General features: G+C 34.6%; 1 protein-coding gene across 1 annotated transcript; it reads left to right on the forward strand.

The window, feature by feature from the left end:
• The first annotated feature begins 18,276 nt into the window (after positions 1-18,276).
• On the forward strand, positions 18,277-60,660 carry LOC143227052 (uncharacterized). Its single transcript, XM_076458598.1, has 3 exons — positions 18,277-18,528; positions 56,792-57,133; positions 60,389-60,660. The coding sequence occupies exons 1-2, from the start codon at positions 18,474-18,476 to the stop codon at positions 57,106-57,108; spliced, it is 372 nt and encodes a 123-aa protein (XP_076314713.1). The 5' UTR covers positions 18,277-18,473; the 3' UTR covers positions 57,109-57,133; positions 60,389-60,660.
• Positions 60,661-60,948: the final 288 nt, after the last annotated feature.

The following is a 60,948-nucleotide window of genomic DNA, read 5'->3' on the forward strand; positions in this document are numbered from 1 at the left end:
AGGTAATTACTCTGCAATAGTTTTGAATCAATTAATATACTTTAAAATGAGTTTTATACACTTTTATGAAAAGGTTCTAATATTTTTGTCATATGTGTTTGTTTGTTTTGAATTTCGCGCAAAGCTACACGAGAGCTATCTGTGCTAACTGTCCCTAATTTAGCAATGTAAAACTAGAGGGAAGGGAGCTAGTCATTACCACCCACCGCCAACTCTGGACCACTCTTTTACCAAATAATATTGAGACTGGCCAAACATTATAACATCCCTATGACTGAAAGGGCGAGCATGTTTAGTGTAACGAGGATTCGAACCCGTGACTCTCAGAGTGAGAGTCGAGCTCCCTAACCACCAGGCGCTTTTTTCATGAATAAATATTTGAAATCATCTAAGTTGTTTTCTGTTTCCATAAATGTTTTCGTCAGACTATCACAAGTTATATATTTTGGTCTTTGATACATTGATTGCTGGCTAATGTTCATTATTATTATTATTTTGTAGTTTTATATGTTTTTTTTAATTAGCTGATACGGAGTATACAGTGCCAGTACTTTTGTCTGCTAGTGTATATATGTGTCTATCTATATATACATATATATGTGTGTGAGTGTGTATTAGTCTGCACAAGGGAATAAGAGGAGAAAACTATGTATGTATGTTATTGTACTTACAAGGTATCAGAAAAGCTAATTGTTTGTTTGGTTCGAATATTCGCCCAAATCTACGCAGTAACTATCTGTGCCAGCCATTCCTATTTCTGATGTCATAGGCTACAGGGAAGTCAGCTAACCTCCAAGTCCAGGCGAATCATGAACGTTTGGAATCACAATCCGGCGCATTAACAACTAAGCCACGCCCTGTATCATTGAAGGTTATATCGATGTAATATACGTTTAATACGAACATCTCAAATAAATAAAATAAATGAGGAAAAACATAAACAACTTCCAAAATGATTTTTGTTTTGTAATATGATAAAACACTTAAAGAAAAGTTACAATGTAATGTTTGAAGTTGGTTACGGTAAAACAAGTCGAAATCGCATCCAAAAGCTAAGTATCCCCCCTGTTTTGCAATAATTTAAACTTATCTTTTATTTTTACACTTACGACTGCGACGTAATTGGATTAAACTTATCAAACTGTCACTCCAATCTAATGACGTAGGTTGTATCACCACAGGGTGTTTATGGTTTATTTATTCATACGCAAGTAGGAGGCTAAGACGATTTCCGTCTTTAACAGCCTAATTCTATCATGATAGTGATACAAAAAGATTAACGAACTTCTGCTAGTCATCCTTAACAAACAATCGACAGAAGCAAACACTATCCAGTTTCTGCTCGTGTAATATGATTTAATTTACAAACTTTAAATGTTGAAAAAAAACAAACACAAATACTTCTTGACAGCTTGAATTTTGCTCAAAGATGCTCGAGGGCTGTTAGCACTAACTATCCCTAATTTAGCAGTGATAGACTAGAGGGAAAACAACTAGTAAATATCACCCATCCCCCACTCTTGGCCTCTTTTTTTTTTTTAACCAACGAATAAAGAGATTGATCAATATATATGTAAAAACGTCTCATATGGGTTGAGAAAATTTGTTACGTAGAGGAGCGAACAATGTTTCGACCTTTGTGAACCTGACAATGACCGAAGAAGGTCGAAACGTTGTTCGCGCCTCTACGTAAAGGCCCAGCATAGCCAAGCGCGTTAAGGCGTGCGACTCGTAATCTGAGGGTCGCGGGTTCGCATCCCCATCGCGCCAAACATGCTCGCCCTTTCAGCCGTGGGGGCGTTATAATGTACGGTCAATCCCACTATTCATTGGTAAAAGAGTAGCCCAAGAGTTGGCGGTGGATGGTGATGACTAGCTGCCTTCCCTCTAGGCTTACACTGCTAAATTATGGACGGCTAGCACAGATAGCCCTCGAGTAGCTTTGTGCGAAATTCAAAAACAAAACAAACCTCTACGTAAAACTTTTTCTCAACCTAAACGAGCCGATTTTACATATATATTTTTCTCTACAAGTGGTTTTTTTCGACATCACTGATCAAAGAGATTGATCGTCACGTTATAATGTTCCCATGGCTAAGAGGACGAGCATGCTTGGTGACAGAGATTTGAACACGCCCTCAGCTTGCTAGTCGACACCTTATTTACCAGGTTATGCCTCTTGATAGTTAAAGTTAGGATGTAATACTTTGGACACTTGAACGTCAGCTTTGATATTATATGGTTGTTGTTGTTGAATTAAGCGCAAAGCTACAAATGGACTATCAGTGCTTTGCCCACCACGGGTATCGAAACCCAGATTTTAGGGGGCAATAATATATGGACAAAAATAACCAGTAACGTCTGTATGAAATATGGCTCTTAGTAACTGAGGTCATTTTTTCGCTTTGGACCAGTCAGGCATGAATAAAAACTGTCTTTTTTTTACTTCTGTTTCAGAATTTTCAGGCAAAACTACTAATACTACAATTGGCGCTACCTGTTTCTAGTTTTCAGGTGAAAGATTAAAAGTAAGGTAAACAATCATTGGCACAAACTACAAGTGTTTAATAACTTTATTCTAATAGTGAGATTTGACAGTCATTCTTATAACGCACTCACTGCTCAAAACGTAGAGCGCGATTTTGTGGGAACAGTATACGAACCGTGGACGTACGGATTTACAGTCCGGCAAGCTAACCACACGGTCTCGTCTAACCCTGTTTTTGTGCTGATTGTTAAAACATTTTAACCTGGAGGTAGGTTAGAATTCTAGTGAAACTGTCAGCTGTTTTTACGATGTAGACATTGTTATCAGTGCGTAACGACTTTGATATACTTACAGCAGTGTTTTTGTTGAAATATATCTGCATCAGTACAGTATTAATGACATATAAAGATTTATGAAGATCTTAGGACAGTATCGTTTTGTTTTCTTCCCTTACCTCAGTCCTCTTACAAAAATAAATTCTACAAATGACTAAAAATATCGTTCCATTAAATAACATTGACCAATTAAGCACAACCCAACAAAGATTTCTAACAACAGTTAAATACTTTAATAAAACCATGAAACACGACGCATTCATTTATTTTTGACTACGTTAAAAAATCCTCTTCTGAACCTTTTTGATCTGTAAATAAGTCAACAACTGCGCTGAAATCCATTTTTTGTGCTTTTTTTCCTGGATTTAAAGCGCCAAAATCCAAGGTTTGATTCTCAGTAATAGATAGAGCGCATGAAGCCCACTGTGTAAATTTGTGATACAAAATCCTAACAGTAAACGGTACACATGAAATTGACCCCGCTGGGACAGCGTTGAGTCTACGAATTTACAACGTTAAAATCACAGGTCCGATAACCCTCGTGGACAGAGCAGAAAGTCCGATGTGGCTTTACTATAAGAAAAACACAACGCACACACAGATGACAGTATCATTATCCCTTTGTCCTGGTCTGGAAACACTGGCCATCTTTAGTGACTCACTCGCGAGGGCCCTCTTCAGAGATGAGTCTTTCACGAGTTACAAGAATGTATCAGGAAGGCCCATAGGTCTCATATACGTGTTTCTTATAAGTAGGTATGTACGAGCTGGGTCTAAGTTCCATCATGCAGAGAACAGTGAGCATAAAAAGCCTAAATTTCACATATCTTTCAAGTAAACCCTTTTTGAGCTGAGTCAGACAGATACTTGAAGTATTTATTTGGATTACTTTACCTACATGTACGCCACTATTAAATGTTTATAAATGTTTAAATAAGACTAAAATCCACCTCACAAGAAAGTTGAGTATCGGTCGGTGAAGAAGGGTGTAACTTTTACGAAATGCTTAAGTACTATGTATTATGGGTAAGTTAATTAACAGAAGGTTTGTTTGTTTGTTTGTTTGTTTTGGAATTTCGCACAAAGCTACTCGAGGGCTATCTGTGCTAGCCGTCCCTAATTTAGCAGTGTAAGACTAGAGGGAAGGCAGCTAGTCATCACCACCCACCGCCAACTCTTGGGCTACTCTTTTACCAACGAATAGTGGGATTGACCGTCACATTATACACCCCCACGGCTGGGAGGGCGAGCATGTTTAGCGCGACGCGGGCGCGAACCCGCGACCCTCGGATTACGAGTCGCACGCCTTACGCGCGAGGCCATGCCGGGCCCTATTAACAGAAGGAAAACGTATACTATGGTTGTGTTTTCAAAAGAGTCTATGCACGTATGTGTGGTCAATTCATTGTAGTCTTTCACAAGGGCATATCTAAAGTATTTGGCACCCCCCGATAAATAATTTTAAAATTTAAACACACAGAAAATATATTATGTTTGCAAGTAGATTTTTAAAAATACAGTGCTGTCATAAGTAAGTTGGGAATAAGAAAATGAAGAACATTAACATTCAGTGAACAGGTAATACTGTATTTTATTTTATACAAAAAAACAGGAAATTCAGTCTCAGGTAAATAGAGAGGATCCACAGTCTCTGCTTTCTTAATTCCTGTAAACTGATCAATGACCTTATCAAAATTCACCTTTTTTGCATACTCACGTTCAACTGAAAGTAAAGCCAGATTTGTCAATTTTGTCTGAATCATGGTCGAGTGAAAAAAATTGTGTCAACTTTGATTTGGTAAAACTTCTTTCACATGAAGCAATAGACACACAGACAGTCAAAAAGAATCTCGAACATAATGACAAGCTTGGCAAAGATCCACGGAAACCCATATCACGATAAACTCCACAAACATCAATGCTTTCCATTTCTTTGCCTTTTCCAACACTGATTTTGACAGCTTCCAAATGCCTCCGAAATCGTCCAATTTCTATACTGATATCTTCATCAGTGAATTCATCAAAATCTGAATCAAATGGAAATACACTTTTCAAGTTCTTCTTCTATTTCAACAACCAAAGTGTTTGATTGAATAACATCAAAATTGACAGAATTTAATCCATTGTCTTAAACCGAATGTCCAATTCTTGATAAAAGCGATCAAGGCATTGAAACATAGCCCTTTCTACTTCCTCTGACACTATGAGACCAGCACCTTTGCCATCTCTTTTGACATCATTTTCCAAAATTTATCCCACCTTCTCTCCAGAGAAAATATAATTTTCTCACACTATGTAGCTGCATAATGAATGGCCCTCTTCACAATTTCATTGCGCTGATCTTCAAGAAACAGTTTTAGAGCTTGGTGTTTCACACTGAACTTTTCAAGGTTGATTCCAACTGTTTGAAAATACTTTTGTGTGAGATTAATTTTTTCCAGGACTTCACATCAGAAAGAATGGTAAATCAAAAAGAGAAATCACATACAGCAGACAGCAAAATATTAGCTAATCCTTTTGTGTTCACATTTTCTTTGGGATCGCACAGTATTTCAAAGATTTAGATTAAATTTTTTTCAACATTTGCCTTCACAGGGTTCGCAGCATCATATTGAGCTCTCCATCTTGTCTGGAAAAATGTTTTGACTGTTATGTCTACATTGTTCATTAGCATTTCCCATCGGTGAAGTGAGACTAAAAAGAAGGAACAGAGGTTCTCCAAGGTTCCAGAAAAGTCACATATAAATAACTGCTTACAAATGAGTGCACTCCATATAGGTTCATGACACAAACAAAACCTTAGGATTAATCTCTCTGATCTTTGACTGAACACCACTATGAATCCCAGCCATAATTGCAGCATTGTCATATCTTTGACCACGGCACAGACATATGTCCAGTCCATATCTCTTCAGATGTCTCAGGATATCTTGTGTGAGCTCAGCAGCAGTCTCTTCTGCAATAAGGAAGAAACCCACGAATGATTCCTTTACTTCAAATTTGTCACATTTAATACGGACTTATTTGATCACTTCACACATCTGATCAATGTGGGACACATTAGGAATGCTGTCAAAAAGAATCCCAAAATACTTTGATTTTTTGATATCAGTCACTATTTTCTCTTTGATGTAATTCTCCAAAAGACAAACGAACTCATTCTGAATCTTTGGAGATAAATTCAAAGCCCCGTCAAACCAAACATGCTCTCCCTTTTAGCCGTAGAAGCGTTATAATGTGACGGTCAATCCCATTATTCGTTGGTAAAAGTATAGTCTAAGAGTTAGTGGTGGGTGGTAATGACTAGTCGTACATTGCTAAGTTATGGAAGGCTAGCGCAAATAACCCTCGTGTAGCTTTGTGCGAAATTCAAAAACCAAACCGCAAATACAAAGCCACTATTCTCCCAGATCGAATAGAATGCTCAATCCTTACAAATGTTCTTTCAAAACTGGATCATGATTTGACAGCAACTGTACGAATACCATGAAGTTTCCTTTGCTTGCTGATGATGTGTCCTTTTCGTGGCCACAAAAAGAATGATTATATTGAGCCAGAAACAAGGTTACGTCCGAAAGGCGATGTAAAATACCCCTCCATTTCTTTTTCTCTTCTTCCATAACTGCTTAAAGAACTAGCTCAATGTTTTTTAAAGCTTCAACCCTGCACTCAAAGTCTTTCATTTCTCTAGACATGAGAAATGCTAATCATGGTCAGACACCTATGGATTTAGACTCTACCATGTTTGAGACCTAGTAACAAATCTGATGTTCCAATTTCTTTGTCATCAAGTGCAAAATTCTGCAGCAAAAACAAAACCAGCTTTCTTTTGATGGGTGTGTTTTTTTTTAGCAAAGCCTAATCGGGCTATCCGCTGAACCCACCAAGGGGAATTGAACCCCTGATTTTAGCGTTGTAAATCCGAAGACATACCGCTGTACTAGCGGGGTACTTCTTTTGAAGGAGAGTGAGCCATCCATGTTCTCAAAACGTTTTCGCCATTTAACAGAGCCTCTTGTGAAAATGTTTCTCGTATTTGCCCTTCAGATTCATCAGGCTGAATTTTTTTATGAAGTGTAATACATTAGCTGAACAAATTGTTTGTGGTTTTTTTTGTGGGTGGGGGGGGGGTTAAGTGCAAGTACCACTCCTAAAAAAAGCAGAAAAATTATTAACATTACTCACAAATAACTGGACCACTGACAGTATACCCAGTAAATAAAAAAGTACAATAATTTATTACGACAGAAAAGCTTCAAACAAGTAGTTCTCAAACTTTTACCAGATACCCATTAAGTTATCAGATTAGTAATCCAGACAAGCAGAGACAATGCCATTACATTAATACTAATTCAGTATAGTGTGGTATAATGCTAGCTATTATAATAATGATACCGTTATTTATTAAGCAGTAAGCATTAACAACATATTAAATATACATTTGTACTTCACTGGACATTGTAAAATTTCTGAAAGTAAGGTGACTTGACTAAACCAATAAGCATTAGTACTAATTCAATATAGAATAGTACTGTAGTTGTTGATTTAAATGTGAAACAACATTTAGTATATAAAGCGTGTAAGCATTAACACATCTCCATGTAGCTCATTATCACCCTCTCTGTCTTAATTTCACCATGTAGTTGTATTAAGAAAAATCATGCAGTCATATCACCACCACCATCGTAAGATTACCACATAGTCAATCATAAAAAAATCATTCAGTCATAGACACCGTCGTTACTTCAGTAGTCTTGGTTGTAAAAAAAACACGTCAAGTCTAAATTTAGTGTAAAATGTGACTTTCTGCTGATCACCAGTAGTCACAGGGACCACCATTTATGAACATAAGTTCCTATAACATCACGACGATGCATTTACTGGTGACTAAAACGTCAACAAACGTTCGCTCGTCGATGTAATTTTTATCAAATATTTAATTTTTCATTTGTAAATTTTGTATTGCCAATAAAAATTAAAATGTATTTTATAGTGGAAATTAACATTAAACTGTTGTAATAATTTGAACATTTTTAATGTTTTTTGTTTTTTTTACTTTGGTAATTTTTTCATTTGGTTTGAAAAATTGTACAGGTAATTCAACTATCCCGATGGCACCTTCTCCTGCCAGTCATCCGGGGAGGATCGCCCCCCTCGCAGCCCCTTAGAAAAAAACAACTGACCAACCAATCAGACGTCTTGGAAAATTTTTACGATAAAACGAAAATTACATGTCAACTAAAATTAATCTTCAATTTACCTATTCAATGATGTTTGAGGGAATTGGTCTAGGCGAGTAGATTTTAAAATGACAGGTTGAAAGTGTAAGGAATTGCTAATAGCAGTTCAGTTTAGGGGCATGTTCCCAGAAAATTAATGCAATGATATGATTTACAGTTGCTATACGAGTCAAGCATGTAAAATTGAAAATACTACAGCTGCTACATCTCTGCTACTAGTTTTCATATCAGTCATTTTGGTTAGGCTGTGCATGTTACATCGTATTGAAAAGTGTTATGTTACAACATTATTAAACTAGTAGTTATGTAAATATGAACCGTTGCATTTTAATTATTCTCATGTTAAATATAAAGAGGAACTTGAAGTAATTCGTGAATACGTTATTTGGGACCAATAGAGTCGCCTAATGGTTAGGTGACTCGATCTGTGAAATTAAGGATTTATGGTTCGTATCACGTTGGTGCAAAAATTCGCACTTCACTTTGGGGCAGCAGACACATTGTAGGAACATCAGTGAAATACTTATATTCTGTCAGATATTAGTAGCCGATGGGTGTTTTCACTAGCTGCTTTCTGTTTGATTTATCATTTGAAAATTAGGGACTGCTATACGTAGACAGCTCTTATGTAACTTTGCACGAAATTATAAAAGAAATCAACATAGTCATAGAACCAGAAAATATTCTAGAGCTAAGTACAGCGCAAACGCAAAAGAACTCACAGTTCCAATTTATTTACCATATTTGGTGTAATCGTTGTAATGCTACCTACTTCTACGAATGTACAAAACTTATTGGAAGCGATAAGATACTACAACTAAGTGTACCTCTGCAGGGTCCCTGAAAGTATTCTGTTTCAAGAGTAAACAAAATCGAAATTAATAATGACAAATACTTTTATTTCTTGTTTTTGAAATTAGTACGTCATACTATGTTGTAGCCTACAGAGTACGTAATTCTTCTCGTGATTCAAAGCATGCCGCGCGTTAAGGCGTGCGACTCGTAATCCGAGGGTCGCGGGTTCGCGCCCGCGTCGCGCTAAACATGCTCGCCCTCCCAGCCGTGGGGGTGTATAATGTGACGGTCAATCCCACTATTCGTTGGTAAAAGAGTAGCCCAAGAGTTGGCGGTGGGTGGTGATGACTAGCTGCCTTCCCTCTAGTCTTACACTGCTAAATTAGGGACGGCTAGCACAGATAGCCCTCGAGTAGCTTTGTGCGAAATTCAAAAACAAACAAACAAACAAACAAATCAAAGCATGCCCACGGTTTACGACGTCAGTTGCGGTATAAACTGCAACGTTGAGTTTCGCTTGTGTGATGTCATCTGTCTGTTGACTGACTTACAGACAACACACTATTGCATATGGTGCAAGTGGATAAAAAAGGTGACCCCTGCCCCCCAGGGCTCAGCGGTATGTCTGCGGACTTACAACGCTAAAAACCGGGTTTCGATACCCGTAATGGGCAGAGCACAGATAGCCCATTGTGTAACTTTGTGCTTAATTCAAAACAACATGTGACCCCCTCCTGGCGGCTTCTTTTTGGAGGAATTAAAAACTTCTATATGGAGTTGTATCAGTGGCATTAAACGTTTAGCGCAGAAAACAGTTTCTTAAAGATGGTCTTATAGAAAACGTAATCAAATATTACAAATTATATAAAGTGTGAACGTTAAAGTTTAAATTCCCTGAGCTTTACGAAACATCATTATCACGTTAATTTTTTTTAAAGCATGAACATTACTGTAATTCATAGCGTCAAAAATTTCTAAGCTTCATCCAAACTCACACCACTGAGTTCTTAGACCTTTTGGACGATTACATTTTTGGTGTGAAAAGTAATTTAAAACAACAACAACTGATTGTTTACTGTTAGCGGATGGTTCCTCCAAGTGAAGTGCTGTAATTCAAATTTATTGAGCCTGTGGATGTAAAAATTTTACGTTAATAAATTTTGATTGTCAGATCTTTGAGTAAGATTTCGTGAAAAATGAACATCACAACAGTTAATAATCTTAATACTTTGTGTAGTATAAAGTGAATAACAAAACTTGTGAGACGAGCAATAAGGAGCCAGACATCAATCTAGATAATATCATGAAAACCAAAACAGATTTGTAATACTTTGGGCATCTGAAAACACTCTAATTGATAAAGGTTTAATTACTCACATTTAATGTGTTCTTGTACTTACTACAACAGACGTAAGACCTAGTCTCAAGAGAAACTAATCTTTGTAGGGCGATACCTCTATATTAGCTCAGTAAATAGGCCATACTTCCTAGTAAAACTAATATTTATAGAGATATGTTGTTGTTTGATTTAGAGATAAGCTACATAGGGTTATTTGCTGTGTACCACAGGGAATCGAACACCAGATTTTAACGTTGTATACCCATAAAAGTATCGCTGTAGCACAGGGGAACTCATCGGATGATATCTGTATATTAGTTCAGTAAATCCGCTCTAATTCCTAGTATCAAGACAAACTATTATTTACTGAATTATATATTTATAGTGGTTCGCTACACCTGACATAATTCCTATTCTAAAAACAAGCTAATCTTCATTGAGTGTCAACTCTATATTACCTCACCTCACTATATTCCGAGACTAAATTCAAGCTAATCTTTATTTTGAGCCATATCTGTATTTTAACTTATAACATACGGCCTAATTCCTAGTACATGTATAAACAAAAACAAATCTCACCTGGAATAATTTCTCTCTTTAATGTCTCATATAGGCTGAAGAAGAGAAGTTCTCATCTGAACATGATACCAATTCTATAATCTACCAATTCAGTTTGACGCAGAAGTCCTTATATGTAATACTAATAAATGTTTCACACCGTTTCTTAAGAAATTGGAAAAAAATCAACAGCTTTAAACATCTTTGTATGTATGTGTGTGTGTAAGGACATTAATTAAATACTAAAAATTGACTTCGAGTGCCAGTATAACTTTAAAAATAAATGAGGTAAATTTTTTTTTATATTTTCCGTGGATTATGGAAAACTTATGCTAACTGATGTGTATTCCAAGGGACGTGAAATTTAAAAAAAAAACAAATATTTTCCTAGGGACGAAATGCTAAAAAAAATTAACTTGTCTTTTTAAAAAAAAATTCTACTTACTTTCCTCTCCGTCGTACAAAATACACAAACAAGTAGAATATATATTTTTTTAACATTTTGATTTTGTATAACACTGAATATAATATTGGCATTTAAACTTTTCATAAATGTGCACTTGTTGATAGAGTTTATAGTTTAAAAAAAAAAACTGAGCCATTAGTATTTTACGGTATAGCATGTTAAATACTTCACACACGAACTAAGAAAAGAAATCATGGTTTAAGTTAGGCCTAATTCTGCTACGAACTAAAATGCGTTTGGTATCTATATAACACATTAAAACTTTTTGTAATTTTTATTAGTTTCCATAATATTTCTAGTGTGACACTCAAACTTTATTGAGTTTCTGATGTAAACAAACGCAATGCAATAATATTGATGCATTTCAAACTTTAACATATTTCTGTTGTAGAAAGAAACAATGTAGAAATACCGTTGTGTTAATTTAAATATATTTGTTTGTGTGCAAGTGGCTGAGGGTTTGTGAATTAAAGAGATATGTATACCTCATTTGGTTTGAGGTTAAGCCTTTTCAAATGTTCCTGCGCAGGGTTTATATTTTTGCGATACAAGACCTCCAGAAGCTCGTGTGGCTCCCCAGAAATCTATCCAAAGTGTCTTTTTTCAGCAGTTGAACGAACGCTGGAGAAAAAAAAAATACTCGTCTGATTCTATAGATAATAGAAACCACTGATGATGTCGTGATAAGATGAAGATAACCTTCTGACACAAAGCTAAACATGTCTCTTGGAATTCTCAGGTAAATGATTTTCCTAAACAATCAAACTTCTTATCTATAGCAAGATTTATAAAGAAAACAACAACAAATACTTTTGCACTTCCTATTTTTTCTCTGACCATCTGAGTACTTTTGTCTTCTTCCCGAGAGATTACATGGGATGCTGAAATCTTGGTGATCACTTACTTATATCGCAAATCTCACTCTCAACACACAAGAGAAAATCTCATGCATGATACGGAACCAGATATAGGACCCCATGAGAATCGACATCTTTTGTTTCATTGATCCGGCAACGCACCAGTAGAAATAGCCCGAGAAAATATATTAAGACTACAATACCATTTGTTCTTTTGTAAACAGTATAAATTTATTTACGCACCGTTATTTGTCTGAAGATTAGTCACGCATTTTCCTTTCAGGTGTGGCACAGATATATAGCCTGATAGAGAAGCCGAAATAGATCAATATATGTGATCAGATTCATACACACAAACTAATACCTCTTTTATAGTAGTAAATCGTAAAACATGCAGAAATGCAATCATTTAACTGGACTTATTAACCTGATCTATGTCGAGTTTCGCGAACTATTGAAATTCTTGAACTATTGAAAGTGTTTGCCGGGAATATATGTTAATTTTGTTTTTGTTTATGTTTGTATTTCGCGCAAAGCTACACGAGGGTTATGTGCGCTAGCCGTCCCTAATTTAGCAATGTAAGACTAGAGGTCTTACTTGGGCTACACTTTTACCAACGAATTGTGGGATTGACCGAATATTATAACGCCCCCACGGCTGAAAGGGCGAGCACGTTTGGTGCGACGGGAATTCGAACCTGCGACCCTCTGATTACGAGTCGATCGCTCCTAACTACCTAACCATGCCGGGCCAATATATGTTAACTCGTAAACATTTTGCACGTAACTTCCTCTCATTTCTTATATTGTTCCAAGTGAAACTGGTATCACATTTACGTGACTCGTCGAGTTTCAGATTAAAGTTCATGTCTTAGATGACACTGTGTTATAGCTTACATCATGAACACTAACACTAAGTGGCCTTTTTCATTAGTTTATATGACAGGATATCCTAGAGATCCACAATAGTAAGAAACAATAGACAATGTATCAAGTATGCAAGATTAAGTTTGAATTATGAAACGTTATGATTAATACGTACGAGTGTATGTGTAGTGAACGATCGTGTTAAGTAAATAGATACATGTATGTGTGTGTGTATCTGTGTATGTTTTGAAGATCAAGTGTTATATGAGCATATATACACATCATCGTGTATACACGTTTCAAAATCAAGTTTTAATTAAGTGTATAACTAACTGTGTTTCTTTCTATGTTTTAAGATCAAGTGTTTATTAATTACGTATGTATATATATATAAAACTGTGTTTCAATGTACTTTTTACGTGTGTGTGTTTTCTTATAGCAAAGCCATATTAGGCTATCTGATGAGTCCAGCGAGTACTTTTTAAGATCAAGCATTTATTAAGTATATATAACTCTGTTTCTGTGTATGTTATAAGATCAAGCATTTATTAAGTATGTATAACTCTGTTTCTGTGTGTGTTATAAGATCAAGTATTTATTAAGTATATATAACTGTTTCTGTGTATGTTTTAAGATCAAGTTTTTACTAAGTATATATAACTCTGTTTCTGTGTATGTTTTAAGACCAATTATTTATTAAGTATACATAATTCTGTTTCTGTGTGTGTTTTAAGATCAAGTATTAATTAAGTATATATAACTCTGTTTCTGTGTATGTTTTAAGACCAATTATTTATTAAGTATACATAATTCTGTTTCTGTGTGTGTTTTAAGATCAAGTATTAATTAAGTATATATAACTCTGTTTCTGTGTATGTTTTAAGACCAATTATTTATTAAGTATACATAATTCTGTTTCTGTGTGTGTTTTAAGATCAAGTATTAATTAAGTATATATAACTCTGTTTCTGTGTATGTTTTAAGACCAATTATTTATTAAGTATACATAATTCGGTTTCTGTGTGTGTTTTAAGATCAAGTATTAATTAAGTATATATAACTCTGTTTTTGTGTCTGTTTTAAGATCAAGTGTTTATGAAGTATATATAACACTGTTTCTGTGTATGTTTTAAGACCAATTATTTATTAAGTATACATAATTCTGTTTCTGTGCCTGTTTTAAGATCCAGTATTTATTAAGTATATATAATTCTGTTTCTGTGTGTGTTTTAAGATCAAGTATTAATTAAGTATATATAACTCTGTTTCTGTGTCTGTTTTAAGATCAAGTGTTTATGAAGTATATATAACACTGTTTCTGTGTATGTTTTAAGACCAATTATTTATTAAGTATACATAATTCTGTTTCTGTGTGTGTTTTAAGATCAAGTATTAATTAAGTATATATAACTCTGTTTCTGTGTCTGTTTTAAGATCAAGTGTTTATGAAGTATATATAATTCTGTTTCTGTGTATGTTCTAAGATCCAGTATGTATTAAGTATATATAACTCTGTTTCTGTGATTTTGTGTTTCGGATGCTATTAGCGCAGCCAAACGCAATCGGATCAAATAGAAATACTCAACGATGCATGGTGAATGTGAAGCTTAGGTTCTTACTCTTTAATTTAAAAGTATCTGTATCTCACTCCTACACGATTATCGTACAAAGTTTTGGTTCGGTTTTCATTTTATTTTCAAGCAATCGCTACCTAAATAGTAAAAGAAAAAGGAAAAGAAGTTATTATATTCTCTCCATACACTTGTCTTTCCAAAACTGTTTTCATCCTTTTGTTGCAATAGAATAAACTATTAGAAAAATAACCAAAACAGGTTTAGGTAAACAACTTTATAAGTTTTCTTTTCTTTGAAGGTACATTCTCGTCAGTTTCTGTAAGTTATGTTAGTTTTTTAGGCACAAACAACTCGTTCTGTTATTTTCGTTTCAAACAAGCTAATGATAAATATGTATTGTTTTTACTATATGCAAAAAGATTTACGAAAGATTGTGTATGTTATATAGTCTACTTTGTTTTATTGTAAGCCTTAAATATCTTTATTAATATGTATTTTACTATGTTCAAACGTGTTTAGGTTTATGCACTTAATCGGCGGTTTGCAATAATTCATGAATACATTCTATTACACACACACGCACACATATATAAATATAGCTCGCTATTGTTTGTTAGTGACCCTAGGTCATATGCTTAAAGTAAATCATTTGTGATATATCCAATGCAATAATCTGAATAAAATATTTGCTAATATATCCCAAGGCAATCTGAATTCCGAACGATATACTGAATAAATAAAGTTTTAAGTAGCTCTGTTTGTGTTACTTTACCTTAAAATATCAGATGTTAGCATTTGGAGATAGACAAGACTCATAATGACCGGATACGATATTACATAGAGATAGACAAGACTCATAATGACCGGATACGATATTACATAGAGATAGACAAGACTCATAATGACCGGATACGATATTACATAGAGATAGTCAAGACTCATAATGACCGGATACGATATTACATAGAGATAGACAAGACTCATAATGACCGGATACGATATTACATAGAGATAGTCAAGATTCCCAGTGGCTAGATACGATATTAAACAGATAGATAAGATTCTCAGTGATTAGATAACGCCATTAAATAGAAATAATTCATGACTATCAGTGACTGGATATAATATTAATTGGAGATAGACAAGATTTCTAGTAACTAGATACGATATTAAGTAGAAATAATTCAAGACTATCAGTGACTGGATACGATATTAAATGGAGATAGACTAGATTTCCAGTGACTAAATACGATATTATATAGTGATCGACAAAATTTCAAGTGGCAAGGTACAATACCAAATACAGTGATATTGCAAGACTCACTGTCAATAGATGCGATATTCCAAGACTATCAGTGAGTAAATGCGATACTAATTAGAGATAACATAAGACTTCCATTGACTAGATTAGTATGTTCAAACTAAACTTGTGCAGTAACATGCAGTGAGACCAGTGGCGTAAATATGTCCCCGCATTCCCCACAATTGGGAATTGGGGAGCGAAGGCCTTATTACTTCTTAAGTGTGTGTGTGTGGGTGGGTGGGTGAGGGCATGCTTTTTAGTTACACCACTAAGTGAAGCACTTTGACTTAAATTTTACTATAACAGAATAACCCTTTTAAGTAATTAGACACAAAGTTTGGTAACTATTGGAAAGCACTACAGGAAGACAAATACCACTAAACTTGCTTATCTCTATTACCAAAAAAAACAAGTAATGACGGACATTATTATGTGTTTCAAATTTCGGTTAGTGTACATTGGAAAGGACAAAAAAATCGACATTTCCCCGGAAAGTTGGAAAGTTTAAGCTTTCTTAACTTGTTGCTTTCAATTGAAGGCTAAGAGACAAGACATAATCCTTGTCCCGGTTCCTTTTTGTCTTTGCTGAATCCCACGCTAAACAACTTGATGGATGTCTACGCTAATCGTGACAACTAGACAGAAGACAACGACTTAACAATATCCACAGCCAATTCATGCGCTACCATTATTAAATAGTAGGATTTGACAATCACTCTTATAACGCTTCCACTTCACCAAAGTATGAAGCGCGATTATTTTTAGAGGGAGATAATGGAACATGAATAAGAGAAGCTTGGATTTATAACCCGGCACAATAAATAAAGAGGAGTTTGGCGGTCTGTTTTATTAGGGAAGATTTACAAAATGAACGCGTAAAGAGGAGTTTGTCGGTCTGTTTTATTAGGGAAGATTTACAAAATGAACGCGTAAAGAGGAGTTTGGCGGTCTGTTTTATTAGGGAAAATTTACAAAATGAACGCGTAAAGAGGAGTTTGTCGGTCTGTTTTATTAGGGAAGATTTACAAAATGAACGCGTAAAGAGGAGTTTGTCGGTCTGTTTTATTAGGGAAGATTTACAAAATGAACGCGTAAAGAGGAGTTTGTCGGTCTGTTTTATTAGGGAAGATTTACAAAATGAACGCGTAAAGAGGAGTTTGGCGGTCTGTTTTATTAGGGAAGATTTACAAAATGAACGCGTAAAGAGGAGTTTGTCGGTCTGTTTTATTAGGGAAGATTTACAAAATGAACGCGTAAAGAGGAGTTTGTCGGTCTGTTTTATTAGGGAAGATTTACAAAATGAACGCGTAAAGAGGAGTTTGGCGGTCTGTTTTATTAGGGAAGATTTACAAAATGAACGCGTAAAGAGGAGTTTGTCGGTCTGTTTTATTAGGGAAGATTTACAAAATGAACGCGTAAAGAGGAGTTTGTCGGTCTGTTTTATTAGGGAAGATTTACAAAATGAACGCGTAAAGAGGAGTTTGTCGGTCTGTTTTATTAGGGAAGATTTACAAAATGAACGCGTAAAGAGGAGTTTGTCGGTCTGTTTTATTAGGGAAGATTTACAAAATGAACGCGTAAAGAGGAGTTTGTCGGTCTGTTTTATTAGGGAAGATTTACAAAATGAACGCGTAAAGAGGAGTTTGTCGGTCTGTTTTATTAGGGAAGATTTACAAAATGAACGCGTAAAGAGGAGTTTGTCGGTCTGTTTTATTAGGGAAGATTTACAAAATGAACGCGTAAAGAGGAGTTTGGCGGTCTGTTTTATTAGGGAAGATTTACAAAATGAACGCGTAAAGAGGAGTTTGTCGGTCTGTTTTATTAGGGAAGATTTACAAAATGAACGCGTAAAGAGGAGTTTGTCGGTCTGTTTTATTAGGGAAGATTTACAAAATGAACGCGTAAAGAGGAGTTTGTCGGTCTGTTTTATTAGGGAAGATTTACAAAATGAACGCGTAAAGAGGAGTTTGTCGGTCTGTTTTATTAGGGAAGATTTACAAAATGAACGCGTAAAGAGGAGTTTGGCGGTCTGTTTTATTAGGGAAGATTTACAAAATGAACGCGTAAAGAGGAGTTTGGCGGTCTGTTTTATTAGGGAAGATTTACAAAATGAACGCGTAAAGAGGAGTTTGGCGGTCTGTTTTATTAGGGAAGATTTACAAAATGAACGCGTAAAGAGGAGTTTGGCGGTCTGTTTTATTAGGGAAGATTTACAAAATGAAAGCGTGTTGGTTTACAAACTTCAAAGACCTCACTCATTTTTCTCACCCACACATCACTGTCGTTGTATTATAGAAGTATTTACTAACATCGTGAACTTCAGTTATCTGCATCTGAAACACACAGAAAAATAAGAATAAAAAAGTGCGTGGATTTAAGCCAGGTGACGTTGGTTTTCGCTGAGCCACTAGCTAGGCGGAGCGTGATATATAATAGGAGGAGGCGTCTAACACGGAAGGTCATACATACATAGACAGACTGACGCGCCGTTGACCAAACTACAATCACACAGCAACCAGAAAAGACTCAGCACTTAGTGTCAGTAGATCAAATTTAGGTAAGAAGACAAGAAACGTTTTACTTCTCATCTAGAGAACAAAGGAAAACTGCTATAGACGTTGAAACACTGCTTTACCAGGATTGCGTTCAACATGAGACCATCCACCCTACGTATAACACCGTTGTTTCTCTACTTTGTTCTGGCAGGTAAGTCGGTAATCCGTTATTTTTATTCAAAACATTATGCACCTTGCAACTGTTTCAGGTTCACGAAGTAAGATGTGTACAATTATAGCGATATTTTAAAAATGAAACCCTAAGAACAATCTCTACTTGCCACTTAAAGAATTTTGCATTGTAAGGAACCACAAGCCAATCTCATAAGGTGATATCTGACCTTCTTAATTTCTAGGCCATTGTTTGCGTTAGGTCGGCATCGTTTTAGCCTGGCGAATCTTAATTATGATAAATACTGAAACGGTCTGAAATGAACACGCTGCTACAATTAGGGTTCATTGTGAACGAAAAATTAGTTCGTAATTTTGAATATTCTAAGTCGAAGAAAGCTTCAACGATTCATGTCCAAATTTTTGAACTGACAAGAAAGTGAATTCGATTAATTTATATTTAATTTCTGGTAATGTGTGTGTGTTTTCTTACAGCAAAGTCACATCGGGCTATCTGGTGAGTCCACCGAGGGGTAATTTTTGGTAACTTGATTACGCCACAATTTTCGTTTAGTGTAAACTTCTTTAATAATTTATAATCATAAAAGGGACTGCAAAAGTAATGTACAAGTGAGAGAGATTAATTAAACTTTGTACAATGAATATTAGATGGATATAAGTTTATCGGTGATTGAGTGGTTTGCTTGAAGATATTAACACTAGGATTTGGGACTCGAGCCCAGCATTTCTCATAGCACAGCAAGTTGTTAATACGAACATAAATGGATGTTTTGAAAACATGCAAGCCGATGTACACTTATTATAATGTAAGAGAAAATGTCTCAATTTAAGTTTGTATTTTTAATACTTCCAAGAGATGTTAAATGATCTCTCTAGAAAACCGAAAGATCGGTTAAAGTCAATTATAAAAGTAATACTTAGCTATGTAACAGTAATAAACACCTTCACCAACAAGCTTAGTGTTCATAACCGCATAACTTTACCAAAGTTCAACCTTGTCACTTTAACTACAACTCTCACATATATAGTTTTTACATTCAAAACGACTGAACATTTCTCTCCTGTTTTGCAATAAAGAAAGATGTCATATCTCCTCCGAATTTATAACTTATCTCAGTTGTTATTTTATTTACAGCACTCAGTCAGTATAAAGATGTATATGGTTAGTTGTCTGCACTACAGACGAATTAAAGTGACTTGATTTATATTATTATAAACTGAAGTGATGTGATATATAGTGTTATAAATCGCATCACTTCAATTCATCTGTAGTACAAACGACTACAAGAAAGCAACTTCAGAATAGTTCTGTTGCCTGTTACATTAAATCAACTTCAGAATAATTATATTGTTGGCCACAATAAAGCGACTTCAGAATAATTCTGTTGTTGGTCACAATAAAGCAACTTCAGAATAATTCTATTGTTGGTGACAACAAAGCGACTTCAGAATAATTCTGTTGCCTGTTACATTAAATCAACTTCAGAATAATTCTATTGTCGGCCACAATAAAGCAGCTTCAGAATAATTCTGTTGCTGGCCACAATAAATCGACTTCAGCACAATTCTATCATGAATTTTTTTCTCGAGTGTCTTCAGTGAACTCTTGAGTTTTAGCAGTGAAGACAACTGAGTGTTTAACGTAGTTTGCTGTATGCGATGTACAAAATATTAGGTTTTTTTTTCAATAAGTAACACTATAAGCTTTTCAATATTAGCTATGTGAATAAAATTCATCTATGCAGAATATGAAGAGATTGTTACATTTTATACGAACGATTTGCAAATGCAGACGCTACGGTGTCTTGACATAACGTGACAAACATCAACCAAAAACAGTGTCGTGTATCATCACTAAGACAGTAAATAAGAACTTGACAGTGACAATGGTTCATGAATTTTTAGTCGTCTTTCCTAAAAACTTGATACAACGGAAGCTCTGGTGTCAATCATGGCCATCAAAATGAAAACGATCAACAATGATTCTAAGGATAGCAGGCGAATGGGGTCTGCTGAAACATGGTGAAATAAAGTACAGTGAATTCTTTTGTATTTTAAAGTTGACGTTTCTGTCACCTACATGTGTTATCTTTTCAGCTTAAACGTTTAAGTTATCTCTTTGTTTGAAGTTAAACACAAAGCAACACAATGGACTGTCTGTGCTCTGACCATCACGGTATGGAAACACAAATTCTAGTATTGTATATCTGCATACATACTGCTGCGCCACTGGGGGGAATTTAAATTGTTAAATCACTTCCAATGTTTATGCAAGTACAGAGTTCAGGTTTTTAATTTTTGATTTCCAGCTATATATGAACCACTAAAAAACTCGAAAAGATTGGACTGCTCTAATCCACCTCTTGCTTGAAACATCTCTTGCAATATTCACATATGTAATTCTATTTAAAAAATAATAAATAAAACTAAAAAAAATATTCTTTAGCTTTCAACGTGATCATGGGCGATTGGCTGAATTATTTAAATTTCTATAAGGATCATAAGTTTTGAGAATGTTTGAAATGAAATTAAGATACATCTCCTAGAAGGTAAGTTCAAGGGTTTACAACGCTAGAATCCGGGATTCGATTCTTCTCGGTGAACGCAGCAGATAACCCACTGTGGCGTTGCTCAATTAAAATGTTTGAACAAATGTTTCATTTTATTTTTTATTTTAGTTACACTTCTTTATTAAGCAAAGGAAGTAAACAATAAAAAATGTACAAGTGTCTAGAATTTCGCTTTGTATGTAAATCATTCTTCTTTCACCAAATAGCGCTTCAGAAAAAAAGAAATGAAAAAGGTACGCATGTATCAGCAGGTTGATTCATTCGATATATATATACATTAGTTGGAGATAGTGAAGTTTATTTTAGTACAAAGTTACATAATGTGTTTTCTGCCTTTAGTCCACTGTGGGAAAACGAACCCCAAATTCTGACGATGTATGTCTGTAAAGTCACCATTAACCCACCATTGGTGGATAACTTAAGATTCTCCGAGCAATAAACTCATTCAAATAATTTTTGAAGGTATAACAAATTAAATCATACAATGTTTAAAGAGTGGCAAAAAAATATTTTATTTGTTTGTTTGAACTTGTACAAATAGACAAACGTAACCATGGAAATCGTTTTTAAAATGAAAAAGATGTTAATATTTCGTTCTATTGTACAGAATTTCTTCATAACCGTGTAACGAATTTACTAATGTATATTTAATTTAACATCTATGTTTGTTTTAGTTAAATGCATATTTAAAAATTTACGTAACTTTTATTGATAAATGTTATTGCGAAAATCCTGCACACTCTCTAAACATGTAGATTATCGAGTCTAAGAATTAACAATATACGTTTTACATTGTAACCAATTGAGCTTTCAAGAAAGTCGTCTTAAACCTTATAAATCCCCTAAACTAATGCCATCTATTATATTTAAATTTAGTATTTGCCCTAATTATACTTCTCCTGGAAACTGGACTACTTAAAACTATAAGATGAAGTAAGAGTTGTTTTCACGTAAGCGTACTGAACTTTTTATTAAATCAGTTAGTGGCATAGCGGCATGTCTACGCACTCAGACCGCTAGAAACCGGGTTTCGATACCCGTGGTAGGCAAAGCCCAGATGGCCCATTGTGTAGCTTTGTGCATAATTCCAAACACACAAAATAAATTAGTAGTTTCAGAAAATATTCTTTAATGTGAGTTTTGTAGGAAAAATAAACAACATGATAAAAATTAGACACGTGACTGTATTAATATCTTTATTTTCCATTTCTTAACAACCTTCACCACCGAAGTTGGACGGAGATCATGTTTTCACTCCTCTCTATGTGTTTTTGTGTATTTATTAGCAAGATTTATTAAAAATGGCTAAATGGACTTGAACGAAAGTTGGTAAACATTTGTACTGTGAACAAACTTAGAAGTTTTTAGTTTTTGGAGGGAATTTCACCGAAAGGTTATCACGAAAAAAATATCCACATCTGTTAACATAAGGACCAAATTTTTCATACTATGTCTACCTGGAAACTCAGTCAAAATTACTAGTATTCTGGCGAAACTTGGTGGACATATCTAAAACATTATTACTCATTGATCTGCCAAAAATAGTCCATGTCTGTCGATAATGACCGGAAGATGAGCATATTTCCGTATTTTCTAGGGCCGAGTAAGATAATGACCGGAAGATGAGCATATTTCCGTATTTTCTAGGGCCGAGTAAGATAATGACCGGAAGATGAGCATATTTCCGTATTTTCTAGGGCCGAGTAAGATAAATGCTGAAAGTGCCCCTCTAGTTTAATAAAGTGTTTCTTATAGTTTTAGTATGCGCAAAAAACTATTAGTCTAACACAAAATTATATGTCATAAGTGACTTTACTCAAAATAAATGCAGTTTTATTTTTGTGTAGGTAGTAGTGGTTCGAAGGATTGTGAAATAACAGTATTACATGAAACTTTAGTTGGAAGATATGTTATGAGATGATTTTAAGCAAGCTTCTTCAATCTAATGCTCTGCGTTTTAAAGTCAAACGATAAAACGTTTTGTACAAAGTCCTGGGATTTTAGGTCCCAGTGGTATCAAGTTAACATTCGTAAAACGACTTTTCGCAAATTTTTAAAACGTTTCGATTTATCCCATTTCGAATGTCAAAAATTCAGTTCGTTTTCAGTATGTTTTTTTTTTTTGAATTGAGCACAAAGCTACACAATGGGCTATCTGTGCTCTGCATATCATGGGTATCGACACCCAATTTCTAGTGGTGTGAGTCCGTAAATAATACGCTGTGCCACTGGGGGACGGTTTTTTTAGTGAATTTGGCCTTTTATATATTTATGTGATAAAGCTAATTTTTTTCTTTTTTTATTTGTTTTGAATTTCGCGCAAAGCTACTCGAGGGCTATCTGCGCTAGCCGTCCTTAATTTAGCAGTGTAAGGCTAGAGGGAAGGCAGCTAGTCATCATCACCCACCGCCAACTCTTGGGGTACTCTTTTACCAACGAATAGTGGGATTGACCATAACATTATAACGCCCTCACAGTTGAAAGGGCGAGGATGTTTGGCGCGACGGGGATGCGAACCCGCGACCCTCAGATTACGAGTCGTTCGCCTTAACACGTTTGGCCATGCCGGGCCTTCTTTTTTTTGGGGGGGGGAAACCGAGAATGGCCATTTTCGATCTTAAAAGTTACGGAAATCAAAGCTATATAATAAAGAAATCGTAGAATAAATGAAGACGCAAAAGAGAGAAAAGCGAAACAGAAAAGACATTCCGGTAGCAGAAAACATTATTCTTTGAAGACCAACTCAAAAACCGCTTTATCACAGTAGCGACAGTGTAAACAGAAGGAAAAACAAAAGATTTCTTTGTAGAAATTACTTGTAGATTTCATCCATCTTATGAACTTACATTGTTATTAGTTACTAGAATGCTGACGCCCATAACATGCCAAAAAGCGAAGATAAATGACATCTACGGCATGTCTCTAGGGGATACCGTTCTGAGGAAACATAAGAAATCATTTCTTGAAACTCTTGTACACGTTTGTACTTTTACGTTAATACGTGATTTAGATTTATATATCTTCTGTATGATTTTATGAACTATCACTTCGGCGATTAAACGAAATAATAACCATATTAGCGCTTAGGTTGTTGAGTAGAGCCACAACATTGTTGAAGCGAGGAGGTCGTTGCTCAACTGAAAACAAAAACAAAAAACATCAAAAGTGTTAAAACTAGTATAAAAAACACATCAACATATGTTTCAGTTGTATAAAAAATACATGTGATGCCAAAAGAAACAATGAAGAAAAAAAAGTAAATGTCACTGAAAGTTCACGTGCCTTCATTTCTTTGGTCCACTTCCACCTCCGATTCGTAACTTCGTTTGATTTAAACAGAATATTTCGCCACATGAAAAGACACATTCTTTTTTTTTTTTTACTTACACGTTGTGGTCACTGCAAAAGTTAGGTAATTTGATTCAGTTTTTCTTTTGTGTAATTTATTTCCATGATAATTTGTTACACAGCGCGCTTTGCTTCCTTTGTTTGTTTTGCATATTAAAAATATATTTCTCCAAAATTTTGTGTGACATATTTAATTATGAACTGCCCAATACGGAGCTATCTTTATTAGCAATGACTTGAAAAACGGTATTGTTGAATTCGTGTTTCTATTCGTGGACAAATTACTAAGTCTGTCTACCATCGCCTGTAATTTTAAATCAGATGAAAAACAGTCATCCGCAGAACCACATCACTCACCATCCACATTAAAGAACTGAATGCCACCTTTATAACGCACCCTCAGATTAAGTGAGAGGAATATTTTAAGATATCGTAAGATTCAAAGCTACTTCTTAAGATCCTTAAATTCATAGCTCTACCACAGGATCAGACACTATTGTAACATTAAATTATTTGAATCCAAATATGTCACGTCTCTGTTGTTGAGTAACTGGAAGATACAATCAACACTGGTGATAGGAACCAAACAAACAAGAACCGTAAATAAACTGTTATTTTAGGTGGTTGAAGCTTACACCATAAAGTAGTAACACGCATTAACTTATTCTAAATTTTGTATAAAGCTATGCAATAACTATCTCACATATCTGTCTCTAGTTTTGAATTGGTAGACAAAATGAAAAGCAGTCAGAAAACAGTAATCATAATCATTTCTTGTACTACTCTTATTTCATTGAATAATGGCATTGCACTCTCACTTTTACAGCGCTCTAACGATCTTAAAATGCACAATGCATTTTTGAGACAATGGGATGCAAATCAAAAGCCTTCGGGCTTACAGTCTGGGCACACTAATATTTAAACATACTCAGCCTAAAAGGTGAACGTCATGTTCCAGAATGAAAATCGTACAAACTGTTAACACTACCACGTCATTGTTTGTTTGTTTGTTTTTGAAATTCGCACAAAGCTACTCGAGAGATATCTGTGCTAGCCGTTCCTAATTTAGCAGTGTAAGACTAGAAGGAAAGCAGCTGGTCATCACCACCCACTGCCAACTCTTGGGCTACTCTTTTCCCAACGAATAGTGGGATTGACCGTCACTTTCTAACGCCCCCACGGCTGAAAGGGCGAGCATGTTTGGCGTGACGGGGATGCGAACCTGCGACCCTCAGATTACGAGTCGCACACCTTTTCACGCTTGGCCCTGCGGAGCCCACCACGTCATTGACTACAGTCTTTGTTAATATTATAAACCCTGACTATTTTTATCTCCCAGGTGTTAAGCACAGAATAGAATCTTTGTGTTGCTAAGATTTAAAAAAAATTATTATGTTCACATAATATTATGTACAGCTGTCCGCAACCAACAATTAAATTTGAAGCTAAGGGCCTTCAGAGTTTCAATACGCAACATGCAATCCTTCAAAGTAACACGTAGAGACATGCAATATTTCAGGTACATTTTGCTTAAATTGTTAGCGAAGAAGCAGGAGAAGAGAAAGCTTTGTCTCGATACTTGAGTGCTTTGAAAGCAAGCAATAGATATGCAGCATTGATGTTTCCATTAAAAGCGGGTTTCAGTTTACGTATGGCAGCTTTCGATGTATCCTCGGGTCATCACGATAAGCCTTAAACAGGAAAGCTCGTAATTTCGCACGACACTATGGCACCGTAAAAAAATTACTTCTAAATCTATAGTGCTAATATAGTTACTTACTTTCGGTGCCCATAATTCCACATATGTCGTAAAGAATTATTATTAAATACGTCATTTTGTCAGTAAGATATATTGAGGTTACCCTTTGAGTTGAAAACTATAGTACTGTCTATAAGTGTTTTTACTTTATAACTGATATTTAATTAGGGCCAAAACTAGTTGCTTGAAAATCATATCACATTTCATCTTCATTATTTTGATATTAAAGTTTCATGAAATGTAGAGCTAAAAGCTCTAACGTTGTTTTGTCTGTTAAAATGCTGCAAAAAAACAAACACAGAACTGCCAGGAATGTATTATTATAGAACATTCGTTTTAATACAGCAGAACATATATAAAGTTAAAGTTGTACGTATAATTGTTTAATGCAACGTAGCCGAGGCCAACGATGGCAACATTAATGCTGCTTGTGAACCTTATATTAAAACGTTACAAATTTACCTTGCTTGTTCCAGGACATTGTGCACAGCTGTTTACTCAGTCTCCTCTCCGAAACACACACACTAATTTTTATCTGATAGATTACAAGATATGCATGGACTCAACAGCGTCCACCGTCAATTGTAGGACTAGTCTTGTCTGATCGAAAAGTGGGAATGTAACGCCACTCTTATAGCGCAACTACACACCCAAAGAGCGTTTCGATTTAATGTATCACGATCCACGAGTTCTTGCACTCACAATCTGGACATGCTAGTCCAGAGGTCACCAAACTTTTTCACAGGTGGCCAGATTACATGGGGAATGAGAAGCGCGGGCCACATGATCATTATGTTCAATACTCATAAGTTAGAACGAAAGTTCTCTGTAAAAAACTTAACACTAAGTTTAGGATGCCACATTAGCCATGTGGGAGTAGCATGCAATACACACATATAATAAAAAACAAATAGAAATACAACCAACATTTTTATTTACCAAAAGGTTATCAAAGAAGGTGACATTAGCAAAAACAATTGTCACATCGCACATAGTGAGTACATATCTGAATTTCACTAAGCTGCAAAAAAGTTAGTGAGATTTATGAAATTGGCGTTTGGCTTTCAAAATATCGTCAATGTTCGGTTTCAAATTGCTGCATCCAATCATTAGAATTGCTTTCAACTGTTCATCAGTCAACCTTGATCGATGTACCGACTTCACATACTTCATTTTTGAAAATGCTTTTTCATAGACATAAGTTATTCCGAACACTGATGCCATACCACATGCGAACTGCTTCAGCTTCAGAAAATCATCTTCAGGTATGCAGCTGTAAAATTCAATAAGTTGCCCCTCTCTGTGTTTTGCTTTCAACAAGTCATTTCCTTGCAAATCGACGACTTCCAGCTGAAGTTCCACTGGCACATCATCAATGACACAATCAAAAGGATTCTGAAAAAGGAGAATGTCACTTTCGATTCTGTCAAGATCCGAAAATCTTTCTAAAAATGCTTATTTAAATCACATATAATCTTTTTCTGAAACTCCAGGTTGACATCTTCTGTGATTCCAGCATGAAACTCATTGAAACACTGAAAATGAGAGAGGTTTCCTCCTTCCAAATGTGCTTCAAACAATGACAGCTTTCTCCGACATCCTTTACTGATTCAATAGAGATCACAGACAAGGTTATTCTTCCCCTGAAGTTTCAAGTTCAATTCATTCATGTGGGATGTGATGTCGACCAAAAATGGCAACTTTGACAACCAGGTTGGATCTGACAGAAGTGGATCGGCTCTATATTTCTCGATAAGAAATATATCTATTTCTCTTCTCATCGTATAAAAACGAGACAAGACTTTACCGCAGCTGAGCCGTGTGATAAGGCAAGTCACAGTAATCCGAATCAATTTCTTCAAGAAACGCCTTGAACTGGCGATGATTATATGCATGACCCCAAATGAAGTTCACTGCAGAAATGACTGGTTTCAGTACGCAAGAAATATCTAAGTCTTTTCCACAGAGTGCTTGCTGGTGTATGATGCAGTGTATGAACAGAGCGATTGGGAGTTGAAGATCTTCCAACTGTTTCCTGATCAGCCCCACCAGACCCTTCTTTACTCCAGCCATGTTTTTTCCTCCATCAACTGTTACACCTCTAAGCTGATTCTACTGAAGGTTATAGTCTTGCAAAGTTTTATGCACTTCCATGAAAATGTCTTCTCCAGTTGTTCTTCCGTGCATACTGTAGTGCGATGTTCTCTTCAAGTTCTCCTGCTCTCCGTACAACTGAAGTTGCTGAAAGGCTGATACTTTCAAAGAAATTGGCTTTTTCAAGACACAGCTCATTTGCTGTTTCCATCATACACTCTTTGATGAAGTTGCCGTCATTAAAAGGTTTTCCTCGCTCTCCCATCCTATGAACTATTTTGTAACTTGTACGAGTGACAGATTCATTTTCAGCAAACTTTCTCGAGAAGAGATTCTTTTGATATTCAAAAACACGTTTCATGGATTCAAATTTCTCAGAACGGAACCTTCCTGAAAATTTCAAATATGTTGATAGATGTTTTGTTTCATAATGACGCCGAAGATTGTACTCTTTCAAAACGACAACACTTTCGATGCATATCACACAAGTAGCTTTCTGTTTTCTTGTTTCCACAAATAAGTACTTTTCTCCCCATTCTTCATTGAAAGCACGATACTCAGAGTCCACTTTTCATCTTTTAAAAGCAGCCATAACGATGGGTGAAAAAAAACAAAACAGGATCTGAAAATGAAAAACACAGAATGCTATGAGAAAACTATTGTACTGGTCCAAGAACGCACAAACAAAATATATTGAAACGTACGTTTGCCACGACACTTACCTAAGAACGAATTACGAAAAGCGCATAACCCACTACTTAGAGAAATGAGCTTGCTGAAGCGGTAACCTTAAGTCGCTGAATTTACAAGATGAGTCAATAGGACGAGGGTTAAGTCTGTACTTGTTTTCGAAATCCTAATGCTTTCATAGATACGGGTAGCAAGGACAAAAGAAGAATTTTCCTATTGGTTAAAAATGCGCGTGATAGCCTTGTTTCTTTTTATCATAACGTCTTGTGTTTGCCAGCTTAAAGCGACCATCGGTGTGATTTATTTTGTTATGACAGTCAGACATTTGATGAAATGTCACTTTTTATTTCCAAGCGTCTAGCTGCTGGCGAGCCGGACAAAATGACCTCGAGGGAGGGCCGTAGTTTGGTGACCCCTGTGCTAGTCAGTAGGTCATGCCAGGTCATTTTGTTTAGTTTCACGAAGAGATCTGCAATACTTTTAACTGCATTGCTAGTCAAACTGTCATGCAAACCTTTTTCCTTGAATCTGCTTATATCATCACTAAATTATTATCCAAAATTGAAAGGCTGCTAGAAGTAATTCAACGAATAGTAAATATTTTTATCTTAAGGAAGAGACTTTTATCACATTACTGGAAAAAAACAACAACAACAAACGTAGATTTCATAAATTAATTAGTACGCACAATAGGAAACTTTTTAACGAGTTAAATAATGCATTAAATTCTTATTATGTCAAAACCTGCGTACGTTTATCGCAAGCGTAAAAATTACACCATGTTAAACTGATGTTTTCCGTTGAACTCGTTGGTATCCTCGAAAAACAAGTCCGTGTAAGTTGTCTGTTACGAGTTTCTAATAATTCTACTTTCATTGACAGTTTTGCATATTTTAAATATCATATATGTATAGCTAACATATTATTTTAAGCGATTCGCTTTAAAAAAGTTCTGGTGAATAATTATAATATTTCTACGGAGCTCTATAAGGAACATTATTTTACAAAACTTATTTAAAGATTTGTTTTGCGCGAATCAAAACTACCCTAAGAAAAATATATATTTAAGCCTGCATTTACAGAAATTCTTCAGAACTTCGAAACAATAAATTATTTGATTAAAAAATAGTTATTTTTGCTAATGTAATCGCGTAAACTCTGAAACCATTTCTAGTGTAAACATGTAAACTCTGAAACCATTTCTAGTTTAAATATGTAAACTCTGAACTCATTTCTAGTGTAAATATGTAAACTCTGAAACCATTTCTAGTGTAAATATGTAAACTCTGAACTCATTTCTAGTGTAAACATGCAAACTCTGAAACCATTTCTAGTGTAAACATGTAAACTCTGAAACCATTTCTAGTGTAGATATGTAAACTCTGAACTCATTTCTAGTGTAAACATGTAAACTCTGAACTCATTTCTAGTGTAAACATGTAAACTCTGAAACCATTTCTAGTGTAAACATGTAAACATTGGAAACAAATATGAAATATTTTGTTTCGGTTGTGTCTCTCGGTGGCGCAGAGGAAAGATAGTAAGAAGGCTTATCACACTAAACATTGGATTTCGATACTGTGGTGGGCATAGCGTAGATAGTTCATTGAGCAGTTTTACGTTTCACTCCTAAATTAACTCTATGTGATTTATTGGCTTAATAACCCGCAATAAAAGCCCGACGCTCGGTTAGTAAACGTTCAACATTCCTTGTCCTAACAACAATAATATAGTTTTTCCCCATTTCTTCCTCTACTGCCGTACACTGCTTGATTTATTGGTCCCTTCCTCTACTGGACTGGCCTGATCGTAGGTGTGTCAAACTTTAAATTTGAGGGTCCATGGTTTGTGTGTCGTTGCCACAAAATATTTTTCCCGAACTTTTTGGGCTGTGGGTGCATTATAAAAGTGACAGTCAAATTACATTATTTAACGAAAGTATTTCACAAGCTGCGAGTAGATGGTGTTAAAAACAAAACAAGAAAGTTGTCCAGCATTTGTGACAGAGAAAGTAACATATAACGTGTTAAGACGTGCAGGTGATTATTTGTGTTAGGAAGCATATTCTGCTAATATAATTGAAAATTGGCAAAAAACAGTTTATAGGCATAAAGAAGAGTAGGTTATTTTGGAGAAACATACTACATGTATGTAGGAGAACAGCTTTGAAGGATCAAATCATGGAGTGTTGTTTGCTTGTCGGCATGGCCACGTGGTTAGGGCGCTTGACTCCCACTCGGACGGTTGCGGGTTCGAATTCATTATCAGCAGTGGGGTGTTATAATGTAATTTTCACTCACACTATTCGTTAGTAAAAGGGTACTCCCAGAGTGGTGGTGGGTGGTGCTGCCTTCCCTCTAGTTTCACATTGATAAATTGAGGACGGCTAGCGGGGATAACTCTCGTGTCGTTTTGCGCGAAATTCAATACAAATAAATTGTTGTCTGTATATTATAATAAATAATTAAATTTGAAAGTAAGTTGAAATATTCGAACCAGTGACGAGTCAAAATGAAACCTAGTACTTTGTTCACTGCTGGGACAGTGGGTAAGTATACGGATTTACAACGGATTTAAAATCAGGGATTTGATTCCTCTCGGTGGACACAGCAGATAGCCCAATGCGGCTTTGCTACACGAAAACACACACACACCTAGTACTTTATTAAGAAATGAAGCCATAATATATAAACGAGATAAAAGTAAATCATTTTCGAATTCGTAATAAGTGAAATAAAAAAACAACACAGTTTTGTACAGATAATTGTTTTTTTCCTTCAGACGATGTCACGAGGAGCATCTTAAGAAACAATAAGAAGAGTGACATCATGATTTACATATTCGCATGATATTCACGCAATGTTTTAGCACCTTAATGAAATAATATATTAAAAAATAACTTTTAGCATGCCGATTTACGCATCTACAGATGTTGTAAACTTCAATGAGGTCACCTGTACAAGTTGCTCTCCGCTGAGCCCTTTTCATTAAGTCAATATCCTGTCTTAGGTAAAAAGATAAAAATTTTACAAAGGATCCAGATGAGGTCTGTTTGATGATTTGTATTGAGAAATTTCTTCTTTTGACTTGTAATTAGGAAGTCTATAAAAACATCCTAAAATTATATAAGCTTTGTTACTAGCTAAATATCATTGCTTTCATGGCTTGAATGACTTATACTTCACTATACCAGGGCACTGAATGGGATCATATATGCAAATGTTAACAGTATGACCTAGATTTCGATAACTCAAATGCAATAACTTGTACGTAACTATAATTTGGCCATTTACCGATTATGTGTCTAATATTGTAATGCTTCAATATCGCCATTACATCTTGAAATTCCCAAAAAGTCCAATGCCATTAGCTACTCTTTTAAGTGAAACCTTATTAAATCCTTTCCATCGTCCAGATACCAAGTAACATCTTATGAAACAACAGCACATTATTAAGGTAAGGGTGAATGAATATTGAATGTGTTGGCTTTATGGCAGATTTACTCGTACATATCTGCTTTAAAATCGATGTTTGCTTAAGTTAAATTCATATTTATAAATGTACATAACTTATACTGTTAAGCCTGTTAACTAAAGTTGTAGGTTCTCCAGGGTAAGAATCAACAATATATGTGCGTACGTAAGCATTAGTGTATCGTCAGTATTGTTGTGCAGGCTGAAATTTCTAGAAACGATCCTCATGCCAATAAATGTAACCAACGCGACGCGCCAAAGAGTTAATATATATTATTGATATGCTGTAGTTGATATACTATGAACTTATGGAGCTGTAACTGTGATTAAAGCTTATTAACCGGGAACTTCGAATATTTGACCAGAAACGTTCATAGATTTACGGAACAGTTTTCATTTACTATATCATATTTCGTAAATTAATTTTCAAAAAGCTTCTTTTTTCAGACTCCATAAGAATATTCCTAATATGGACGTAAGAACAACTGGCTTATAAATTCCAAAATAAATCTGATAACGCCCCTTTAAAAGTAGGAGTAGCATTAGCAATTATCGAATCGTCGGGCACGTACCCACGTTTTATTCATGTACCAAAAAAAGATAAAAGTAGGTGTTGCACATCTGATCTGTGAATTTTGTAAACTCCTGTAAAAAAACAAGCAAACTTTATACGTTATTGGTTCTTTTATCTGTTTTAATCTCTCAGTCTTTCTACTTACTACCAGGATATTAATATCTACATGATGAAATTAGTACCAATATTTCACATAGAATATTCAAGATCATTATCTTATCTTGTATTACGTATTATAATTTATTCCAGCTGAGTTTCCAGATATTATATTACGTATTACAATTTGGAATAGCCTAAAACTGAGTTAAACTGTAATTTGGATTTGATAATTAATTAAGTGTCGATATGTATAAAATTTATGTTATTTGCCAACAAGATTGACAAACACAGTTTTCTTTCTTAATACAAATACATTTTAATATTCAAAGAACAATATAATTTATAATATCGGTTATTGCAATAATGATTTATATACAAAAGTTTTATAAGCTCATAAACAATCTTGAGTCTTCTATCTGATTTGGAACTGAATATTTTATCTACGGTTCACGATGAACGAATGAATTTCGAGTTGGTATCAGTAAAGTTCACTTAACGACTAGCTGGCTACCTCTCAATTCTTGGTTGGTCTCACGTGAATTTTTCACAGCTGAAGTTATACAATGTCTTCGTAGAAATACCAAAATTCGAAGCTGATTCATTGAAGTTAAACTGTTTATAATGTTGCAAATCTATACACGTTCCTAGTCAAATATTTGTAGTTTCCCAATTGATAAGCATTTATCATAGTTATAGCTTCAGAGGCTTATAGCAAACCAACGATATTAAACTGTCTCTTTGCGCATCGATTTATAAGCTTTAAGGCGACGTTCTCGAAAGTTCAGTTAGTGAAAATGTAAAACATATATTGTTGATTCTTGCACTCAATAATCTTCTACATATTTAATGAATAGTCGAGAATTTCGCAATGCACATTTAACAGTATAAGTTACATGCATTTCTAAACACACATTTAACTGAAACAAACATAGATATTAAAATAAATATATAATAGTAAAGTAGGGCACATTTTATTTTTCAATAATAACCTTACCATCAGCATCCTTTGAGCACCCAGTCTACACTTGAACATGGCCCGGCATGGCCAGGTGGGTTTAGGCGTTAGACTCGTAATCTGAGGGTCACGGGTTCGAATCCCCATCCATCCCACCAAACATACTCGTCCTTTCAGCCGTGGGGGCGTTATAATGTGACGGTCAATCCCACTATTCGTTAGTAAAAGAGTAGCCCAAGAGTTGGCTGTGGGTGGTGATGACTAGCTGCCTTCCCTCCAGTCTTACACTCCTAAATTATGGACGGCTAGCACAGATAGCCCTCGAGTAGCTTTGTGCAAAATTTAAAAAAACAACAAAAAACAAGATAAGCCAGTGTTATAAAATCCAGATATTCGATAGGTAGATAAGTTATAACTGCAATATGTGTACGTGTTCCATTTAAGAAAGTTAGGCTGAAACTTTACCGTACTAAATACTGTCAATAAAAATATTTGTAATGTCATACTACGACCTAACATTGGACTTTTAAAAAAAAAAACAACAACTTTGATAAGGTTTCAATATGTTGTCGTACAAAATGTCTGTCAAAGTATATTTACATCCGTCTTTGTTTACATTCGTTGAAAGAAAGTGTACGCGTATGCTCAATTAGATACTGGAGTGCGTCCGCATTTTCAGGACAGGCAAAAACAGAGTATTATTATAACAGAGAATTTGCGAGAGTTGGGCTAATACATTAAATATATTAGAGACATTCCTAATACATCAGTTTCGATTTTTTGGTTATTACTTGATATCATTTTGTGTGTTTTTGTTTTCTTGTAGCAAAGCCACATGGGACTATCTGCTAACTCCACTGAGAGGAATCGAACCCTTGATTATAGTGTTGTAATTCCGTAGGCTTAGCGCTGTACCAGCATGAAACAAGTAAAACTGTAGATCGATTTGTTACTTTACACGCAGCTAAAAACAAAGAAGAATAGCGATTAAACTTGCATTATTTGTTATCCTTCTTCTAGGGGCCCGGCATGGCCTAGCGCGTTAAGGCGTGCGCTTCGTAATCTGAGGGTCGCGGGTTCGCGCCGGAGTCGCGCCAAACATGCTCGCCCTCCCAGCCGTGGGGGCGTTGTAATGTTACGGCCAATCCCACTATTCGCTGGTAAAAGAGTAGCCCAAGAGTTGGCGGTGGGTGGTGATGACTAGCTGCCTTCCCTCTAGTCTTACACTGCTAAATTAGGGACGGCTAGCACAGATAGCCCTCGAGTAGCTTTGTGCGAAATTCTAAAAAACAAACAAACAACCTTCTTCTAGTGTAACTCCTAACCTTATAAATATTATAATATTGGTAAATTATACATTGACTGGAATAAGAACTGAATACAATTGTATGTAAATACTTTGCTGTAGTAGAGCCCTCCAGTGATTAACATAAGAACTAAATACGGATTTATGTAATTGCCTCTCTACAGTAGAGCCTTCTAATGGCTTAGTAGTAAGAAAGTCTGTGGACTTATAATGTTAAAAACCGGGTTTCGATGCCCATGGTAGGCCCAACACAGTTAGCTCATTGTGAATCTTTGTGTTTAAAGATAAAACAATCAAACAGAAATTATAGAAACTAGTGGTTAGAATAAACATTTATCAATGAATTTTATTTGCTAAATGTAACTGTTTCGAATTGAATTTTCAATTAGAAAGCCAATGTTGGTTGATTAACATTTCACGTAAAACTACCTGAGGGCTATTTGCGCTAGCCGTCTTTAATTTTAAAGTGATAGTCTAGAGTACAGGCAGCTAAGCCAGTCTTGCCAACTCTTTGGCTACTCTTTCCCAACAAAGAGTGGGATTGATCGTTACATTATAACGCTTCCATGGCTGAATAAATGAATTTCTGTAGTAGAATCCGAGCCTTCAGGTCGACAGTCGAGTGTTCTCGCCACCAGGTCATTTAAGACCCAGAAAGAACCAACATATCACGAACCACTCAGACTAAAGTGTGAGACTTAACACAGTATTAAAGAAAGAAAACAGTTTAAAACTCTCGTAGAACGTTAAGTAAGTGTTTGTACAATTAATTTATTTCAATCAGTAATTTCAGAATTTGACACCCAAAAATCATAACATCAAACATTTTTCGATTAATAAGTGTCTATTTTTTTATAATTTTTGTGTGCGGAAGATAACTATGAGCTTCGGTGCTCAACGCTTACCTTTGCTTACGAGTGTTGACTATTTATACCTTTTTTTTCTGTCCAAATGTTCCTCAAAGCAATTAGTTTAGATGTCAAGTGTAGACAAAAAAGTAACGCAGCGAAATAACAACAGTGCTTGCAATTCTCTTCTGTACAGATAGATTTTCGCCTTCTCACATCAATACGTCCTCTTGTAATCTTATTGAATTTATCAGAGATAAAAGGTTCTAGTTCAAACTTCCACTTTAGGACTGTACAAGACGGAATGTGCTATAGATGAAGAATAACAGCTCTTACAAAATAAAGTAATATCAAGATGAATAAGGTAAGTCCATGGTCCAGCTGTCATTTTAATTCATCTCGACCCTTATCGTACATAGCTAGATCTCTCCGAAAGTCACTAACATTTGCTTCTTGTTGTTGTTTTGAATTAAGCACAAAGCTACACAATGGGCTATCTGTGCTCTGCCCACCACGAGTATTGAAACCCGGTTTTTAGCGTTTTAAGTCTGCAGACATACCGCTGAGCCACTGGGGGGAAACATTAGCTTACAACAAAAAAAAAAGCTATTACATAAAATGTAAAGAATTAAAATGAGTTAGAACAAAGAGTGAGCAAGAAGAAGTTAAACCTAAAGTCGGCAATGATTTTTCACTGGTGTTTGTTTGTTTGTTTTGAATTTGGGCCTGGCATGGCCAAGCGTGTTAAGACGTTTGACTCGTAATCCGAGAGTCGCGGGTTTGAACCCCTTTCGCACCAAACATGCAAAGTGGTCTTGGTGCCTGGTATTAAAATTACTTTATATTATTCTAGCATTTCTGTATTTAAAGAGCTAATGTTGCAATATAAATACTAATTTAAGATGGGTTAAGGCGTTCGACTTGTAATCTGAGGGTCGCAAGTTCGAATCCCTGTCGCACCAAACATGATCGCCCTTTCAGCCGTGGGGGCGTTATAATGTTGTTTCAGCCAATCCCACTATTCATTGGTATAAGAGTAGCCCAAGAGTTGGCGGTGGGTGGTGATGACTAGCTGCTTTCCCTCTAGTCTTACACTGCTAAATTAGGGACAGCTAGCACAGATAGCCCTCGAGTAGCTTTGCGTGAAATTCAAGAAACAAAATAAAATTACGTGTTGTACACTTAGAGTACTAATGTATACATCACTAAATCGTATTCAAACGTTTCGGATTAAACTCTACGAATCTCGTATGCTTCTGTTATCAAGGAATCATTCAGGAAAATTAGTACACATTGCATCTGATGGCTGGCGAGCGCTTTTGTTTTTTATAAATAATTATTTTAATACAAAATTCATCGTAGATTTACATTGTTTTAAAATTTAGTTGTGTAACATAATGATGATTTTTTTCGAATTAGTTTATTCATATAAGTATCATCTTGTTTTTATGTTTAAAATAAACTTCAGTAAAAAAGAAGAAAAAAAGATGAATACGACAGAAATATGCAGTAAAACTGACTAAACAGTATTTGTTGAAAACAAGCTTTAAAATCATGAAACAATCTATGAAAACATACATCTTATTTGAATTTTTCCTGAATGGTAACGTGAGAAACTTCAATTTTTAAGCAAAACTATATTTTTTCGTGCCCCTTGAGTAATTCATATTTGACGTGTTTGGGCGAGGTGTTTTCTCTTTAAACGTCCACACTGTTTGTAGTGGAAACAAAGTTTCCATACAAAATCTGAAGTGAAACATGACAGAAATACAAACCAAACTTGAATAGAATTTGTGCAAATGGAAATGAAACTTTGATTTGACATTTTACAAACTATGTATTTATAACGTATCGGTGACGAAGTTGGCGTGTTTTAAAATTATTCGTAACTCTTTCTTATCTCGCTTGAAATGTTACAGTAAATATATTAGTTTTAATTTTTCAAATAATATTAATATTTCCGGTTCAACTTGTTTTCAGTTTCTAATAAGCGTTGCTCTTTTGGCATCTATATATATACTATACTATATACTATATATATGTACATCTATATATATACTATACTATATACTATATATATGTACATCTATATATATACTATACTATATACTATATATATGTATATAGTATATATACTTGTTGTGTTCATTTTGTCTCTAATATTTCCCATCTTCCTACTATGTATAATTAGACATCTCACGTTGTAGCTAAACTTCCCTATATCCCCCTTTTACATAAATCTATACAGATCTTCCATTTGTTACTGATATTTCCCGTCTCGCTCTTGTATTCATATATATTCAATTGTTTAACACCAATGGTACATTATGTCTTCTTCCTGTATATACAGATATGTTATTTTGTGGCTAACATTATCCCTATAGCTAGTATATTCACTTATATAAATCATTTTGTGGCTAACATTGTCCATCTAGCTACTATATTTACTCAGATAAATCATTTTGTGGTTAACATTGTCCATCTAGCTACTATAATTACTCAGATAAATCATTTTGTGGCTAATATTGCCCATCTAGCTACTATATTTACTCAGATAAATCATTTTGTGGTTAACATTGTCCATCTAGCGACTATAATTACTCAGATAAATCATTTTGTGGCTAATATTGCCCATCTAGCTACTATATTTACTCAGATAAATCATTTTGTGGTTAACATTGTCCATCTAGCTACTATAATTACTCAGATAAATCATTTTGTGGCTAATATTGCCCATCTAGCTACTATATTTACTCAGATAAATCATTTTGTGGTTAACATTGTCCATCTAGCTACTATAATTACTCAGATAAATCATTTTGTGGCTAACATTGCTCATCTAGCTACTATAATTACTCAGATAAATCATTTTGTGGCTAATATTGCCCATCTAGCTACTATATTTACTCAGATAAATCATTTTGTGGTTAACATTGTCCATCTAGCGACTATATTTACTCGGATAAATCATTTTGTGGCTAACATTAGCTACTATAATTACTCAGATAAATCATTTTGTGGCTAACATTGTCCATCTGGCTACTATATTTATTCAGATATTTCACTTTGTGGCCAACGTTGTTCATCTAGCTGCCATATTTACTCAGATGTTTCACTTTGTGGCCAACGTTGTCCATCTAGCTGCCATATTTACTCAGATATATCGTTCTGTGGTTAACATTGCAACCTGGAAGTATATGTTGCCATCATCGTAGTTAGGAAGAAAGGTAGAAGCTTTTTGGCGAAACGTTAGCATATTGGTCAAACTAAAAAAAAATGGCTACAGCATCAGTGTGTGAAACTACGACGTGTGAAAGATGAGGTGTTAACATCATCACGAAGTGAGCCCACAGTCACGGAAAACTTCAGAAAGTTTCAAATTTATGAAATTTCTATTGGTCAAATTAGTGTTTCACTGTCAATTTCAAGATATTTTAAAAATTTTAGCAAATGAATGTATAGCATTAGTAAACACAGATATCTCTGTGATAATGTTAGCAAACACACACGTGTTTATGATAATGTTTGTAAACACAGATGTGTTTATGATAATATTGGTAAACAAATATTTCTATGATAATATTAGGAAACATAGATATGTCTATGATAGTATTAGTAAACACAGATATGTCGACGATAATGTTAGTAAATACAGATATGTTTATGATAACGTTAGTAAACACGGATTTGTATATGATAATATTAGTAAACACAGATATGCCTACAATAAGGTTACTAATAAATTCAGTAATTTATATATCGAAATTGTTAAATAAATATTTAAATTGGAATTTTTCAATAAAACATACATTTCATTTTGAAGGAATAACCCTTCAGTTTCCATGTAAAAATATCCCAAATATGGTACAGTGTTTAGTCTTCACACCTTGCTAGATGCAACAGGTTTAGTGGACAATTATACTTTATTCGTCATGAACAGGATTCTTCTATTATGTTTTAAAAACCGGATTCATTCAGTTTTGCTAAAAATCCAACAACCTCTTCTTTACCAGTAACGGCTTTTAAACGTCTTGTAGAGTATAACACCTTTTCAAGACTTTAAATCTACACGTCCATTTTTAAAAACACTTGTTTATTGCAATAACGAAGCATTATAGTACAGCGACCAATATTAGCTTAAGCTCTTATTAGAAGTTGTTGTCGTTGTTTTGAATTAAGCACAAAGCTACATAATGAGCTATCTGTGCTCTGCCCACTACAGGTATCAAAATACGGTTTTAGAGTTGTAAGTCCGTAGACATACCGCTGAGCCACTGGGGGTCCACTAAAAGTTAATGCAAGTTATTTAGCGGTTCATTAAATGACATAACACAACGCTATTAGTTAAGTTACGTTTTTCCTATTATTATTGTGAGCTTTACTGAATCTTATATCGTATACTTTTCAGCTTTAAGGTTAGTTAAAGTTTAATTTTACACGCCTGCTCATGTGTAGTTTAAAGTGAAAGGGCATATTTTAAGTCAGATTAGACCTGCGAGACACAACTAATAGCAAGTTTAGTATATTATTTTTATTATATTTAATTTGTCCCATAGTGGCACAGCGGTATGTTTGCGGATTCGTACTGCTAAAAACTGGGTTTTGATACCCGAGGTGGACAGAGCACAGATAGCTCATGACGTAACTTTGTGCTTAATTCCTAACAAAAACCATTTAACTTGGATATATCTGAATTATACCCAGCGCCTCCAAGCGCAGTTTTGGCCGGCATGGCCAAGCGTGTTAAGATGTGCGACTCGTAATCTGAGGGTCACGTGTTCGCATCCCCGTCGCGCCAAATATGCTCGCCCTTTCAGCCGTGGGGGTGTTATAATGTGACAGTCAATCCCACTATTCGTGGGTAAAAGAGTAGCCCAAGAGTTGGCGGTGGGTGGTGATGACTAGCTGCCTTCCCTCTAGTCTTACACTGCGAAATTAGGGACGGCTAGCATAGATAGCCCTCTATAGCTAAAGTGTAGTGTGTTTGTTTGTTTGTTTTTTAATTTCGCACAAAGCTACTCGAGGGCTGTCTGAAGTAGGCTAATTGCTATATTGCCTGCAGACGATCAAACCCCACATTTCAGCATTGTAAGCTCTTGGACTTACCACTGACCCATCGGAGGACTGTTTAATATTACCTTCATTATCATGATTAGTTAGAAGGTTTAGAATAGCTACTGTGATAATTATACAACTCACTTTGCATTGATAACTTAGTATACGGATTTATGTCTAACAGGGTCTCCTAAGCTGAGCTCACTTTAGGATTACGTCCGAAAGTACTGCTAACAGCACTAATACCCAACCGAAGAAATAATAAATTCTAATCTTTATAAGAACATTAGAACAGTATATTTAACTAGTTATATTCGTTACAGCGTTATATCTGCGGACTTATACTTGATACAGGGGTTTTGATACCTGTGGTAGGCAGAACACACATAGTCCTTTGTGAACTTTTGCATTTTTATAACAAACAAGTACTAGGTTGCATTTTAGTTCTGATATACACTGGTAACTTGTTTTGACCATAAGTTAACATTAATTAGCATATCTAAGAACATCGTTTTGTGTAATCGTATCGAATAGACCATGTGACAAAATGAGAAACATTAATCCTATTGTTTTAATAATACACAGTCTCTGTTGTGACGGTCTGATGTAACAAAACATGTGACATTAACATGTATTTCAGTATTTATCGCACAGTATGTAAGGTTGCGATATTGGTGATTCTTAACAACGTGGTAATACTAATTAAGGCTCAACAGTACTGCACTTATAAGCTCACTTAAGCCTAGCGATCTTTACACTAATATAAAGAACATAATTAAAGCGCCGCACTACATCAAACACATACACAAATCTAATGCTTCCTACCCTTATATACAGGATTACTTAATATCATTATAATCATTACCAAAAAACTTAAGAAGAAAATTATCGATCGTATCCTGGTTAAACATCACAAACTAGCTGATACAACCAGACCAGGAATTGAATGAAAAACACTGTATACTCTCTAAATCAACCACGACTTCTATTCCTTTTAGTTTAGGATGAAACTTAACATTAAGCACAATTCCTGTTCTTTTAACACGTTCTGTGTCTTGAGATTAATGTTGACATTACCACGTGATGACTGGATTCTTCACTCAGTAAAAAACAAAGCGAATCAGCTTGATCAGCGTTCGATGTCTCTAATGAACGACAAATTAATGTGTCAGTTCAATTTAAGACACCGACAGTAAAGACCATTTTGTTTACAGTGAGGCAGAACATTTTTATTTGTTCACTCTGTAATTACTGTTGTAACTTTTGTGCATTTGTTTATTTGAGGGACGAACTAGGCAGTTTCTCCACTTTTTTACTAGTTTCTTGAAGGTGCTAGTTACAAGAGATAAATAACGCAATAATAAAGCATAACCCCCACTTGCACAACGGGCAAGCCTGCGGACTTAAAATGTTAGAAAGCAGGTTTTGATACCTGTGGCGGACACAACGCAGATAGCCCATTGAATGAGTTTGTGTTCAACTACAAACAAATAATAAAGCAACAGATCAGTTATATATTCAACTTCAAACAACCAAGTGGTGTCTACAGCCACTTCAACTACAAATAAACATAATACTTTGTTTCTTTTGTTACCTAATTTATATAAAGTAATGCAAAACTCAGTTTTAAATATTTTTACTAAACGACTAATTTCATGAATCTAAAATTCATCTCTTCCTGTGAAAGTTTATACTTGATGGTGGTCAAAATACGATTTCTCTTCCTGAGGACGTTGATGCTCCTACGTTGTTTTTGGTTAGATATTTGGCTCATTTGTTAAAAATAAAATTGTGCTAATTTTATAGTTTTACGAATATATATGTTAGACAAAAACAGAATGTATGACTTTATGCATTTGTAGTAATATTAAAGTTTTAACACTCGTTTGTTTTCCGCTCAACAGGGGTGTGAGGTATGTTTACGAACTTACACTAAAACTCCAGAGGTTTCATCCTAGATAGCTCATTATGTAGCTCTGCAGTTAACTCTGAAGCTGTCGTTTTTTGATATGACTTTTAATGTTTTATAGTTCACACTATTTTTTTTTAAATTCAGATGTTCAACACTTACGAGTTAACACAGCAAAAATATTTTAGGCCTAGCAATTATTAAAACGTTTCATATATTTCTTTGTCAAGAAATTTCTATTCTTAATCATTTCTACCCAATACACCGTAATATGTGAGAGTGTAACAACTGTGGTATTAAAGTAAAGTTCTTGATTTTCTACCCAATATATTTGAAAAATAAAAACAGTAACAATGAAGCACCTGTTCTTGGATTAACATGCTCGAAATACTAATAACCTTCGGATTCCTTTCATATATAATAATATATTAAGGGACAAAGAGTCTGAAATTTAAAAATAACAACGATAATTCAGATTTTCCACAAATGTAATTTAAAAATAACAACGATAATCCAGATTTTCCACAAATGTAATTTAAAAATAACAACGATAATCCAGATTTTCCACAAATGTAATTTCGCGCAAAACTATTCAAGGGTGATCTGCAAAATCATAGACCAGAGGGAATGCGACTTGTCAACACCACTCATCGTTAGCTTCTTACCAACGAATAGTGGGATTGACTGTAACATAGTAACGTCCCCATGGCTGAAAGAGTTCAGTGAAGGAACTCGATCCCGCTACCTGCAAATTACCCTTACCACCAAGCTATGCCAGGCCAAATAGGAATTGTTCGTAGTGGTATGTTGATGTAGTAAGTTATTATCATTGGCTTCTGATCAGATATAAATTTTGTTAGAAGACGGAAAAACAAGGACACTTGTTAATTAAAATCTATTATCAAATATCAGTTCTAAAAAACAGTTTTGTAAAAAAAGTGCGAAAAATAATTCGTTTCACACAACTAAACACCATCAGCTTTTTATACGTCTACACATAGAACTAAATCAAATGTTGAGGATGTTTTAAAAAGCAATAATTGAAAAGGGTGATTGAACACCACTCGTGAGATTTTTATGTGACTTAGTAGAAGCTTTGTTTAAAGATGATTATTTTCATTACCTTTTGTAAACATTCATGGTAGTTTGTGTAGCGTGTGTGACTTGTGTCTGATTTCAAACAGATAGAGATAAATGGTTTTAATAAAAAGGTTAGTTGACCAACAGCTGTTGTTAAAATCCCCGGAAGCTCCAATGAAATAAGGCTCAAAATAAAAAAAAAAACAAATATCATTTATGTGTTTGTTTGTTAGGTGTTACGCACCAAGCTACCAATCAGGCTATCTGTTTTGTATTTATCTCGAGCATCGAAACCTGGTTTGTAGGGGTGTTAGCCCCTCAGACTCATTCTTGAGCCACTAAGGGCTCCATTTGTGTGTGTGCTTGTAACTTATCATATGATAGAAATATTGAAATGCAGCTCTCATGTTTAAAAATATATCACTGTTTTATGTGTACTTTGTATCACAGCTAACATCCAACATTATTTCTACACGTATTTACATTGTAACGTGACCTTAAACAAAAGAATAAAAATAATGAAACCGAAGCCTAACAAGAAGTTGTTAATACAGTCATACAATTTCGTTTGGGGGTTATCAATTAGTTTTCAAACCTTCAAACTGGTTATATGTTAAAGATTCTAGAATAATCGAAAGTCAAACAAAGAACTCACTTTGTGTACAGTTCTATGTGGAAAAATGTAGAGTAAAAACATGTTTTTACTCTCAGAACTTGCGTAGTACTTTGGACAATCACTTAAATCAATTAGAATCAAAAGAAGGATTATAAAGTACGTATCTGTTTATTGTACGCCGAACTCGAGACACTCAATATGAAATAAATCTTTTCAATAACTAAGCATTATGCACGTTTCAGTAAATTTCAATGGACTTCATCGTTTTTTATATGCAATATTGAAAGATCTAACGTTCTAATAATAATTTTTTGTGGCACAAATTAAGAAAGGAGATAGACATGCGTGTAGGCTGTCTTGTTAATACAAACTAACGAATATTTGTTTTAACAGCTCAATGATTTCAATAAGTGCAGTTGAAGATTAGGTTCTTAGATTGGTAAAAACAAGATAATATTTAGATCTCTCTTGCTAATCGTTTAACAAAGAAAAAACTAATAAAATTACAACAAAGTTTTGATAGAAAAATCAAAATATTACAAATTGACAATGTACAATATGTTTCAACATTACTGTTAAAATAGTTTATAAAGACTGAAAGACGGTAGTTCATGCTTAAATATATCGATTAATTTTATTTTTCTAATCTAATCTGTTTAAAATGAAATACTGGCTACTAGAAAAAAAAACACGACTTTTTATTTTCTTTCTGTGTACTTCATTTACAAGTTGTGCTCGTGAAAATATTTATTTTAATTATGAAGGATATCAGGTTTAAGGGTATGTTTTTTCATTGTTCAAACAAAATGTTTCGAAATCAGTATCCAAAAAAACACCCATTAATTTTAAATCCAGTGATGCCTAAATTATAAACCGTAAATTCCATCAAGAATTAAAAAAATGTAGAAATTAATATAGATTTTTCCAAGGATTTCCATTAATACACGAAGTAACTGTAATATAACTACAAAATATTTGAGCTTCAGTAATGATGTAAACATGAGAAAGTTACATGATTAAATGATACGATATTCTGTTAAAAACAAATGTAGTTGGCTGGTAACCGAATGCCTTTAATGTAATGATACAAACTAAGAATTCTAGCCTGTAATATAAAGAAGTTACAAAAATATATATTTATCTTGTTCAAACCGTAGGGATTTAGGTAATATGCAAACATATGAAATATAGTTCCTGTTTTATGGCGGTAACATGAAATAACACATTTAATTTTTAATGTTGAGTTATTCGTGTTTTTGTTCTTTTTAATACTTTTACAGAACTCTGTGGTAAACAACATTTGTGTTTTAATTTTCGATGCATTACCAAAATAAACTAAGTAAAATGTTTAAAAGTACAAAAATATTAATAAATGTGTTATGATGAAAAAAGAGTGATTGGAAACAATCTTGTATTTAATTTGTAAACAAATGAAAAATGTTTATATGAACTAAACTGTCAATATAATTGCTCGGTTTTATTTTGAGACAATCATTTAGTTAATAAACTTACTGGCAAAATATGTATATTAATATAAGCCTGTCAAAAAATTATGAGAAACCACAGCCCATCAAACTTGAATATTCCAAAATACATTTGCAAATTTACCACCCGTAAATAGACCAAATAAAAATAAAGGTTCTTCTAACTTCAGGAAAGCAAGGTATATCCTGAACAATATCTCCTTCACCTAAAGAATCTCTTACCAGTATCGATCCTGGTTTCAGAATTCATTGATTGTAGATATTTTCTAATAACATGAATTACATTATCACAATAGTATTCTTAAAATGACATGAATTACATTATCACAATAGTATTCTTAAAATAACATGAATTACATTATCACAATAGTATTCTTAAAATGACATGAATTACATTATCACAATAGTATTCTTAAAATAACATGAATTACATTATCACAATAGTATTCTTAAAATGACATGAATTACATTATCACAATAGTATTCTTAAAATAACATGAATTACATTATCACAATAGTATTCTTAAAATGACATGAATTACATTATCACAATAGTATTCTTAAAATGACATGAATTACATTATCACAATAGTATTCTTAAAATAACATGAATTACATTATCACAATAGTATTCTTAAAATGACATGAATTACATTATCACAATAGTATTCTTAAAATGACATGAATTACATTATCACAATAGTATTCTTAAAATAACATGAATTACATTATCACAATAGTATTCTTAAAATGACATTTCTTGTAAACACTGGATCATTGTTTAAAACTTCTCTTCTTAATAAGCGTCAAAATAATTTCACTATTTGTTAAATAAATTCTCAATATACAGGGTGGCCCGTAAGTCCCTACCCACCCATCCATATATTTTATGTATCCAGTGTATCTGTGTGCTGTCCCTCATTCTCGCTGCATAATATTATACGACGCCATGTTCTGTGAGACATTTTCCCCAACATAGCAGGGGTTATTGTTCCAAATGCCGCGGTAACAGCTGCCTTCAACTCATCATTAGTATTATAACGTTGTTTGGACACAACATACTCTTCAAAAAAACAAACGCAAAAGGCAAAATATGAGACAAATTGTTAACAAGTTTATTCCGGGTAGTTCTGTATGACATGTGTGAAACTTTGCACATTCACTGCTGAATATCAAAAGTCTGCAAAGGCGAAGTCCACGCTCACTAGGTGAAGTTCAATGTCACTCAACGTCAATAACGAGTATGCCCCCCGTGAGCATCAATAACTGCTTGGCATCTCCTGCCCATGGAAGCGATGAGATGACGAATCATATCCTGTAGAATGGCTGTCCACTCAGCCTGCAAAGCTGCTGCAAGCTGAGGTAGAGTCTGCGGTTCAGGTTGTCGCCGTCGCAGTCGTCGGTCCAACTCGTCCCAAAGATGTTCGATGGGGTTTAAATTTGGTGATCTGGAGGGCCAGGGAAGAACGTTGATGTTGTGGTGTCTCAAGAAGACAGTGGTGAGTCGGGCTGTGTGAGGACGGGCATTGCCATGTTGAAAAACGTCGTTGACGTTCACCATGATGGGTTACACATGGGACCTAAGAATCTCGTAGACGGTTGCGTACGGTCTGATCGGAAATCCTACGCAGCCCTGGTATGGTTGAGGCAGTAGACGTCGCAGAGGTGGTCCTATCCCGAAGGTGACGTAACCGGATGTTGCGATCTTGTGCAGGCGTGGTCACACGAGGTCTGTCAGATCGTGGACGGTCACGAGTTGATCCATGTTGTTGGTGACGATTCTATAGCCTTGTGATGGTGCTTGGGTGGACATTCACAGCTCTGGCAACATCTGATCGAGATTCGCCTGCTTTCAATCGACCAATGGCGTTGTTGCGTTGTGCTTCAGTCAGTCTTGGCGTAACTGTATTGCGTGTCGGTGGCTTAACGCTGAGCTATGGAAATCGAAAACCCGTCACTTTTATAGGGATTTTGCACATGTTGCACTTGCAGAACATACAGATCTCTCAAACAAATTTATTGGACACGCATGCGTTTTGGCGAAAAATCCGATGTTTTCCTCCGTTTTCAAAGTGCACGACTTTTATTGTCATTTTGGTCTGATAATCAGTGCCTTAACACGTGTAACATCACATGCTCTGAGCTTTTAACGTTATTACATATATTTTTCTTTAAAACAACAAAAATATCCCTTTTGCGTTTCTTTTTTTGAAGAGTATATATGGATGGGTAGGGACTTACGGGCCACCCTGTACACAAAATCTCTTCTTGACAGGATTTTATATGCCTGAAAAGTGCCGAAATTTAGGAGTTATTTACGACTACTTTTGGCAATTGAATTCAATTTAAATGGAAACAGACAATGAAAAGAGGAAGTATTATGAGAGAAAAAAAGTGGAATTGCACTCATGCAACTTACAAAATTCAGAGAAAGTCACCTTGACCAACATTTAGCTTTTAAGGTTATGTTATATAATAAGTTATTATAAAATAACCGAACGTCAAACAACTCACTTTGTAAATCTGTGTGGAGAACAAGACACCCCAGTGAATTAGCGGTACACCTGTGACTTTATAACGCTAAAAATTGGGTTTTGATCCATTGCAAAACTTTGTGCTTTAAAACAACATAAGATAATAGGTAGGTAAACAAATTTTATTAACGGTGAAACATACTACATCTTTGGACCGAACATTGAACCGTCTTCTTTAGTTATGGTGAAGAAGACAGAACACACCAAAAATGGTCAACAATATTAAAATATACATAGCTATAAAAAATTAACCTAACAGAAAACTGTTCATTTCAGTCCATAATGCAGGCACGTCTTTCAAATATATATAAACCACGACCTTAAGCCTAAATATAACACAGAAACTTGCTATTTGATGTTGATTATTCTGGTATCTATGCCACTTATAATTTATTCTACGTTTTTTCAACTCATGATTATATCTTCGTATCTCATTACTTCCTTATTTACTAATAAATTGCATCTCACATTAAAAATGTTTAGGTTTATGTGCGGTTAAGTTTTGTCTTAAGGAGAAGACCCACTTGACATTTTTGCATTGTATCTTATCTTGTTGTGCCCATATGAACTGTAATCCTTTTATGAATTTACAAGATAGGTTCTTTCATTCGTATCATGACATTGTTAACTAACTGTATACTGTTTGTTTGAAATTAAGCACAAAGCTACACAATGGGCTATCTATATTCAGTCCACCATGGGTATCGAAACCAGGTTTCTACCATTGTAAGTTCACAGACACATTGTTGTGCCAGTGGGGGGACAACTAACTATATAATTGTATTTACTTTTTCAGTCGAATCGTGGGTAATCTGTACATTGTCCAAATTTTCTAGAACTATCCAAAACACTTTGAACAAGAAGGGATCTCGTAATCTAAGGAACACAGGATCGAAACTTAGTACCAAACGTACTCGTTCTTTCAGTTGTGAGGGCATTATAAGATAACAATAAACTTCTCTGATCATTAGTAACGAATTGTCCAAGAGTTGGCAGTGGGTGCTGTCGGCCAGTTGCTTTATAGGTGGTCTGTAGTTAAATATCAAGTACGGTGACAGATACCCTTTGTAACTTTGCCATAACCAATCACACAAATAAGAAAGCAATTTAAGTGAAAATAAAATGATACTTTTAAAAGCAGATTTTGAAAGAATCTTTTACTTCAAGCTTTAAACTAGGTGCCACTTTTAACGCTCTGCTAAAAAGGTCCAAATTTTACAATTAACGTAGCTTTGTTTGCAAAATGCTATATTTCAGACATTAAAGATTTAAATTCACACCTGAATAAAGCTCACTAAAATCTAATCATTTGGCTATATATGTTGTGCCCTTCTAGGGAATCGAGCCTAGAAATTTAGAGTTATAATCCCTCAGACTTATTACTGAGCTATCAAGGAGTCTAATGTTGTTTGAGATCAGTTTAAAAGTATCATATGTGTTTAGTCTTCAAGATCTATGATTACCTTGTTGTAGTTTATGCTTTTAACCTCAACTTTCTAGAAACGTATATCGGTATATAGGTGGAAGGAAGTTCAATGTAACGTGAAGGGCATGGTCTTAATGTCTGGTGCTTTCCCCAAAGTTTAAAAATCATATAAATAGCAGGTCGAGCTAAATGAGTTAACAAGTCTGATATCAGCTACTATGTTATCACTTCTCACAATTTTGTCTGTTTATCTCTTACTATCAGCGAGTAAGTTAGTAAGTGCTATGAATGCTGAGTTTGGTTCGACAAACAATTTGTTTCTTTCTGCAGAGAGCTGCACAGTGGGCTATCGTTTCTGTACTTAGTGCAAGAATGAAACCCAGATATTTGGCTTTATACTTCCACTATGTTATATTTGAGCCATAGAGTGGAACTAAACAAAAAAAAACAGAAATACAAATTTAAAATCCAATTTATATTAGACGCAGTTTAATAGTGAAGTTAGGCCTCTCAGTGAGCATCGTTGACGCTAACGTGTTACTTGTAGTTATCCTAAAGAAAACTAAACTTTCCATTGTTCTTTCTTATTAAATATACCAAAATAACTCGACCAACAAAAGAAACCACTACAACAATATGCTTGTCCCCGAGCAGCACGTTTTAAAAACTGTTTTTTAACCCCTAAACTTAACTGTTATTTTGAATAGTTTTTGACTTGACCCCAATCAGCTCAGCGGTATGTCTGTGGATTTATAACGTTATAAACCGGGCTTTGATGCTTGTAGTTGCAGAGCACAGATAGCCCATTGTATAGCTTTGTGCTTAATTATAAATAAATGAAAATTTATTTTACTTATTTCATTGTATCTTTCTCGAATATTATCGTTTGTCAAACTTTGCCTTCTCTCCCGCCGACCACTTTTCTCTGACTCCATTTTCAAAATTCTAAAATTAACTTTCCTTCCCAAGTAACCTAATGCAAAACTTAAATGTCCATGATGATAATATTATGCAAAGAGGAATACCATTATCCCGAAACACCCGAATTGAGGAAAATCCTACTTGCCTTTAAAACTAATTCCCTTCAACGATATAAATAGAACAAAAAAGGTAGATCTTTCCTTTGTGTAATCTATGAATGAATTAGTCAATATGCGACTAAGACTTTATGAAAATATACGTAACTGAATTTTCCTCAGTTATGGATGATAAAAGTATTCTTTTAGTACGAACTGTAGCACACTTTGAGAACAGAATATATGAATGTTTATAAGATATTCATTTTAACATACAGCAGCAGATCCCAGAAATAGTTTGAAGATAAATTTATCACGGAGGATACGATACATGGACAGACGTTTTTATGTTTTGAATATTTTTGATCAACTTGAATCCTTCTATGAAAAGTTCCAGAATTTTAGTTCTTTATATCCATTTCATAGTTTTAGCTCTTATAACTATCGATACGACCGTCCTAGTCTTTTTAAATATTACTTCTAATATATATATTTTTCTAAACAATATATGCATCACACTGTTTATGAGTGTACTATTTTGATGGTAACATAAAAGCTGCCCGGCATGGCCAGGTGGTTAAAGTACTCGACTCGTAATCCGAGGGTCGCGGGTTCGAAATCCATTTCAGAGTTTTAGCTCTTATAACTATCGATACGACCGTCCTAGTCTTTTTAAATATTACTTCTAATATATATATTTTTCGAAACAATATATGCATCACACTGTTTATGAGTGTACTATTTTGATGGTAACATAAAAGCTGCCCGGCATGGCCAGGTGGTTAAAGTACTCGACTCGTAATCCGCGGGTTCGAATCCCTCTTACACTAAATATGCTCACCCTTTCAGCCGTGGGAGCATTATAATGTGACGCGTCTTTGCAATGACGTGTATTAAACCATTAATTTTTAGAGTGCACATTCAAGACATGTTAACTATCAGGTCATGCTTGTTCCTAGATGAGAAAGATAAACAAGCTTCAAACGTTTGCTGTTTTTATATTTTAGCGCAAATCTACTCAATGGACCAGATGCGATCCTGCGGTAAGTCTGAGGTCTTACGATGTTAAAAATCTGGTTTCGATCCTTATGGTGGATACATCACAAACAGCCTATTTGTAGGTTTGTGTTTGTCAACAAAGAAGCAAAAATAAATTACCTTCAGTCTTTTGTGTAGAAAAGCAAAATATATTTAATGTAGGACTGAAGAGAGCTTTTTAATGGTAAGCAACTTCGACTATCTTATTATTATGACGGTTTTATTACAACACACGTTCGAATCAGGAAGCACCACACTAGGTTATACAAGTGTTTATTTAACTGAACAAACAAAAACACGTATTTTAATTATCTAAACTTCTGGGTACAGAGAATCTCTCATCAAATGGAGAATTCATTTACAGGTGGTAACTTTTGACCATAAACATAGATTCAAACGTGACAGATCTTGAATGACTAATAATTTATAGTTGCTTGAGTTAGACCAACGAGTAAAATGCACATATGTGAAGTAAATTTTATGAAATACTTAGGCTAAAAAGATGTGAATAAATATATCAATTTCAATAATTACTGATAATGTTGAAAGAGTAATTAAGACAAGAGGGTGGTTTGTGTACTTGTGAAATTTCGTACAAAGTAATTTGAAGGCTATCTGCGCTAGTTATTCATAATTTTGAAACTATAGGCAATTAATCAATTACATTCACTACCCTTCTGCCACTCTTTATTAATAGTGCGATATAACATCCTTACGGTTGAAAGATCGACCATTTTTATTTTTAAAAAACTCAACATTTCTTACAAAGTTTAAAATATAAAAAGAGAGCTCTAGAATATAAATTTCAGAACCATCATGTTACATAAAACGTTTCCTTATTCATAATAAGGTTTTCACAGCCAGAACAGGTCTTAAAAGTGCAACATTTATCACTAAAGATTTTAAATTTTGTCAAGAATGGAACACTCTCAGAAACTGTGACTTTTGTTTGCTTATTTATAGTTACTGAAATATAGAAAAATGAGAAAAACGAAAAGTTTATCATGATTATATTTACACAGTATTGGAGTGTTAAATTCTTCCGCAGAAGGCATTGTGTTTTAAATATGTATCCATCTAGAATAAAATACTTTCAAATACAAAGCTGTGCATTATTCTTTATTCTGCTCGACCTTTTTGTTTCATTTCATAGGAACTCGCCTTTAATTCCCTCTTTTTGTATGTGTGACAGTTCAGATAAGACTCTTCTGTGCATAAAAAGACTCTTTTGCACACGACTCACGATATAATATTCATGAACATTTCAATCTTCATCTAGACTTTGTTTCTCAAAGAATGTTCTCTACCAGTCATATGGTAACCATAAACAATGGTTAGCTGCTGGGTTTAACTTACAATATTCAGTTTAGTTTATTTTTAAATAAACGCAGTACGACGACATAGTGGTTGCATCGAAGGATGAAGAAAAACTATGAATATTTTTTACTTCAATTACATTCTAAGTATGGAAGCAAATAAAACACATTTTAGAACAGAACAACCAACTCTATGAGTTTGTTGAACTCAGAACGATACGACAAAAGTATTTTTAATTTGACTAACAATAACACGACTATCTTTTCTACAATATACTTTAAAAGAGCTGATTCGTGTTCATAAGATCTTTTTTTCTTTCCCCCGGCATTGTCTCATGTGGCATACAAACGTAACTTGTTTTATTTTAACATTACTTGCATCTAAGGTCGTGAACATGAAAATATGAAAATTCTGGGTTCGATTCCCTGCAGTGAAAAGAGCGCAGATAGCCTAATGTATAGCTTTAAGCTGAAACAAACAACAACCATTACTTTTAAAGTACTTAGTGAATCAGAGGTAAAAAACTGTTTATTCAGTGAATATTTAACTTCTTCTAAAGAAAGTAGCGCTAATTACATTACAAGGATAAACGTAATCCTGTTTCTTAAAGCGTCAGACAAAATAACATCCACATTACCCTTACATTTACTTTTCATGAGAAATACGTGAAGTTGAAAGTACTGAATAAGATAGTATATTGAGAAACACCTAACACGACCTTTATAAATATCTAAGTAGCTTATTTATCGCGTAGTCTTGACTGCTGCACTACAAAACAAAGATCTCCGATAGCAAGTACATTAAAGCTTATTGAATTTGAAAGTATTATGCCTGTTTACTTTGTAAATGTAAGAAAAATGTTCTGTTGTTAAGCTATAACATAACGTCTTTTGTCTCGAGAAAACCAACACGTAAATTTTTATTATAGCAGACGGTTTAATATATTTATCTTAAAACATTATGTAAAAAAGTATGGAGTTGGGCGTGAATAGTGGTTAATGTGCCTTTAATTCCAAGAACTCATAGATCGCATTCTGCTGCTGTAATATCTCTGCTCTAAACTCTAGGCTCGTGGGTACGCTTTAAGAATGATGGAAAAATCCCATTAGAATGGTAATGGGTGTTGTTTGCTAGCTTTCCCCCGTCTGTCGTTAAGAGTTAAACACGGCTATGCATAGATAGCACTTTGAATAGCTTTGTGCAAAATATTGAAATTATCACGAGGAAGAAACAAATTAGAAACAGAGAATTATTGTTACCGTAATGTTACATATTACAATTTGAAATAACCCGAAACTGAATTAAATCATAATTTAAATTTACAAATTAATTAAATGTCAATACATATCACACTTCTCATGTCTTCCCACAAAACAATACATAGAATTTTCTTTCTTAAAATAAATATATTTTAGTATACACACAACAATACAATTTATAATAACAGTTATTACAAATAATGATTTATATACAAAAGTTTTACAAACAATATTGAGTCTTCTAACTGATCCGGAACTTCCTTGATATCCTGTTGAGAATTCACGATGAGCGAATTAATTTCCATTTGATATCGGTATAACTTACTTAACGGAAAGCTAGCTAGCTCTTCGCTGATCACACGCCGATTACAAGTTTAGTTTTTTACTGATGAAAGTATGTCATGTTTTAGTAAAGATATTGACGTACGATGTTAATCCGCTGAAGTTAAACGCTTTGTAATGTTAAAAATCTATAAACGTTCCTTGTCAAATATCTGTAGTTTCCCGATTAAAAAGTGTTAATCACAATTATAGCTTCCAAGGTTTATAGTACACCAATTATAGCAAACGAATAACATATACTATCTCACTGTGACTTGCTTCGCTATTTTTATAGGCGAGTTTCTAGAAATTTCACCCTGCACAACAATACTGGCGTTTACATATACATACATTGTTGATTCTTACACCCAATAATCTTCTACAACTTTAATATATAGGCAAGGAATTCGCCATACAGATTTATCATTATAAGTTAGAGCATTTCTAAATAAAAATTTAACTTACACAAACTTCGATATTAAAATGAATATGTAATAATGAATCCGTAACAATAACAATTGCAGAAATGCAAGATATCGCATGTACCCGGACACTTCATCTAAATAGCATTCATTCATTTATTATAAGATATCTTCAGGATAAATGGGCGTATTTAGATTACCTTTAGCATTTTTTTCTAGACTTCTACTCTGAGAAAACTCGATTGAATCTGTGTCATTAAGGTACAAACTTAGAGGAGCTGACACTACGCAGCACTACAATCGCGCAAGATGTACCTTTCAGTTTTGTTGTTTACTATTAAGCACAAAGCTACGCAAAAGGCTGTTTGTGCTCTGCCCACCACGAGGTATCGAAACCCAGCTTCTAGGAGTATAAGTGCGTAGAAATACGGCTGTATCACTGAGGGGCTTTAGTTTTGTGCTCAGCAAATGGTGATAGGGTTCTTGCAGGCTAAGTATTGGAATGAAGACATTTCTGTTATAATTTTTGTTTGTTTGTTTGAAGTTAAGCACAAAGTTACACAATGGGCTATCTGTGCTCTGTTCACCATATGTATCAAAAGAAGCAAAGTGTTGAAGAAAAAAAAAGTCCCCCGGTATGACAGCGGCAAGTCTTCTAATTAATAACGCTAAAACCAGAGGTTCAATTCCAGTCGGTGAACACATCAGATAGCCTGATGTGGCTTTGCTATAAGAAAACACACACACTTATAAAACATTCCAAGGAATTAATGAGACAAAATATTTTTTTAAAACCAAAGTGTCAGTTGTGAATCAAATTTCAAAGTGCTTTTTTAATGAATTCCATAACTCACGTGAACTGGTTCAAAGTTTCTTGTGTATATCTCAAACCTCTTTTTCGTTAAAAACTGTATCACACTTGATCAACCAGGAGTCTCCCGTGTCTAAAGCATGCAATTGTCGTTACTATACAATTAACTAAAGGAAAAGGTACTGGTTAATTTGAGATTATTCTGAAGTTGACAAATTAAACTTTTATTTTTTTAAATATCATGCATATTTGTTTATTTTTTAATTTCATTTTGACAGTTGCTACGTCACACAGAGTACTCGACACCGATCTAGCAGCGGATCAAGTGGTGGGAACTTTGTTCGATCGGTTATTTCCGGAGTTCCCAGAGAAAACTCCTTATTTCCACAAAACTAGTCCTCACGGGGATATTCCAGTCATGAATGACGTGATGGTTCCTGAAGAGCTTGTAGAAGACCGCCATGTACCAGAAGGGAAAAAAAACAACGCTGTGTGGTATGCTCATAAAGAACAAAGAAAAAGAGGCCCCGGATGTATGAGAAAATGCATAGCGCAAGGCATCCTCCACCCTGTCCAATGCCATTCTTTGTGCTAATAAATAGTTTCTTTCAGTAAAACAGGTAACGTATAAATTATTGTTTAGGACAATTAACATTACGCTTCAATAAACAAAAATATTTCTCTGCTTGACTAACACACCAGTGAAATTTCAGGTTCACTTCTAATATTTGTATAATATGAATATATTAATTAAATAAACAACTATTATGCAAATTCAATATATAAGAAGTCAGGTGCTTTATTAAGTATTTTCTATAGTTCGACCTAGCGGGACCGGTGTAGTCTAGTGTTTCCTGACTGTGAATCCTAGTCTTTATAATTCGCATCCTGTCGCCGCAAAATCTCGCTTCATGCTTTCAAGACGTAGATGCACTATAAGAGTAACTGTTATAACCCATTATTCTATCAAGCAAGGGAAGTCCAAGGGTTAACAATGAGCGCTACTGACTAGTTGCCTTCCTTGTAAAATTTTAGTCTATTATCTAAAAAAATAGGAAGGCTATGAGCAGATAGCCCTTATATAAATAAGTACCCCCCCCCCGATATAACAAAAATATAAATATAGCGTTTAAAATTGCAAGTATGCATTAGGGAACATTTTATTAAAAATCTATGGATAAAACAAAAGTAAGTTGGAATGGATACGATAATATTAAATACCATAACATAATAGTTAAGTTTACATTAGAACAAATGTTGCATTATTATATTTTTCAATAGGCTTAGAGCCCTGCTAAAACTTTCACTTTAAAACAAAAGGAAACTTCTCAATTAGTCAAGTACCAATAATAAAGCTCATTAACCGAACCTAACATTAAGTAATCCATAAAACTGTTGTTACCTCATTCATAAGTTTTAATAATGCCTTGGATGCTAGACAGTAAGTGTATAAGCCAAAGTAAACATAAAAACCTCAAACAGTAGGACAGTCAGATCACACAGTTCACTAACAGATTTTGTACTAACTGGAGTGTGTTGGTTTAGGAGGGCTTTTCCGGGTACAATTTAACAATGAAAATAATATAGCAAAATCACAAAAATATGGGTAGCTTAAATCTCACTTGTTTAACAAGCAAAAAATAGAAATGGGTAATCAAATATCAAGTGAAAATTATGTAAAGGAAATAATCTTCTGCGAATAACACATTTTTTAGTATTCTAAAATAATAGCTGGCTTACCATAAATTAGAATATTAAGAAAACGTAATAATTAATTTTGATATACCATTGGTTAGTTTTATGAATATCACAAAGCAGTAGAGGTCACAGGAGCTAAAATTTAAAACCTAGTATTTCATATCTGAAACTATGTTGTACGAAAGTGACATTTATCTTGCTGTCCATAACTTTCAAAGGGTAGTTTAGATTATTTATTCAGTATCTTCTTGTTTTCAATTGTTCAGGTATTTCTGACGTCTCACACCGGTAACTTCCCCAATAACGGGAAAAATTTAACTTAATCTAGTAAAAGTGCCCGTCCCCAGTGACACGAAAAGTTTAAGTTAATCTATCAATTTAAATTATTTCATGGACTTTATAAAAGTTAATTGTGTTTCATTCTTGGTCTCACTCAGAACTAAAGCTCAGAGCTACTTCTACTGCCGCCTGGCATGGCCAAGCGCGTAAGGCGTGCGACTCGTAATCCGAGGGTCGCGGGTTCGCACCCGCGTCGCGCTAAACATGCTCGCCCTCCCAGCCGTGGGGTGTATAATGTGACAGTCAATCCCACTATTCGTTGGTAAAAAGAGTAGCCCAAGAGTTGGCGGTGGGTGGTGATGACTAGCTGCCTTCCCTCTAGTCTTACACTGCTAAATTAGGGACGGCTAGCACAGATAGCCCTCGAGTAGCTTTGTGCGAAATTCCAAAAACAAAACAAACTTCTACTGCCCACCACGAAAAGTAATTGCTAAGCCTTTTAGTTATGCTAAAAAGACGCTCAAAAATAACATACTGTAAATTTTTATTTTTATTCTTTAAGTTACTTTACATCTTGAAATGTGAATGATAGTATATAGCATGATTAATTCCTAATAATTTAGTGTAAAATATCTTGTGAAATAACATTTGGCATAAATATTATTCAAACTTCTTCTTATGTCATTTCAAAACGTGCGCAGTTTTTCAAATTTACCGCGGGAAGCGGACACTATAAACTGTTGTCAGACGAACACTCGAATAAACACCACGGTTCACAATATGTATAATACTGTCGTAATCTTTGAGATTGTACAGCGCTTCACGCAGTAGGCGCGATTGTTTCTGTTTGGAGGTAAAGTTATGTATTTACTTTGAGTAATTTAAAAGTACTGTTATCTTGCAGAATGTTTAAGTTTAGTGAAATACGTATCAAGCTTATACCATTTATTTGTACTCAATGAACAGTTGCGTTAAAAAATATACACGCAATGGATTAATTTTTGTTACATAATTTCGTGTGTCGATTGCAGTGTAAATTAATTTCACTTATTCTGTAAATACAAGTCGGCTGCGACAAGAAAGTTTCTTTAGTATTTAAGCTCAGCCTCAAATCTTTTATGTTCGATACTGAGTTACATAATTAAATGCCACTAGCATATAAACTTTAAAAATGCGAGTTACTACTACTGAAAGTGAGCCCATAGTCCTCCAGTTAAGAAAATCGCGAAGTAGGGTCCGTCTGAATATATGGAAGAAATACAATATTATAGGGTACCTGAAAGTGCGTGGCGAAACAACATACGAATTAACGCGAAAACAGGTTTTAGTCGGGCAAACTTAAAACTACGTATAACTATTTATAATTAGGTGGATATGGGAACAATGGACGCAGTAAACCTTATACCTTGCCACGCAAAGTACGACTCAGGTTGTTGTCAAAATTAATAGTAAGTTTACTTCTCTTATATACTCAATAAAATTTACAATGAATTACCCATTTTGTAATGGTTTTTTAAGAATAATGTTCCTCGGGGGTGGGGTTGACCTCGGAGCGATCCCGGCTCCAGAGTTTCAAGAACATATTTCATTAAGTGTACAATTGTTTCAATAAATCTAAGTCCTGCCTGTTCTAACTATTCGTTCGATACAAACTGACTTCCAAACATTAAATCAAGTATTCCCATCAGTATAAATACAGTAAAGACAGTAAGAAGTCTGTAGTTATGCTGTAGTTATGTCTTAAGCTCGCGCCTACTTGGACAACCAGTGAGAAATCAAACTATCAAAATCGGCTACATATAGCCCAATAATATATAATGCTTATCTAAAGACTGCTAATTTGAAATATAACAAAGCCACACATTAAAAAAAAATTAATAGATGTCTTTCATTTCTAGGATTCCTTTGGAAAACAGCTGAAGGAACAGTCAACAGTAACCAATCACCTAGAAGATCCCAGTAAAAAAACAACAAAAAACAGAATTATCAACGTTGGATTAAGCCTGATATGTAGATATGCTATTGATACAATTAATTTATGACATAGTGTCAACTGCGAACGTCAATTTTAAACTAAATTAATATAATTTGATTTCCCTTTTTGTTTTAGTATTAAAAGATGGTATAACGTAAACGAAGCATATATAACGTAATAAAAACCTGTATAACATTTCCTGACTTTTTCGAACTTCATTATGGATTATACCTGAACTCTGAAAGAAAAGTTGAAAGATTTAAAATTCCGACAGCAGAATAATCAATCGTATTGACAAAATTTCAAACTCAAATTATTCTTGTCTGAAGCACTTGCGTAAGTTTCCTTCAAACACGACATTTGTTGCCTTAAAATGTAGAACAAACTGGGTCCAACAATTCTGAAACTTCCGACAACTAAACTAGTTATGATTGAGGTTGTTATCGCCTTCATTGTAGTTTAATATTACACAGGTTCCTGATC

Source organism: Tachypleus tridentatus, chromosome 9, assembly GCF_004210375.1.
Source record: "Tachypleus tridentatus isolate NWPU-2018 chromosome 9, ASM421037v1, whole genome shotgun sequence".
Classification (NCBI taxonomy): domain Eukaryota; kingdom Metazoa; phylum Arthropoda; class Merostomata; order Xiphosura; family Limulidae; genus Tachypleus; species Tachypleus tridentatus.

Bases quoted from the DNA above. Each gene is read 5' to 3' on its own strand.
- LOC143227052 (XM_076458598.1), top strand. From the start codon at position 18,474: ATGAGACCATCCACCCTACGTATAACACCGTTGTTTCTCTACTTTGTT. The intron at 18,529-56,791 runs GTAAGTCGGTAA...TCATTTTGACAG, and splicing joins TCTCTACTTTGTTCTGGCAG to TTGCTACGTCACACAGAGTA.